We start from the raw sequence: 72,089 nt of genomic DNA on the forward strand, positions 1-72,089 counted from the left end.
TCTTATTATATTTGTATGTTATTTTACCATAAACCTCAATAAAAACCATTTAAACAAAAAAAAAAAAAAATTGTATCCTTTGCCAGCAGCTAGATTAGAGTTTTGGGAAAATATCCCCAAAGTTGATGGGGCTATTTCTACTCCTGCCAAACGTACTACTATTCCTATGGAAGATAGTACTTCCTTTAAAGACCCTTTAGATAGGAAACTGGAATCTTATCTAAGGAAAACTTATTTATATTCTGACTATCTTCATTTCTATGGCTGATGTTGCAGCTGCATCAACGTTTTGGTTGGAAAGTTTAGCGCAACAGGAAATGGATCGCTTGCTTCAACATGCTAATCATTTTATCTGTGATGCCATTTTTGATATCATCAAAATTGATGTTAAATCTATGTCTTTAGCTATTTTAGCTAGAAGAGCTTTGTGGCTCAAATATTGGAATGCTGACATGGTATCTAAGTCTAAATTACTATCTCTTTCTTTCCAAGGTAATAATTTATTTGGTTCTCAGTTGGATTTGATTATTTCAACTGTCACTGGGGGCAAGGGAGTTTTTTTGCCTCAGGATAAAAGACCTAAGGGTAAATCTAAAGCTTCTAACCGTTTTCGTTCCTTTCAAAAAAATAAGGAACAGAAACCTAATCCTTCCCCCAAAGAGTCTGGTTCCAATTGGAAACCTTCTTCAAGTTGGAGTAAATCCAAACCATTTAAGAAACCAAAGCCAGTCCCCAAGTCTGCATGAAGGTGCGGCCCTCATTCCAGCTCAGCTGGTAGGGGGCAGATTAAGATTCTTCCAAGACATTTGCCTTATTCTAATGGTTCCTTTGTTGAAGAGCAGTAAGGCACTGGGAGAGAGCTGCTGTTTGGTGGCATGCTCCCTTTCATGCTGTGCCTGCTTGTAAATTATGAAGACAATAGTGCACACCCGAGGGGGGGGGGTCACATGCACATTCAGGGGGTCACGTGCATGCTCACATGCACACACAATAGGTAAAGAAAATGCAAATAGGCTAATCTTGGATTGGAAGACAAAACTTGTCACTCACAGTGAGCCCATCCTCATCTAGGTGTGGGAGGTGGTCAAGCCTCAGAACAATTGGTAAAACAGACTGGAGAAAAGTGAGTTTTATAATAATTTTACTATCTAAGTTTTTATTTTGAATGCTCATATACATTATAAACTTAATCATCTATGTGGCTGTATATTTATTTTGGTTTTGTGCTGTGTTGACTGGTCCTTTAAATCCCAATGTTCGACTCTCTATGATTTTGTGGTTAGATCACCATCATATAGTTTAAGGGGCCTCTTTTGTTCGTCCAACCTGGACTGTGATCACAACAGATGCAAGTCTTTCAGGTTGGGGAGCTGTCTGGGAGATCTCTGACAGCACAAGGGGTTTGGAAATCTCAATAGGCAAGGTTACCAATCAATATTTTAGAACTCCGTGCTATTTTCAGGGCTCTTCAGGTTTGGCCTCTGTTGAAGAGAGAACCGTCCATTTGTTTTCAGACAGACAATATCACAACTGTGGCATATGTCAATCATAAGGGTGGGACTCACAGTCCCCAAGCTATGAAAGAAGTATCTCGGATACTTGCTTGGGCGGAATCCAAATCTAATTTATGTGGTTCATATCCCAGGTGTAGACAATTGGGAAGCGGATTATCTCAGCCATCAGACTTTACATCTGGGGGAGTGGTCGCTCCATCCAGATGTGTTTTCTCAGATTGTTCAGATGTGGGGTCTTCCAGACATAGATCTGATGGCCTCTCAGCTAAACAAGAAACTTCCCAGGTACCTGTCCAGGTGCAGCGGAGGTGGTCTCAGGCGGAGTTGGTGGATGCGTTAGCAGTTCCTTGGTGTTACCAACCTGCTTATATTTTCTCGCCTCTAGTTCTTCTTCCAAGAGTGATCTCAAAGATCATCATGGAACAATCGTTTGTGTTGGTGGTAGCTCCAGCATGGCCTCACAGGTTTTGGTATGAGGATCTTGTTCGGATGTCCAGTTGCCAACCATAGCCACTTCCTTTAAGACCAGACCTTCTGTCTCAAGGTCCGTTTTTCCATCAGGATCTCAAATCATTAAATTTGAAGGTATGGAAATTAAACGCCTAGTGCTTAGTCATAGAGGTTTCTCTGACTCAGTGATTAATACTATGTTACAGGCTCGTAAAACTGTTTCTAGGAAGATTTATTATCGAGTTTGGAAGCCTTATATTTCATGGTGTTCTTCTCATAAATTCTCCTGGCATTCTTTTAGAATTCCTAGAATTTTACAGTTTCTTCAGGATGGTTTGGATAAAGGTTTGTCTGCAAGTTCCTTGAAGGGACAAATCTCTGCTCTTTCTGTTTTATTCCACAGAAAGATTGCTAAGCTTCCTGAAATTCACTGTTTTGTACAGTCTTTGGTCTGAATCAAGCCTGTCATTAAATCAGTCTCTCCTCCTTGGAGTCTTAATTTGGTTTTGAAGACTTTACAGGCTCCTCCGTTTGAGCCTATGCATTCTTTGGACATTAAACTACTTTCTTGGAAAGTGTTGTTTCTTTTGACCATCTCTTCTGCTAGAAGAGTTTCCAAATTATCTGCTCTTTCTTGTGAATCTCCTTTTTTTGATTTTCCATCAGGATAAGGCAGTTTTGCGGACTTCATTTAAATTTTTACCTAAGGTTGTGAATTCTAACAACATTATTAGATAAATTGTTGTTCCTTCTTTGTGTCCTAATCCTAAGAATTCTTTGGAGAGATCCTTACATTCTTTGGATGTTGTAAGAGCTTTGAAATATTATGTTGAAGCTACTAGAGATTTCAGGAAGACTTCTAGTCTATTTGTTATCTTTTCTGGTTCTAGGAAAGGTCAGAAGGCTTCTGCCACTTCCTTCGCATCTTTGTTAAAGCTTTTGATTCATCAGACTTATTTGGAGTAAGGTCAGGCCCCGCCTCAGAGAATTACAGCTCATTCTACTAGGCTTCTTCGGAAGCAGTTTTTGGTAGAAAAGTTTTTCAGGCAGCTGTTTCAGTTTGATTCCTCTGCTTATGTTTAAGTCTTTTCTTTTCATTTATGAGAATAAATTTATAATTTGGGTTGTGGATTAATTTTTTCAGCAGAAAATGGCTGTAATTATTTTTATCCCTCCTTCTCTAGTGACTCTTCTGTGGAGTTCCACATCTTGGGTATTACTATCCCATATGTCACTAGCTCATGGACTCTTGCCAATTATATGAAAGAAAACATAATTTATGTAAGAACTTACCTGATAAATTAATTTCTTTCATATTGGCAAGAGTCCATGAGACCCACCCTTTTTATGTATAAAGCACAATTATTTCCAAATTCCTTTTTTGATGCTTTTTTCTCCTTTCTTTATCACCCCACTACTTGGCTATTCGTTAAACTGAATTGTGGGAGTGGTGAGGGGTATATTTATAGGCATTTTGAGGTTTGGGAAACTTTGCCCCTCCTGGTAGGATTGTATATCCCATATGTCACTAGCTTATGGACTCTTGCCAATAGAAAGAAATGAATTTATCCGGTAACATAAATTATGTTTTTATAAAAACAAAGGTATAAAGGGATCTGCAAAAAAAGCCAAAACTAGAAAGCAAGTCCACTCTAAAAAAGCACAAGTGAAAAATGCAACATTAACAGCTTTGACCCTGAAAAATTACTACTGCTTATGGTAGCATTATCGTGCCTAGATATAAATGATCCCTCCCATCCCAATAAAATTCTATATCAAAAAGAAAAAATTCCTTACCAACATTATAACACTATTTTTCCCCAGTACTAATATGTGCAATACCAGATTAGCTTATTCAACCACTTTCTGTCTCCAGTGATATGAAATGTGTAGTGAGACACTTCACAATTGTTTTTGGAATCTATCTTTATCTTGAATCTGCTGAAATAATGACTCGGAAGCCACCAATCTAGGTGCTGCATTAGATGAGAAGGAATAATCCGGGACATGGTGACTTATTTGTTCCATCTCCTTTTACTGCTACAGGTTCCACATCTGCAATCTTGTTTTGAGAAATATCTACTGCAACAGATTGGTCAGAAATAAGATGATATCTTGAATCTTTTGTGGTGGAGGAGACACTATGGGGTAGATTTAATAAGCAGTGGATGCTGCTATCTACCCCCATAGTTTCCGGCTCGCTAGCAGCCGATTGGCCTCGAATGTGCAGGGGGCAGCATTTCACAAGCAATGTCCGCCCGACATTTGGTAAATTGACCCCTATGCCTGGATTGCTCTTGTATTACAAGTTGAGAGTAAAAAGTTAAAGCTCTAGTTCTTACCCGAAGCACACAAAAAGCCGAACTTACAATATCGCACACGCAATAACCTATTCCCCAATAGAAGTCAATGGAGAACAAAAAAAGTGGAAAAAAAACCCAACACCCAACTTGCGTGCAAACCCGATAGTATGTTCTAAACATGATTATATATAGGTGTATATATATATATAAATAAATCATTTAATGGTAAACGTTTTTACCATTAAACGATTTATTTAAACGGAGAGTGCCTTCTTTGCTGTGCTGATATTTGATTGTTTGTAAGTGCACCCCGGCAGCTGGATGATAAAAAAAGAGTGCTGGTTCCCTGCTTCTATTTGTATATATATATATATATATATATATATATATATATATATATATATATATATATATATATATATATATATATATGTGTGTGTGTGTGAATATCTATTTATAAATACTTAGAATATATTCTGCTATGTGCAGAACATTGGAATGTCAAATATTCACAGTAAATACACAGTATAACACTTTATTAAATATGGATATTACCTGCCTTTTTTTTCTTCACCTGAGACCTCATATCTTTGAGCCTTTATAACTTTTGTCTGCAATATATTTTTGTAATATTTTTTATTAGATGAAGTGTAAGGGGCCTATTTATCAAAGGTCTTGCGGACCTGATACGACAGAGCGGATCAGGTCCGCAAGACCTCGCTGAATGCGGAGAGCAATACGCTCTCCGTATTCAGCATTGCACCAGCAGGTCACAAGAGCTGCTGGTGCAACGCCACCCCACTGCAACTCGATTAAAAAATTTTTAACCCCTAATCTGCCGACCGCCACCTACGTTATACTTATGTACCCCTAATCTGCTGCCCCTAACACCACCGACCCCTATATTATATTTATTAACCCCTAACCTGCCCCCCACAACGTCGCAGCCAGCTACCTACAATAATTAACCCCTAATCTGCCGACCGCAAAGCGCCGCCACCTACGTTATACTTATGTACCCCTAATCTGCTGCCCCTAACACCGCCGACCCCTATATTATATTTATTAACCCCTAATCTGCCCCCCTCAACGTCGCCTCCACCTGCCTACACTTATTAACCCCTAATCTGCCGAGCGGACCGCACCGCTATTATTATAAAGTTATTAACCCCTAATCCGCCTCACTAACCCTATAATAAATAGTATTAACCCCTAATCTGCCCTCCCTAACATCGCCGACACCTAACTTCAAACATTAACCCCTAATCTGCCGACTGGAGCTCACCGCTATTCTAATAAATGTATTAACCCCTAAAGCTAAGTCTAACCCTAACACTAACACCCCCCTAAGTTAAATATAATTTAAATCTAACAAAATAAATTAACTCTTATTAAATAACTTATTCCTATTTAAAGCTAAATACTTACCTGTAAAATAAATCCTAATATAGCTACAATATAAATTATAATTATATTATAGCTATTTTAGGATTAATATTTATTTTACAGGTAACTTTGTATTTATTTTAACCAGGTACAATAGCTATTAAATAGTTAAGAACTATTTAATAGCTAAAATAGTTAAAATAATTACAAAATTACCTGTAAAATAAATCCTAACCTAAGTTACAATTAAACCTAACACTACACTATCAATAAATTAATTAAATAAACTACCTACAATTACCTACAATTAACCTAACACTACACTATCAATAAATTAATTAAATACAATTCCTACAAATAAATACAATTAAATAAACTAGCTAAAGTACAAAAAATAAAAAAGAACTAAGTTACAAAAAATAAAAAAATATTTACAAACATAAGAAAAATATTACAACAATTTTAAACTAATTACACCTACTCTAAGCCCCCTAATAAAATAACAAAGCCCCCCAAAATAAAAAAATGCCCTACCCTATTCTAAATTACTAAAGTTCAAAGCTCTTTTACCTTACCAGCCCTGAACAGGGCCCTTTGTGGGGCATGCCCCAAGAAGTTCAGCTCTTTTGCCTGTAAAAAAAAACATACAATACCCAAGCCCCCCAACATTACAACCCACCACCCACATACCCCTAATCTAACCCAAAGCCCCCTTAAATAAACCTAACACTAAGCCCCTGAAGATCTTCCTACCTTGTCTTCACCTCACCGGGTTCACCGATCTGTCCAGAAGAGCTCCTCCGATGTCCTGATCCAAGCCCAAGCGGGGGCCTGAAGAAGTCCATGATCCGGCTGAAGTCTTCATCCAAGCGGGGCAGAAGAGGTCTTCCATCCGATTGAAGTCTTCATCCAAGCGGGATCTTCTATGGTCATCCATCCGGAGCGGCAGGATCCTGAAGACCTCCGACGCGGAACATCCATCCTGGCCGACGACTGAACGACGAATGACGGTTCCTTTAAATGACGTCATCCAAGATGGCGTCCCTCGAATTCCGATTGGCTGATAGGATTCTATCAGCCAATCGGAATTAAGGTAGGAATATTCTGATTGGCTGATGGAGTCAGCCAATCAGAATCAAGTTCAATCCGATTGGCTGATCCAATCAGCCAATCAGATTGAGCTCACATTCTATTGGCTGTTCCGATCAGCCAATAGAATGCGAGCTCAATCTGATCGGATGGAAGACCTCTTCTGCCCCGCTTGGATGAAGACTTCAGCCGGATCATGGACCTCTTCAGCCCCTCGCTTGGGCTTGGATCAGGACATCGGAGGAGCTCTTCTGGACAGATCGGTGAACCCGGTGAGGTGAAGACAAGGTAGGAAGATCTTCAGGGGCTTAGTGTTAGGTTTATTTAAGGGGGGTTTGGGTTAGATTAGGGGTATGTGGGTGGTGGGTTGTAATGTTGGGGGGCTTGGGTATTGTATGTTTTTTTTTACAGGAAAAAGAGCTGAACTTCTTGGGGCATGCCCCACAAAGGGCCCTGTTCAGGGCTGGTAAGGTAAAAGAGCTTTGAACTTTAGTAATTTAGAATAGGGTAGGGCATTTTTTTATTTTGGGGGGCTTTGTTATTTTATTAGGGGGCTTAGAGTAGGTGTAATTAGTTTAAAATTGTTGTAATATTTTTCTTATGTTTGTAAATATTTTTTTATTTTTTGTAACTTAGTTCTTTTTTATTTTTTTGTACTTTAGCTAGTTTATTTAATTGTATTTATTTGTAGGAATTGTATTTAATTAATTTATTGATAGTGTAGTGTTAGGTTAATTGTAGGTAATTGTAGGTAGTTTATTTAATTAATTTATTGATAGTGTAGTGTTAGGTTTAATTGTAACTTAGGTTAGGATTTATTTTACAGGTAATTTTGTAATTATTTTAACTATTTTAGCTATTAAATAGTTCTTAACTATTTAATAGCTATTGTACCTGGTTAAAATAAATACAAAGTTACCTGTAAAATAAATATTAATCCTAAAATAGCTATAATATAATTATAATTTATATTGTAGCTATATTAGGATTTATTTTACAGGTAAGTATTTAGCTTTAAATAGGAATAATTTATTTAATAAGAGTAAATTAATTTCGTTAGATTTAAATTATATTTAAGTTAGGGGGGTGTTAGTGTTAGGGTTAGACTTAGCTTTAGGGGTTAATACATTTATTAGAATAGCGGTGAGCTCCAGTCGGCAGATTAGGGGTTAATGTTTGAAGTTAGGTGTTGGCGATGTTAGGGAGGGCAGATTAGGGGTTAATACTATTTATTATAGGGTTAGTGAGGCGGATTAGGGGTTAATAACTTTATAATAATAGCGGTGCGGTCTGCTCGGCAGATTAGGGGTTAATAAGTGTAGGCAGGTGGAGGCGACGTTGTGGGGGGCAGATTAGGGGTTAATAAATATAATATAGGGGTCGGCGATGTTAGGGCAGCAGATTAGGGGTACATAGGGATAATGTAAGTAGCGGCGGTTTACGGAGCGGCAGATTAGGGGTTAATAATAATATGCAGGGGTCAGCGATAGCGGGGGCGGCAGAATAGGGGTTAATAAGTGTAAGGTTAGGGGTGTTTAGACTCGGGGTACATGTTAGAGTGTTAGGTGCAGACGTAGGAAGTGTTTCCGCATAGCAAACAATGGGGCTGCGTTAGGAGCTGAACGCGGCTTTTTTACAGGTGTTAGGTTTTTTTTCAGCTCAAACAGCTCCATTGTTTCCTATGGGGGAATCGTGCACGAGCACGTTTTTGAGGCTGGCCGCTTGCGTAAGCAACTCTGGTATCGAGAGTTGAAGCTGCGTTAAATATGCTCTACGCTCCTTTTTTGGAGCCTAACGCAGCCTTTATGTGGACTCTCAATACCAGAGTTATTTTTATGGTGCGGCCAGAAAAAAGCCGGCGTTAGCTACGCGGGTCGTTACCGACAAAACTCCAAATCTAGGCCATAGATTTTAAACCATCATGTTTTCGGTATTTGGCTTCACCAGTTCAGTCACAGCTTCTGTCGAGGATATTGCCTGAAGTAAATTTGAAAAATTGTTTTCTAAAGCAGTTGTCCAACTTTGAGCTACTTTAATAATCAAAAACATAGCTAACGCATACCTGGTTTCTGCCTCAATATAGATTTCTGTAAAATAATAAAAGCACTGGAAATGCATCTATAATATTGGGGAAGTTTCTAAACCATTTTGATGAAGTACAAGTCTAGCATTCCAACTATAACCAAGAATCTCTTTGAAAAAGCTAAAATGCAACATGAATATCAACAAAAGACACGATTCTTCTGCAGCACAGTGCTCATTCTAGGATCAGGGCTGCAAGAAAGCAGAAATACAAATACCCCAATAAGTATGAAGTAAAAAACAACATTTATACTACCTCCTAAACAAAGATTAGCTCATTTAAATATTTTTAAATCCTAAATATCCTGGGCATCCAGTATCTATACTGGCTCTTCTATCCAAAGATGGAGAAATGTAGTTAAACACTGCTGAATACTAGAGCCATAATAGAGCCAAAGCATAACATAACTTAGATCCAAAAAAAAAAAACGCTGCTACAAAGTACTGCTCACACACCTCATCGATGCCGGGACTTTAAACAGGGAGAGGAAAACTAAAATTCTCATGCTGCTGCGGGACGCAACTGAAGCGGATGAACCTTCCGAAAATCCACAGCAAAAAGAGAAAACGGCCAGCACTCATGAAGCGTAAAATAAAATCCTTTATTCAAACAAAACGGGAGCGGAACACAAATGATCAGCTGAAGTGACTAAGTGACCGGTGTAGGCACGAAAGGCGTCAGGTGATCATTTGTGTCACACTCTCGTTCTATTTGATTAAAGGGATGGTAAAGTCTAAATTAAACTTTCATGATTCAGTTAGGGCATGTCATTTTAAACATCTTTATATTTTACTTTTATCATCAAATTTTCTTTGTTCTCTTGGTATTCTTAATTGAAAGCTAAACCTAGGTAGGCTCATATGCTAATTTCTAAGCCCTTGAAGGATGCCTCTTATCTGAATGCATTTGACAGTTTTTCACAGCTAGAGGGCGTTAGTTCATGTGCTTCATATTAATAACATTGTGCTCATGTAAGTGGAGTTATTTAAGAGTCAGCACTAATTGCCTGAAATGTAAGACTGTCAAAAGATCTGAGATAAGGAGGCTGTCTGCAGATGCTTAGATACAAGATAATTACAGAGGTAAAAAGCATATTTCTATAACAGTGTTAGTTATGCAAAACTGGGGAATGGTAAATAAAGGGATTATCTATCTTTTTAAACAATAACATTTTTGGTGCTTACTATCCCTTTAAAGGATTTTATTTTACGCTTCATGAGTGCTGGCCGTTTGCTCTTTTTGCTAGATAATAACTTACAGTACATTAATTTTAGACTGCTAAGCACTCAGCAGTATTTTTTACTTTCGGGTGTCTGCTGGAAATTTTGCAGCCCTCCCAGTAAATGCACAAATACCTCACAACCAGGGGAAATGTATTTAAGCCTGGCCAGGGGGTCACAATCACATGCAAAACAAGCCTTAGACATCTAAAGGTGCCACCTGTCAGGACAAGCCTCAAGCCGAAAGGTATGGGATAGGAGATGGGCTAAGTCCTCTCCATAATGGACTGAGCTAAGAATGAGGGGGTCAGTAAGGGGACACAACTTTAAGGTCCAAAGAGAATAGATAATGTTGCTGGTGATTATTAGCTAGGAAAGTCAAGAAAGTCCTATTTATTTTTACAAGAGTATATCACTGTATATAGTTTATTGTTATTACAGTTTCCCATATACCCACCTATGAAGGAACAGTAATGGGGTTGGAAATGCTGCAGTATGCCAAAATCAATTGAATGAAGTAGATGTGTCTATTACAGTTACTTAGTACATTACAGGGCTTTTCCTTGTTTATTTAAGATAGATTTTTGTAGTACCATATGTGCCCACACATGCAACGTTTTCTCTCTCCTGACAGTCATGTTGTGGTCAATAAAACTGCCATAAATAATGCATGGCTATACTTTGATTTACTGGGGGGGGGGGGGGGGGGCTGACTAGTGGTCAGTTGGTTCTCTGTAATTGCATGCATGTAGTTTTCTAGCAACAGGCATATAGGACATATGTGACCTCAAACCCTTTTTAGGAACCCTAGGGTAATGTTGCTGGTTACCTCAGTGTGGCACAGTGGCAATTTGGCCATTTGATGACTAGAAATGTCTATTTAGTCCCACTCTGAAATCTACTATGGAGTTAATATGCTGAAAATGTGATTGTCTGCCCCAATGTATGAGTCCCAGGGCTTTTGTAGGACGCATAAAAGTTCTGATTCTGTTTAAGTGAATGTTTCCAATTCAATTAACACATATAACTGGAAAACAAATCTCTGAGTCTGAGCAGAAGTTTAGAAACCAATTAAGACTTTTTAAGGGCATTCACTCAGCCTGGAGATGTGAAACCCATTAGGGAACTTTCTCCCCAAAAGGATATGGCTTGTCACCTCATCTGATAATGGCCAACTGTTTCCAAGTTTTAAGTGGCACAATAGAAATGTTTCTTCAGTCAATTCATGATCTGCTTTTCAGTTAAACTGACTTCCTTTGAATGAGCCCAGGAGTTGGTGAAGACAATAAAATGCATCCAGTTCTCAATTTCCTCAAATCTTTCCTCTATGTTACCATTTACCTGATTGGATTCACTGAAAACATCTGCAGGTTGCCTCAAAATGTGCATTTTTTTCATCTTGCCTCAAATGTTTTATTGACTATAACAGCAAAGCTCCAGACAGAAGGCATCCCAAACACACTTTGGCTAAAGCATTATTTTTGGAGATAAATCATCAAAATACTAAAAATATACACAATCCAACAAATGTTGGTGTTCACAAATAAAGCTTAGTCAGCAACTTATCCTTAGAACTGGTTCATCAAGATACCCAAAATATGTTGGAGATTGTTCAAGACTATTGATGCATCTTCAATCTTCAAAATAGATACTTGGTGACCCCCACTAGAAAAAACATTAATTGGAATCAGCATTATCTAATATTTTCATGACAGAATAAAACACTGCAAAATTTTGTTATAGTACAAACCTACCCTGTTCCAGACTCTCTCTGAAAAGAAATCAGGATATCTATCAATCAATTTGATTTTCTCTCCAGATATGGTGTAAAAAGTGAATCCTAGACAAGGTCCTCAGCGCTTACCTGTCAGTGTAGAAAATTATAAGTACAGCTAAAAGTCTGTGTGATTGTGAAGTTGTCAAGAATCAGCTCTAGGCACAAGAAAAAAGTTCTAAATTATCTTTGCAAAAATTCCCATTTTAAATAAACTTTAAAGATCAGAGACATCTACTATGCTTTCAGTACCTATAAATAGCAGCTTCAGAAGAAATCAATTTGCAACCAGTCTGACAAAACAACTTGTTGCTGTATCAAAGGGCACACAAAACACAGCAGCAATGAAGGAAGTAGCCAGAATGTTTAGATGGCTGTCATCTCTATTCTATGGATATGTAAACTAGAAGGCATACTACCCCAGTTCCCAAATCTCTTCCTCCTAAAGAATGGTCTTCCCTAGGTAGGTGTTCTCTGAGAATAACAACATTTGGGAAGGCTAAGAAGGAAGAGACAACATCTAGTCCTTTTTGCTCCTACTTACAACGTGGTCCTTAAAAGTAGTACTCATGTCAGTATGCCAAACATCCCTTTTCTCTAGAAGTGTGGTTGCAAAGTCCTTGAATTTATATCCTTTTTCACCTCTCCAGATCTTGTAAACAGTACAGCCAATTTTACAGTCCTACCTTGTGACTTAAATATTGTACAAAAATACATAACTGTCAACTCCATAATATACAATCTATATTAATGTTGGATTTGTGTAAGCTTAGAAGTGTGCCTTAGATAGAAACACTAAGCTATCAACCTTTCCTATTTCTCCATTACAACAACGTTTTTTTTATTGGCAGTTCTTAAAAGTTAATGTATTTGTTAATAATGCCAACTTCTCTGAACCCACTTTATTCTGTAATATTGTTTGGAGACTATGACAACATCTGACTGTTACAGGGTGGCCTCTCTATATAATCAAGAGTTTGTGTGTAATTTGTGTGTGGTTTCGATCTCAAACACAAGTTTGTGTGTGATTTAGTTCTGAAACGCATGAACTTTTTTACACTCAGAGGTAGTAACACATAGACAGTGAGTCATAAAACTTAAAATACACAAATATATAATACAAAAGTCTGTATACTGATATGTTGAATCCACAAACTATTATATACTGTATATTAATTTTCATGTCTCCCTTTCCTCTCTCTTAGAGTCCTGGTCCAACCGACTACAATGACTTGGAGTTGCTGAACCTTAAACCCAGTGCCCTTCTCTTTACAACCAGCTCCCAGGAACATCTAGGCCACATCCCATCACCCAGAGGCTGCCAAGACCCAACTAGCCCATCTCCAGGGACTCCTACTCAGGCAATCTTTGGAAGCTTCCGTTGCCCTTCCCTGCCTGAGAACTTGGAGTGCCCTTCCCCTCCACACCTACAATTTCAAAGACACCTTTCTGATCCAGTTCTTCCAGGAAGTTAAGGCTGCACTAAGCTACAGAATAATTATTTTCCTGTTTGTGGCACTGGTAAAGAGAGTCTGAAGACCCTATTGTCTATGCATAGAATAGATTTGTTATGAGGCTATATATGATGGAGAAGGACCGGGGCAATACTACCCTATGGAAAATAACTGATCAGACTTTTCGATATAATAACAGTACCTTTTATACAGTGAGCATCTGCACCATCATCTGGTCCTCAAAAGTCTCATACACACACTAACAGAAAAAAGGTTTACATCTGTATATATTGAATCAAAAGTGAGAGGTGCAAAAGAGCCACACACTGGGTGCTTGGCAAAGACTTCATTAGTATTTCTGGTCATTTACTGCTTTACAGGGACAGAGAGAAGAGGAGAGGGACTGTATCACAATTACCCTAATAGTATCCCAATCTAACCTACAGTAATTTCATTGGTAAATGTATAGGTATGTGAGAAAATAAAGAGGATGGTATTATTAGAATGCTGTGGAATATTCCAGCTGGTTTACCATTCTGATAACTCTAATATTGCCAGAGGAGTCAACACTGTATTGCAGAAAATGTGTTTATAGGTCACTTGAAGCAATGCAATGGTTAAACCAGATAGATCATTATTTTTGCTCTATTATCTTAGAGAGCATAGGTGGTTTACATTATACATCTAGGGTCTCTATTAAAAGCACATTTATAGTTTGGTTCTATTGGTCGCAAGATATATTTGTTCAGATAAAATTAGCATTACTCTCTTGAAATGTTTATGCTCTCAAATTTTGTGACAGAAGGCATAATATATGAAATTCATAGAATACTCATTATTTAATATATATGTGTCATTTTGAGTGTACAACATCTATAAAGATTATCAAACAAAGGCTTTAACTATTTAGATAATATGTGGGGGATTTACTAATATGCTAAAACATGATGCTCAGTTTGCACTGTTATAAGCAGTTTATCTGGGAAAGAAGTGGTCATAAATCACCCAGTATTTTTATTTTCAGAATACATCAGAACTATGTTAAATAACTAAATTGCCACTTAAGTCTATTTATTTTTGTGACCAAAAAAATTAAATCCTCATAAGCACATTTGTCTTACTTTTGGTTCATCGGTATTCGACGTATATATACAGCCTTGTGTGTATGCTTCAGTCAAGTCTTCCTTGGCTTTAATTAGTCACAAAGCTACACAAAAATAAAGGCTTGGGCTTTGGTGAGTGTAATGAAACCAGGCAAATATATGAATATTAAGTAAGAACGTGAACAGGACAATCAGAGAGTCTATCCGTGGGCAGTCTTTTTTGTCATTTAATCTCTGCCTCTCTCAATCAGGCAGACACCACTATGAAATCGAACAGTACAACACCCTTAAACACATTTAAAAAAACTAATGAATTTTCAAAAACAAAAAATGAACAGCATTAAATTCAAATGTATTAATTTTAGGAATATCCAATATTGAATGTTGCAATAATTAATTTTAGGAATATTCAATATTGTTGCAATAATTAATTTTAGGAATATCTGATATTGTTGCAATAATTAATTTTAGGTATATCTGATATTGTTGCAATAATTAGCTTTTACTTAATTGTGAGAGAAAAAACCCATGGGTCACAGCCACGTCTCCAAAAGCACTTTCAAACAAACTGACTAAAAAATGATAAAATTATAAAAATTGCAAGCAGTAGGAGTGATATTAAATAATAAAACAACAATCAAAGATAACAGTTCAGTAGTATACCCCTTCCTATCTAAATATATATGGAATATGGGTTTTAATGTCATCATTTACAGTAAAGATGGTAATAGAAGCCGTATGCACCATGCGCTCCCTAGGAATAGTTAAAAATCAAAGTGGTGGTGGAACTCTGATTTAGTAATTGCAAATGTAGCACTTGTACAGAATATGCATCACATGGTGTAGATACAGCTGGTATTGGAAAGCATTTGCTGAATGGTCTGTGTTCTTAAAAGGACTATTAAAGGGACACTAACACCAATTACATTTCAGGCTCCTCCCTCTTATCATAGGTGGTAGCATTATGGAACCTAGGTTACACTGCAGGTATCTGAAGGAGAGTTGCTGCACATGTGCACATACTTCAGTGCTGGAATGTAGTGAAAGACAGCTATCAACATGGTGGCACCCATGACTAAAGGGAGGTGTAACTTCAGTGCTATGCTTATAAAATGTACTTAGTGTTTAATGTCTCTTTAAATACAGTGGAATTGCATAATCAATGAATTCATAATAAAATGTCAATGTAACAGTACTTTGAATTTCAAATGAGCAGTATTTTTTTTCTGATGAATTTCAGTTTCCTTTAATTTTCCTGTATCATGTGACAACCATCAGCCATTTGAGATGTGAAAGCTTTTCTCTTCAACCAAAAGATTCAAAGTAAATTTGATATTGGAAGTTAATTGTATATATATATATATATATATATATATATATATATATATATATATATATTTTTATTGCACTTGAATCAAGAAAGTTTCAATTTGACTTTCATATTCTAGTATCTTAATATTTATCGATGTGCAATCTGACTGAATAAAAGAACAAAAGTTACCTACTCACTGTATACCAAGCTTTCCACCCTATGGCTCAGGTCATTTTATCTGGTCCCCTCCTTCTCCAAACTAAGGGCTAGATTACAAGTGTAGTGCTAATTTATCTGCGCCCATAAATGACACATTTGCCTGTTTACGGACGCACAATAAATAACCAGCCATTACAAGTAACTGGTTAATGCTACCACAAGCTTGCAGTAGCAATTAGTACTCTGAAAATTAACCTGAGATATTAAATCTCTGGTTAATTTTAAAAATGTCCCCCAATTGCCCCAAAATTTAAGTGTAGTGTAGATTGGTGGTAGCATTTTTAAAAATAAATAAATAACTGCACAAAGCAGTTTTTAGGGCTTAAAGTGAGGGGACATGGGAAAAACGGCACTAAAAAGTGCATTTACATTGTGGTCTATGAGGAATGTGCTTTCCCTGTTAAAGGGACACTGAACCCAATTTTTTCTTCTTTCATGATTCAGATAGAGCATGAAATTTTAAGCAACTTTCTAATTTACTCCTATTATCAAATTTTCTTCATTCTCTTGGTATCTTTATTTAAAATTCAAGAATATAAGTTTAGATGCCGGCCCATTTTTGGTGAACAACCTGGGTTGTCCTTGCTGATTGGTGGATAAATTAATTCACCAATAAAAAAAGTTCTGTCCAGAGTACTGAGCCCAAAAAAAAGCTTAAATGCCTTCTTTTTCAAAGAAAGATAGCAAGAGAATGAAGAAAATTTGATAATAGGAGTAAATTAGAAAGTTGCTTAAAATTACATGCTTTATCTGAATCACGAAAGAAAAAATGTGGGTTCAGTGTCCCTTTAATATATATATGTATATGCTTAGTATAACAAGTCTTTGGAAACACATTTGGGGGAACCAGTTTTACAGTACACTGCACCCTTTGAGCAGTAAGAATACACTGGTGGATATTTAGAAAACAAAAAATTATGTATGTTTCTTTTTTAGATCTGTACACTGACACAAGTCGTATGACTATTTAAATTAATAGGATTTCTCAAATTTGCTCAACAGCTCTCCAAGAAAAAAACAAAGCATATCTGTAAAAAAGCTGACTATAAAATATCACATAAACATCTCTATGTAAAAAGGAAGTTATTTTACCTTCTCAAACCACATCTCATTAGTGACTTTAATCATCCAATCCAAATGCTTGTCCTGGTACTTGGACGGGAGCTTACCTTTAGCATGTGCAGGTAGTCAGTTTAAGGAAGTTTACTGTGAAATATTGAAAGATCATGGTAAAATCCCACAGTACAGCAAAGTGTGAACTCCGCACTAATGGTGCTGATTGGCTGTTTTATCAACCATACAGATGACAGTTTAAAAAAATTAGCTAAAGGATAACTGCTCAAAAGACATTAACTCTGGTGAGCTGAGGAAATTTTGATGTAAAATATCTTTTTCATGTAATATTTTCTAGTCATAGATATGCTGTATAACTTTCTCTTGATTTAGCATTTGGGTAACATGTCCTTTTATGATCTATAATTGTTCCCGCTACTCAAAGTCTTTATATATTTTCTGTATAAATCTTAGTGGTATCTATAATGGTTATTGAAAAATCTCCTTGGGGTGGATCAAAACTAAAATCTACTGCACTTGAATTTCTGATGGGCAAAGCTGTCTTTAAGAAGTCCATATCTTTGTGAGATTTACAGAGGTTGTATGCAAGAGATGCACTTGACACACTTATATGCATTTTTAACCATATGCATTTTTTTAAAAAAAACTGGTGCCACAGAATATTGTTTTTAGCAGATTGCGATACCTTTTAATGGTGATACATTTTCATAACTTAGGAAGTTGTATTCCATACGATTTAAGACTTCACAGGCCTTAAGATATAATGGCAGCCTGTGGAGGAGAGGCTTAAATATAAACTATGTATTAAGTACAAACTGCCAATATGGTTGAGATTGCGTTTATTATGTTGTGCCTCTTCCTCCTAGTAAGCCAACATACTTATTCTTTTGACAGTGCGTTTTTAGTATGTGCTGTCTGTATGTGTGTTAGAAACTTAGTAGCAATTTTTCCACATGTTTTGCCAAAGATTGAAAAAAGGGAGCGCTGTGGAGTAATCGTGGAACACTTTACAAATAGGTCCACGTCTATGGACACCATTTCAGCAAAACATTGTATATTAATTGCATTGCTGTTGTTATTAATGGCATAAAGTTGGTACAGTAATGAGTATTATTCCACACCCTATTTCTCTCTACTAGTATTATGTTACTGTTTACACAGTACATTCTGGCTGAGCATAAGCATCCCATAAACTATTGTTCCGAAAAAGTTCCTTGAATCCCTCAATACTGTTCCTTAAAGGGACAGTAATCTCAAAATGAAACTTTCATGATTCAGATAGAGCATGCCATTTTAAACAACTTTTCATATGTACAGTTAATGTAAACTTTAATGAATTAAAGGCCAGTATTAAATAATAATCTTAAAAACAGGGGCACTTTAATTCATTTTTAAAAATACTTACCTTTGTGTTATGGTAAACATGACACCGATTATCCACCCGAATCTCTTCCTTTCATTAGCATATGGATGACGAATCCGGCTTCCTCCAATCATTGCTTTGCACAATGAGCTGGACGCCAAAGGTGGCACACAATGATTGGAGGAAGCCTGATTCATTATCGTTCTGCTAAAGAAAGCAGGAGCTGCGGGTGGAGGATCGGAGTTATGTTTACCATAATGCAAAATTATTAAAAAATAAGCATCTTAGTAAACTTTAATGAATGAAAGTGTCCCTGTTTTTAAGATTATTTGCTACTGGCTTTTAATTCATTAAAGTTTACATTCACTTTCATTCTATTATCAAATGTGCTTTGTTTTCATGGTATTCCTTGCTGAAAAGCATGTAGGGTCAAGCGCATCAATACACTACTGGGAGCTTGCTAGTGATTGGTGGTTACACATAGATGCCTATATTTATTGTCTTACCAGGTGTGTTCAGCTAGCTCCCAGTAGTGTATTGCTGCTTCTAAGCCTACCTAGGTTTACTCTTCAATCCAAAGAGAATTAAGTAAATTTGATAACAGAAGTTAATTGGAAAATTATTTAAAATTGCATGTTGCATCTGAATCAAGAAAGTTTATTTTGACTTTATTGTCTCTTTAACATCACACATCTTAGTAAGTTGTTGTCCAAACTAAGACTTTTCTGTGTCCTGTGCTAAATGATATGTTTATTATATTGTTCTATAATTGCTGTTCCCTACTGGAAATGTCACTGCTCTCACGTGGATGAAAGAAAGGTGGGAAATGTTAGATAAAACTGAAAGCCCTGTCTGGATTTCAGACACGAACCATAACCCAGAGATTAGAAAAACTGTGAATGTTTCAATTTTGGAGTTTTAGTGATTATATTATCTTTAATAAACATGCATTCTTTTGCCTACTGGTGGATGTGTTGTGAATCTTTATTTAAACAATCATATATACAATTATTTCTGAAGCTATAGAACAAAATCAAAGAATTCTGTATACATTTTATAAAGAGGAGGGTTAAGAGGGAATAAAGTAGTACTGTTTGCCTAATAAAGCAGGTGTGCATGCATAATAAAGTTAATAGGCTCGTAGGAGTTCAGGAGTGTGCATGTATACCAAAGCAAGTAGGCTCATAGTAGTTGAGCAGTGTGCATATGTCTTTAGCCCTCTATGGGCTAGATTACGAGTGGCCGGTTCTGTTGCACTCAAGCAATAAGGGGTTTATCGCGGCTGTTTGTGCGCGACGGAAGTAGCACGCATATCACAAGTTTTAAGTAAATGCGTTCACTTGAGCTCAATTTAATTTAACGTGCGTCGATTCCAGAGCTCTGGTTAACTGTGACGCAAGACAAAAAAGTTGCACAAAATGCATCAAAAATACCTTTAAAAGTACAGTTGCATTGTCTAACAAAAATTATTATAAAAAATATTGCATAAAAAAGTTATAAGGGCTCAAAGATATGAGGTCTCACGTGTTAGAAAAAAAAAAGGCAGGCAAAGGGCTTTAACATAGAGATAAATATATATTTTACCAAAAAAACATCATATATGCAGAAATATGTATTTATCAATAAATAGAACATATTCTTCTATGTGAATAACATTGGAATGTGAAATATTAATATTTCATGTTGGGTTAGTGCAGGTTTTTTTTTTTACTTTTGTACTCCATTGAAGTTAATGGGGTAGATTTACCAATGTCTGTCCGACATTATACGCTGTAGTGTATCATGTCCGACGGACATCGCTGAATGTCGACAGCATACGCTACTTGTGCAATCCTGCCCCCTGCAGATTCGTGGCCTATAGCAGGGGGGTGTCAATCAGCCTGATCTTATAGGATTGAAGACCGCAGCCTCAGGGGCAGCAGACAAGTTATGGAGCAGCAGTCTTTAGACCAATGCCCTTGTTAAATCTACCGCTATAAGTGAATACCTTAATGCAGTCGCGATATTCGAAGTTCGTTTTTTTGCACGCATCAGGTTAGCGCAAAATCTTATTACTTTCAACTTGTAATACGCAAGCTACCCGACGCATGCAAAAGCTTACTTCTAGTTAACGCACGAGTGGGAGCACTAAAAAGTGTGCCACTTGTAATCAAGCCCTAGGCAGCAGTGTATTAAATTGCTACAAACATTGTTGCAAACATTGCTGCCATAGGGGCCGATTTATCATGCCCCATATGCTGCAGTTTCCGCCTGAGCCTTCAGGCTCGCCGGAAACAAGAGTTAAGAAGCAGCAGTCTTAAGACCGCTGCTCCTTAACTCGTTCGCCACCTCTGAGGTGGCGGACAGCAATCATCCTAATCAGATACGATCCGGATGATTGACACCCCCTGCTAGTGGATGTGCAGGGGCGGTATTACACAAGCTTTAGATTAAAAATGCTTGTGCAATGATAAATGCCGACAGCATTTTCTGTCTGCATTTATTGATGTGTGGGGGACATAATCCGTTGTAGAGGATTATGGCCACCACGCATCAATAAATGCCTACACTGTCGGCATTTATCATTACACAAGCATTTCTAGTGAAATGCTTGTGCAATGCCGCCCCCTCTGCACATTCGCTGCCAATTGGCAGCTAGCAGGGGGTGTCAATCAACCCGATCGTATCCATCAGTGGTGTTTCAGACGAGCCGGAAAGTACAAGGGTAGATAGCAGCATCCACTGCTTGGTAAATCTACCCCATAGAGTGCAAAAGACACATGCACACTCCTTAGTTACAATGAGCCTACCTAGGGTTACTCTTCAACATAGGATGCCAAGAGAAAGCAGCAAATTTGCTACCAGAGGTTAATTGGAACGTTGTTTAAAATTGTATGCTCATGAAACCATAATAGATTAATTTTGACTTTAAAGGGAAATCAAACAGTTTGAGTTTGCAATATAAAGGGCTAGATTACAAGTGAGGCGTAAACTGTTTTGCACAAGTGATATTGTCTTTTCACGAGCCTTTTTAATTGCGCTGATATTACGCTTCAATCCTTACCGCAATCTCAGTGCTATGGTTAACTGTTTTCCTGAAACAAAAAAGTTGCACAAAACACATAAAAAATACATTACAAAGTACAGTTACACTCATATTAACACTGTAATAAAAAATAAAATATTGCTCAAAAAAGTTTTAAGGGCTCAAAGATATGATATCTCGGGAGTAAGGGGAAAAAAAGCAGCCAACGTACTTTAACATAGAGATACATACACATGCATTGCTAAAGATGTATTTGAGGAACCAGAAAATTGTTGCAATTACAAATGTTTAGGCATTTTCCTGTTTATTTCTTTTGTTTGTATTGGTATGACACAAAAAAGTGGAGAAAAAAAAAGTCAAATCTGACACATTCCATACAAAAATCCAAAAATGGACTGGACAAAATTATTGGCACCTTCAATTTAATATTCTGGTGAACTGCTTGTGCAATGCCGCCCCCTGCAGATTCGCGGCCAATCTAGAAGCTAGCGGGGGTGTCAATCAGCCCGATCGTATAGGATTGGGCGGATTGAAGACCGCAGCCTCAGAGCAGGCGGACAAGTTCTGGAGCAGAGGTCTTTAGACCGCTGCTTCATAACTGTTGTTTCTAGCGAAATGACCATTGTGAGCTTGATAATTTGGCCCCCTGGACTCATTGCTGGCAAGTTCAGAACTCTCCAGCTCTTTGTCTTAAACCATTTCTGAGTGCTTTTTGATGTGTGCTTTGGGTCATTGTCCTGCTGTAAGACCAATGGCCTCTGACAGAGAACCAACATTCTGACACTGGGCCCTACATTGCACCACAGAATTCTTTGGTAGTCTTCAGATTTCATAATGCAATGCACACAGTCAAGACATCCAGTGCCTGAAGCAGCAAAGCAACCCCAAAACATCAGTGAACCTCCACCATGTTTGACTGTAGAGACTGTATTCTTTATTTAAAAGCCTCCTTTCTTTTTCTGAAAACAGTAGAATGATGGGCTTTACCAAAAAGCTGTAATTTTGTTTCATCTGTCCACAGCACATTCTCCCAAAAAGATTTTGGCTTCCTCTGGTAAGTTTTGGCAAACAACAATCTGGCTTTTTTATGTTTCTGTGTCAGCAGTGGGGTCCTCCTGGGTCTCCTATCATAGTGTCCCTTTTCATTCAGATGGCGAAGTATAGTGCAAGCTGACACATTTGTACCCTGTGCCTGAAGGTCAGCTTGAATTTGTATGGAAGTTGATCAAGGTTCTTTATCCACCAATCGAACAATCCTTTGTTGCAATCTTTGATCAATTTTTCTCTTTCGCCCATGTCCAGGGAGATTAGCTACAGTGCCATGGGCTGTAAACTTCTTGACAATGTTGCGCCCAGTGGACACAGGAACATTAAGATCTCTGGAGATGGACTTGTAACCTTGAGATAGTCTATGCTTTTCCACAAATGTTGTTCTCAAATCCTGAGACAATTCTTTGCTGCTCTATTTCTTCTCAATGCTCAGTGTGGCACACAGAGACACACAACAGAAAGGTTGAGTCAATTTTTACCATTTTAACTGGTTGCCGGTGTGATTTCTATATTGTTAGCACCTGTTAATTGATACAGGTGAGTTTAATTACAAATTACAGGAGCATCACAAACTTGGAATGCAATTATTTCTTACAATTTTAAGAACGTACCAATAATTTTGGCCCAGTGGAGTTTTGCGTTGAATGTGTCAGATTTGGCTTCTTTTCTCTCCACTGTTTTGAGTCATACCAATACAAACAAAAGAAATAAACATGACAATACCTAAACATTTGTAATTGCAACAATTTTCTGGGGAAAGTGGTGCATTATCTGACAGAAATGCAGGGGTGCCAATATTTTTGGCCATGACTGTATATGTCTATATATGTGTACATATGTATTTATATGTGTATATATGTATGTATTTACAGTCATATATACACATATAAAAACATTAATATATATGTACACATATATAGATAATTTACTGTTAATATTTCACATTTGCTAATGCGAATATGCTATGTTGATTGCATGACGGGTGTTTCTCCATTGACTTCTATGAGGAATACGAAAATGTGAATGTGTTTGCTCTATCTTGGGTGTGATATGGAGACCCATATCAGAATTGTTGCTAGCTTACTAAAAACATTTATTTGCCAGCTATGCTCAAACTGGAGCACTAAATTGGACCGTTAGAAGGTGCTGGCCTACCTTGCAGACTCCTAACCCCCCCCCCGATACCCAGGCAAAGCAGTTTGAGTTATGCTGCTGTATTTTAATTGAGATCTACAGGGAAGGAGAGCCTATTCATTTGAGAGCTTGGTATCTAAGCTTACTTAAGACTTTTGAAGACTTACTCCAGGATTGTGTCCCCCAGAACCTCCCAATACAGTAAACAAAATTTCTTAAGCTACCTCAGAAGACATGGATAGTTGCAAGGAATCTGGTGACTTACCTTCTATTGATATACCAGAGGGCTTAGAGAAGATGGAGCTGTGCATGCTGCAATCCCCAGTTTATTGGAGAATGGTGCTCTCTATGATCCTGTGGATACAGTGTGTCGCAACTTACCTTACACCTCATCCGTGTCACAGGAGAGAAGTCGGTAGAATATCTGGATTGTAGAATCTGCTCCTCCTATAGCTATTTGGAGTACAGATATACGAACCGCTTGGTTTAGCTCCTTTACCTCCATCGATCTCGAGCATGATACCCACAGTGACTGCTGGACTGGGCATCCGAGTTGGAAGCTTTTTGGTGGTGATGGAGTGCTATGTCGGTAAGGTGTGGGTTTAATTGGATACCATAATGGAGATCTTGGGCCGAGTGTTTACTATTCAACATGCTGATGGCCCAGAATCTATATTCTATAAGGAGTAACAAACTAGGGTATAGGTATTGTCATTGGCTGCTTAAGCAAACATTGAGCCTTACGTTTTCTTTTCTTCAATATTTAACCTCATTTTGTTTCTTAAAATGTCTGCTCTGTTTTGAATATTATAAAGACATTCCTCTTGTTATCCTACCAGCAAATGAGCTGTCAGCGGCCGAGGCAGCAAGGCGCATTTAGCTTAGATACTCCTCCTTTTAATAGCAAGTTGTAGTAGTTGGTCAGGCTGACTTTCATATGACTATAGTTTGATACAGTCTGAGGTTTTATTCCCTTCAGTTTGATATTATCTATACCAGAAACGTTAGCCTTATATAAGATTTCTACATTAGCTCAGTTAATTATGGTAAAATAATGAAAGTCCTTCAATGTGATTCTAATTTCGTTTTGTGTCCAGCAATATATAATACTAGGGTAAGGTAGGTAAGGATTTGCTGGCCATCACTAGGATGTACTAATGTCCATCGCTTGGCCCATTTTATAATTATAGTCTATAGCACTTTCCCTTGTAGTCTATCCTTTAAATAGACATTTTCAATACAGATGTCCCAGCGCAGTTGCTAACAAAAACCTGATGAAGGTTGTATCTACTTCCCAATATACTCATAATCATCTTTTTACCAGCACTTTGAGTATAGTTGTTATACTTGGGGAATGCATATATTAGTATGCCTCATAATACTTACCTTACACCTTAAAGGAATGCTAAATATAAAAATTGTCTTTAAAAAAGCTGGCCCATTTTTGGTTCAGAACCTTAGTTATGCTTGCTTATTGGTTGGCTGAATGTAGTCACCAATAAGCAAGCGCTGTCCAGGGTGCTAAAACAAAAATGGGCCGGCTCATAAGTTTTACATTCCTGCTTTTTAAATAAAGATAGCAACTGAACGAAGAAAAATTGATAAAAAGAGTAAATTAGAAAGTTGTTTAAAATTGCATGCTCTATCTGAATCGTGAAAGAAAAAGGATTTAGTATCCCTTTAAGTTGTTCATTGTTGTAACTCCTAACAACCTCAAAAAAATAACACCATGACGGTATCTTGAGTATTTACAGGTCAAAGTGCTGTCTTGGGAGCATCCATTTTATAGGTCTATTTGGCTAGATTTGTCAAATTCAAACTGTAGGTAGTACATATTACCTTAGTACATGTAATAAATGTGCAGCTGATGCTAAAAACCTTACCATCTACCTTACATTATTATTGTCTTTTTCATCTATTGCTATATCCACTGTGGGCTGTGCTAACCATCAGATTTAAAATATATAAACGTTAGGTTTCTAACTAGTGTTTTTATTACTTTGAGAGAACTCTGTTCTTTTAGTATTCATTTGTTGAAAGCTAAACCTAGGTAGGCTCATATGCTAATTTGTAAGCTCTTGAAGGACGCCTCTTAACTCAGTAATTTTTACAGTTTTTCACTCACAGTTAGAAACTGCTAGTTTATGTGTGCCATATAGATAACAAGTGCTCACTCCTGTGGAGTGAGCACTAGCAGTCAGCACTGATTGGTTAAAATGCAAGCCTGTCAAAAGAACTGAAATAAGGGGGCAGTCTGCAGAGGCTTAAATACACAGTAATCACAGAGGTAAAAAGTGTATAAATATAACAGTGTTGGTTATGCAAAATTGGGGAATGGGTAATATAGGTCTTTTAAACATTGAAGATTTTGGTGTAGACTGTCCCTTTAACTAAACTGGCAAACAAGGTTGCATGGAGACCCTCTTAAACAAGTTACTTTACCAACCTTACGCCTAGATTTAGAGTTCTGCATTAGCCGTCAAAACCAGCGTTAGGGGGTCCTAACGCTGGTTTTGGCCGCCTGCTGGTATTTAGAGTCAGTTAGGAAAGGGTCTAACGCTCACTTTCCAGCCGCGACTTTCCCATACCGCAGATCACCTTACGCCAATTGCGTATCCTATCTTTTCAATGGGATCTTTCTAACGCTGGTATTTAGAGTCTTGGCTGAAGTGAGCGTTAGAACTCTAACGACAAGACTCCAGCCGCAGAGAAAAGTCAGGAGTTAAGAGCTTTCTGGGCTAACGCCGGTTCATAAAGCTCTTAACTACTGTGCTCTAAAGTACACTAACACCCATAAACTACCTATGTACCCCTAAACCGAGGCCCCCCCACATCGCCGCCACTCTATTAAATTTTTTTAACCCCTAATCTGCTGAGCGCACACCGCCGCAACCTACATTATCCCTATGTACCCCTAATCTGCTGCCCCTAACACCGCCGACACCTACATAATATTTATTAACCGCTAATCTGCCGCCCCAATGTCGCCGCTACCTTACCTACAATTATTAACCCCTAATCTGCCGACCGGACCTCACCGCTACTCTAATAAATGTATTAACCCCTAAAGCTAAGTCTAACCCTAACCCTAACACCCCCCTAAGTTAAATATAATTTTTATCTAACAAAATAAAATAAATCTTATTAAATAAATTATTCCTATTTAAAGCTAAATACTTACCTGTAAAATAAACCCTAATATAGCTACAATATAAATAATAATTATATTGTAGCTATTTTAGGGTTTATATTTATTTTACAGGCAACTTTGTATTTATTTTAACCAGGTACAATAGCTATTAAATAATTACAAAATTACCTGTAAAATAAATCCTAACCTAAATTACAATTAAACCTAACACTACACTATCATTAAATAAATTAAATACAAATACCTACAAATAAATACAAATAAATACACTAACTAAAGTACAAAAATAAAAATAAAAATACAAACATTATAAAAATGTTACAACAATTTTAAGCTAATTACACCTATTCTAAGCCCCCTAATAAAATAACAAAGCCCCCAAAATAAAAAAAATGCCCTACCCTATTCTAAAATAAAAATTGAAAAGCTCTTTTACCTTACCAGCCCTTAAAAGGGCCTTTTGCGGGGCATGCCCCAAAGAATTCTGCTCTTTTGCCTGTAAAAAAAAACCATACAATACCCCCCCCCCAACATTACAACACACCACCCACATACCCCTAATCTAACCCAAACCCCCCTTAAATAAACCTAACACTAAGCCCCTGAAGATCTTCCTACCTTATCTTCACCACGCCGGGTATCACCGATCCGTCCAGAAGAGGGTCCGAAGTCTTCCTCCTATCCGGGCGATGTCTTCATCCAAGCGGGGGCTGAAGAGGTCCATCATCCGGCTGGAGTCTTCATCCAAGCGGGGGCTGAAGAGGTCCATCATCCGGCTGAAGTCTTCATCCAAGCGGGGGCTGAAGAGGTCCATGATCCGGCTGAAGTCTTCATCCAAGCGGGGGCTGAAGAGGTCCATCATCCGGCTGAAGTCTTCTATCAAGCGGCATCTTCAATCTTCTTTCTTCCGGCTCCATCTTCATCCCGCCGACGCGGAACATCCTTCCTCCACGACGAACTCCCGACGAATGAAGGTTCCTTTAAGGGACGTCATCCAAGATGGCGTCCCTCGAATTCTGATTGGCTGATAGGCTTCTATCAGCCAATCGGAATTAAGGTAGGAAAATTCTGATTGGCTGATTGAATCAGCCCATCAGATTCAAGCTCAATCCGATTGGCTGATTGGATCAGCCAATCAGATTGAGCTTGCATTCTATTGGCTGATCGGAACAGCCAATAGAATGCGAGCTCAATCTGATTGGCTGATGGAGCCGGAAGAAAGAAGATTGAAGATGCCGCTTGATAGAAGACTTCAGCCGGATGATGGACCTCTTCAGCCCCCGCTTGGATGAAGACTTCAGCCGGATGATGGACCTCTTCAGCCCCCGCTTGGATGAAGACATCGCCCGGATAGGAGGAAGACTTCGGACCCTCTTCTGGACGGATCGGTGATACCCGGCGTGGTGAAGATAAGGTAGGAAGATCTTCAGGGGCTTAGTGTTAGGTTTATTTAAGGGGGGTTTGGGTTAGATTAGGGGTATGTGGGTGGTGGGTTGTAATGTTGGGGGGGGGTATTGTATGTTTTTTTTACAGGCTAAAGAGCAGAATTCTTTGGGGCATGCCCCGCAAAAGGCCCTTTTAAGGGCTGGTAAGGTAAAAGAGCTTTTCAATTTTTATTTTAGAATAGGGTAGGGCATTTTTTTATTTTGGGGGGGCTTTATTATTTTATTAGGGGGCTTAGAGTAGGTGTAATTAGCTAATTGTTGTAATATTTTTATAATGTTTGTAAATTATTTTTTTATTTTTTGTAACTTAGTTCTTTTTTATTTTTTGTACTTTAGTTAGTGTATTTATTTGTATTTATTTGTAGGTATTTGTATTTAATTTATTTATTGATAGTGTAGTGTTAGGTTTAATTGTAACTTAGGTTAGGATTTATTTTACAGGTAATTTTGTAATTATTTTAACTAGGTAGCTATTAAATAGTTATTAACTATTTAATAGCTATTGTACCTGGTTAAAATAAATACAAAGTTGCCTGTAAAATAAATATTAATCCTAAATTAGCTACAATATAATTATTATTTATATTGTAGCTATATTAGAATTTATTTTACAGGTAAGTATTTAGCTTTAAATAGGAATCATTTATTTAATAAGATTTATTTTATTTCGTTAGATAAAAATTATATTTAACTTAGGGGGGTGTTAGGGTTAGACTTAGCTTTAGGGGTTAAAACATTTATTAGAGTAGCGGTGAGGTCCGGTCGGCAGATTAGGGGTTAATAATTGTAGGTAGGTAGCGGCGACGTTGGGGGGGCAGATTAGGGTGTAATAAATATAATATAGGGGTCGGCGGGGGTTAGGGGCAGCAGATTAGGGGTTCATAGGGATAACGTAGGTTGCGGCGGTGTACGGAGCGCCAGATTAGGGGTTAAAAATAATATGCAGGGGTCAGCGATAGCGGGGGCGGCAGATTAGGGGTTAATAAGTGTAAGGTTAGGGGTGTTTAGACTCGGGGTACATGTTAGGGTGTTAGGTGCAGACTGAGGGAGTGTTTCCCCATAGGAAACAATGGGGCTGCGTTAGGAGCTGAACGCTGCTTTTTTGCAGGTGTTAGGTTTTTTTTCAGCTCAAACGGCCCCATTGTGTCACGAGCACGTTTTTGAAGCTGGCCGCGTCCATAAGCAACGCTGGTATTGAGAGTTGCAGTGGCAGTAAATTATGCTCTACGCTCCCTTTTTGGAGCCTAACGCAGCCCTTCTGTGAACTCTAAATACCAGCGGTATTTAAAAGGTGCGGGGAAAAAAAGCATGCGTAGCTAACGCACCCCTTTGGCCGCAGAACTCTAAATCTAGCCGTTATATTCCACAAAGCCTTGTTTGAATTCTCTTTTGTTCCCTGTTTTATCTGTCTTTAATTGTCCTAAGCAGAAGCGATAGATGAGGTTCCAACATAGTGGCACCCATTACATTATAGAAACAAAAGTACCTCAGGAATTATATAGAGAAATGTCTCTGCTGCAAAAATGTACAGCTCCTGATCTGTAATGTGCACACACAGCTGAAGTGTATGATACGTCTTATCAAGAATACAACAATATTACTGACCTGTAAATGTGCACCACTTCTGTCACAGGGTATAAGGATACTTAAATTCCAAGATGGTGTCGCCCAGTGTGAAGATGCAGAATGCCACTAACCAGCACTTTTGAAGGGTTAAAATAAAGGAATAGCTTTTAAGAGAGCTGCAGACAAAGGAGGACAAACAAAATCATTGGCGGTAGTAACAATGCAACTGTAGTTAAACACAGCAGTTTAATGTCCCTTTATCTGAAACTGACCATTTTGTCACTATCTGACTTTTCTTCAAATCCTTTAGTTTGACCTATTTAAAATATTTTCATTTATCATTTAAGAGCCAGATTAAAAGAAGCGCTCTAACTTTTGCAAAAAGGGGTTTATCCTGGCTCTTTATGCAAGTCAGAAGTAGCGCATGCATTACAGGTTGAAAGTAAACACGTTCGCTCGAGGGCTATTGAGTTTAATGCGGGTGGGATAAGCACAACTGCATTGGAGCTCTTTGCAATCAAGTAGCTGACAACATGTTAAATCATATGCATGTAATATTCATATTTAATAAAGTGTTTAATTGTGTATTTACTGTAAATATTTCACATTCCAATGTTCTTTATATTGTGGAATATGCTCTATGTATTTTTAAAAAGATATTCATATATATACAGTATATATATATATATCTACATCTAAGCGACTTAGTGGGTGTTAATGGGTTGCGATATTTTAACAAACTTGCATTTTAGCCAATCAGTGTTGGCTCATAAATAACTTCACGGCAGTGAGCACAATATTATGTCTATGGAACACATGAACTAGCACTGTCTAACTGTGAAAGACTGTGAAAAGCTGTAAAAATGTACTGAGATAAGAGGCGGCATTCAAGGGCTTAGAAATCAGACTATGGGGCATATTTATCAATGTGCGAGCGGACATGATACGAAGTGGCGTATCATGTCCGCTGCACATCGATAAATGCCGACAGCATACGCTGTCAGCATTTATCATTGCACCAGCAGTTCTTGTGAACTACTTGTGCAATGCCGCCCCATGCAGATTTGCGGCCAACCGGCCGCTAGCAGGGGGTGTCAATCAACCCGATCGTATTCGATCGGGTTGATTTCTGCCCGCGGCCTCAGAGCAGGCGGACAAGATATGGAGCAGATATGGCTCGCCGGAAACAAGAGACATCAAGCTCCATACGAAGCTTGATAAATATGCCCCAATGAGCCTACCTAGGTTTAGCTTTCAACAAAAAATACCAACAGAACAAAGCAAATTAGAAAGTTGTTTAAAATTGCATGCCCTATCTGAATCATGAAAGTTTAATTTTTACTTACTGTCCCTTTAAAATAGAGCCAAAATTTTCTTACCAGCCACAAATCCATTTTCAACAGCTTTTTGAGACCAATTTACAATTATTGAATTCCACACCTAAAGACACTTGATAATGTCCCGAACTTGCATTTTTGACATATTTGAAATTAAGACAATTTGGAATTATATATTATGTTGAACATGTGCAAGACATTCTGAAATCGGCACAGACAACATTTTGCAGGTGTAATTGAATACATGGTGTACATTAATTAAACATCTATTTATCACTATTATAAAGTCTGTCTGTAGTGGATGTATCTGTAAATTTACATATGTATATGTATTTAATATGTGATATCCTGTACTAAGGGGATCTTCAGGAAAAGTGAAATGAGGAACCACAATTCTAGAAATGGCCTGAAGCAATCTCTTTCTGCAAATGTTTGTTTCTAATTCCCAATTGCATTGTCGTGATTGTCACTTTCACAAGTGTCTTCATAACTGTCTTTCAAATAGAATCACACCTTCCTCACTGGGGTATCAAAGGGGATTGTGCCTTCCTGACTGGGATATCAAACGGGATTGCCCTTTCCTGACTGGGATATCAAACGGGATCTCACCTTACTGACTGGGATATCAAACAGGATAATGCCTTCCTGACTGGGATTTCAAACGTGGAATAACGCCTTCCTGACTGGGATATCAAACAGAATCACATCTTCCAGATTGGGGCATCAAACAGGATCACACCTTCCTGACTGGGATATCAAAAAGAATCACACCTTCCAGATTGGGGTATCAAACAGGATCACGCCTTCCTGACTGGGATATCAAAAAGAATCACACCTTCAAGATTGGGGTATCAAACAGGATCACGCCTTCCTGGGGCGTGATCACCTATACAGCGCAGGCTTCAGCGCAAGCGATGCAACCCGTAATTTCCCCTCGCACATCGGGATATTACATATACGGCACCGGCAGTTCATAAAGTGCCGTAGGTCGGATAAACTAGCGATGTCCAGAAATGAGTCGCCAGTGACTTACAGCACTTTAGAAACTGCAGGCACCTAAGAAAAGTAAAGAAAATAACAAATCTCCATAAAAGTCTAACACGCCTCCAAAAAAATAAGCCTGACACGTAAAACCTCCTATATCTGCAATCCTCCCCTCTCACTACTAATTATAAATGTACTAACCCCTAGACCGACAACCCCCCACAAAGCAATAAGCCTAATTAAACTATTAACCCCTATATCCACCATCAAACACACACACCGCAAGTAATAACTAAATTATTAACCCCTAAATCCGCCAACCCCAACATCGCAAACTACCTATTAAAACTATTAACCCTTAATCCGCCATTAACCCACAACGCAATAAACCTATTAAAACTATTAACCCCTAATCCGCCATTAACCCACAACGCAATAAACCTAGTAAAACTATTAACCCCTAAACCGCCTTTAACCCACAACGCAATAAACCTATTAAAACTATTAACCCCTAAACCGCCAAAGCCTACAACGCAATAAACCTAACCCCTAACCCCCCCTAACCTAACACCCCCAAAATGAACCCAAATTACCTAATTTACAAAATATTGAAGTTACTATTAAATTAAATTAAAAAAAACCTAACACTACTTTAAAAATATAAATAAACTAAGTATAAATTAAAGGGACAGTCTAATCAAAATTCTGGAGTAGACTGTCCCTTTAAGCTACAATTACAGAAAATAAAAAAGAAAATTACCAAATTTTAAAAAATTATACCTAATCCCTATGAAAATAAAACAGCCCCCCCAAAATAAAAACACCCCTACTCTAATAAACTACCAGTAGACCTTAAAAGGGCATTGCCCCAAGATAAACAGCTCTTTTACAAGAAAATACACAACCTCCCCCTAACAATAAAACCCCCCACCCCACCAAACCCCCCAAATAAAATAACCTAACACTAAAAACCCTAAACTAGCCATTGCCCTGAAAAGGGCATTTGTTGGGCATTGCCCTTAAAAGGGCATTCAGCTCTTTTACTGTCCACCCTATCTAAATAAAATAAAAAAAAACAAAAATCCCTTAAAAAACACTAAGTCTAACCCCCAAGTGGTAATCACCTGTCCTGAAGTCCAGCAGAGAAGGTCCTGTTCCAGGCGGTGAAGTCTTCTTCCAAGCGGCGACCTCTTCTTTCTTCTTCCAAGAACCAGCCGGCGCGTAGCGGAGGGCGGAGCTGAAGACCGATGACCGCGGAGCTGAGGACTGGCGACCGGGGAGCCATGGAGCGTGGAGGATCCTCTTCATCCGATCTCCGCCGTACACTGAATAGGAATTCAAGGTACGCAATTAAAAATGGTGTTCCTTGAATTCCTATTGGCTGATTTGAGCCTTCAAATTCAAATCAACCAATAGAATGAGAGCTACTGAAATCCTATTGGCTGTTCAAATCAGCCAATAGGATAAGAGCTACTGAAATTCTATGGCGGCAGTTATGAATCATACCATTACAGAAGTATTGTCCAAACTGCCAGGGTTACAAGGAAAGCGAGACAGCTCTGGAGCTAGAAGAAATACAGAGCTCTCTGACGCTTTAGTAGCTATCTCTGATATACCCTCACAATGTGCAGAAGCCGAAGAAGGAGAGCTTCTATCTGTGGGTGATTTTTCTGACTCAGGGAAGACACTTCAACCTGATTCTGATATGTCTACATTTAAATTTAAGCTTGAACCCCTCCGCATGTTGCTCAGGGAGGTTTTAGCAACTCTGGATGACTGTGACGCCATTGTAGTCCCAGAGAAATTGTGTAAATTGGATAAATACTACGCAGTGCCTGTTTACACTGATGTTTTTCCAATACCTAAGAGGTTTTCAGAAATTATTACTAAGGAATGGGATAGACCAGGTGTACCGTTCTCTCCCCCTCCTGTTTTTAAAAAGATGTTTCCCATAGATGCCGCTACACGGGACTTGTGGCAAACGGTCCCTAAGGTGGAGGGAGCAGTCTCTACTCTAGCGAAGTGTACAACTATCCCTGTCGAGGACAGTTGTGCTTTTCTAGATCCAATGGACAAAAAATTAGAGGGTTACCTTAAGAAAAATTTTATTCAACAAGGTTTTATTCTCCAGCCCCTTGCATGCATTGCCCCTGTCACTGCTGCTGCGGCCTTCTGGTTTGAGTCTCTAGAAGAGGCTCTACAGGTAGAAACCCCATTGGATGATATCCTTGACAAGCTTAAAGCTCTTAAGCTAGCCAATTCATTTGTTTCTGACGCCGTTGTTCATTTAACCAAACTAACGGCTAAGAACTCAGGTTTTGCTATTCAGGCGCGTAGGGCGCTATGGCTTAAATCCTGGTCAGCTGTTACTTCAAAGTCTAAGCTTCTCAACATTCCCTTCAAGGGGCAGACCCTATTCGGGCCTGGACTGAAGGAGATCATTTCTGATATTACTGGAGGAAAAGGTCACGCCCTTCCTCAGGATAGGTCCAACAAATTAAGGACCAAACAGTCTAATTTTCGTGCCTTTTCGAAACTTCAAGAGTGGCGCAGCTTCAACTTCCTCTAATACAAAACAAGAGGGAAATTTTGCCCAGTCCAAGCCGGTCTGGAGACCTAACCAGGCTTGGAACAAAGGAAAGCAGGCCAAAAAACCTGCTACTGCCTCTAAGACAGCATGAAAGATCAGCCCCCGATCCAGCAACGGATCTAGTAGGGGGCAGACTTATTCTCTTCGCCCAGGCTTGGGCAAGAGATGTCCAGGATCCCTGGGCGTTGGAAATCGTGTCCCAGGGATATCTTCTGGACTTCAAAGCTTCTTCCCCAAAAGGAAGATTTCATCTCTCACAATTATCTGCAAACCAGATAAAGAGAGAGGCATTCTTACATTGTGTTCAAGAGCTCCTAGTTATGGGAGTGATCCACCCAGTTACAAAGGAGGAACAGGGGCAAGGCTTCTATTCAAAGAAGGAACCTTCAGACCAATCTTAGATCTCAAGATCCTAAACAAATTTCTCAGGGTCCCATCCTTCAAGATGGAGACTATTCGAACCATCCTACCTATGATCCAGGAGGGTCAATATATGACTACTGTGGACTTAAAGGATGCTTATCTGCACATTCCGATACACAGAGATCATCATCGGTTTCTCAGGTTCGCCTTCCTAGACAGGCATTACCAGTTTGTGGCTCTTCCCTTTGGGTTAGCTATGGCACCAAGAATCTTTACGAAGGTTCTGGGGTCATTCCTAGCGGTCCTAAGGCCGCAGGGTATAGCAGTAGCCCCTTACCTAGATGGCATTCTAATACAGGCGTCGAATTTTCAAATCGCCAGGTCCCATACAGACATTGTTCTGGCATTCCTGAGGTCGCATGGGTGGAAAGTGAACGAAGAAAAGAGTTCTCTATCCCCTCTCACAAGAGTTTCCTTCCTAGGAACTCTGATAGATTCTGTAGAAATGAAGATTTACCTGACAGAGGCCAGGTTGTCAAAACTTCTAAATTCCTGCTGTGTTCTTTATTCTACTTCTCGCCCTTCAGTGGCTCAGTGTATGGAAGTTATCGGCTTAATGGTAGCGGCAATGGACATAGTGCCGTTTGCCCGCCTACATCTCAGACCGCTGCAACTCTGCATGCTCAGTCAGTGGAATGGGGATTACACAGATTTGTCCCCTCTACTAAATCTGGATCAAGAGACCAGGGATTCTCTTCTCTGGTGGCTATCTCGGGTCCATCTGTCCAAGGGTATGACCTTCCGCAGGCCAGATTGGACAATAGTAACGACAGATGCCAGCCTTTTGGGCTGGGGTGCAGTCTGGAACTCCCTGAAAGCTCAGGGCTTGTGGACTCAGGAGGAGACACTCCTTCCGATAAACATTCTGGAACTAAGAGCGATATTCAATGCTCTTCAGGCTTGGCCTCAGCTAGCTGCGGTCAGGTTCATCAGATTTCAATCGGACAATATCACGACTGTAGCCTACATCAACCATCAAGGGGGAACAAGGAGTTCCCTAGCAATGTTGGAGGTTTCAAAATAATTCTATGGGCAGAGGTTCACTCTTGCCATCTATCAGCTATCCATATCCCAGGAGTAGAGAACTGGGAGGCGGATTTTCTAAGTCGTCAGACTTTTCATCCGGGGGAGTGGGAACTCCATCCGGAGGTGTTTGCACAGTTGATTCAACTTTGGGGCAAACCAGAACTGGATCTCATGGCATCTCGTCAGAACGCCAAGCTCCCTTGTTACGGATCCAGGTCCAGGGATCCCAATGCAGCGCTGATAGATGCTCTAGCAGTGCCTTGGTCTTTCAACCTGGCTTATGTGTTTCCACCGTTTCCTCTGCTCCCTCGTCTGTTTGCCAAGATCAAGCAGGAGAGCGCTTCTGTGATTTTGATAGCACCTGCGTGGCCACACAGGACTTGGTATGCAGATCTGGTGGACATGTCATCCCTTCCACCATGGACTCTACCGCTGAGGCAGGACCTTCTACTTCAGGGTCCTTTCAACCATCCAAATCTAATTTCTCTGCGTCTGAATGCTTGGAGATTGAACGCTTGATTTTATCAAAACGTGGTTTCTCCGAGTCAGTCATTGATACCTTAATTCAGGCTTGAAAGCCTGTCACCAGGAAAATCTATCATAAGATATGGTGTAAATATCTTCATTGGTGTGAATCCAAGGGTTACTCATGGAGTAAAGTCAGGATTCCCAGGATATTATATTTTCTCCAAGAAGGATTGGAGAAGGGATTGTCAGCTAGTTCCTTAAAGGGACAGATTTCTGCTCTGTCTATTCTTTTGCACAAGTGTCTGGCGGATGTTCCAGACATTCAGGCGTTTTGTCAGGCTTTAGTTAGAATCAAGCCTGTGTTTAAACCTGTTGCTCCGCCTTGGAGTTTAAATTTAGTTCTTAAAGTTCTTCAAGGGGTTCCGTTTGAACCTCTGCATTCCATAGATATCAAGCTTTTATCTTGGAAAGTTCTGTTTCTGGTAGCTATCTCTTCGGCTCGAAGAGTTTCAGAGTTATCTGCCTTGCAGTGTGATTCCCCTTATCTGATCTTCCATGCAGATAAGGTAGTTTTGCGTACCAAACCTGGGTTTCTTCCTAAGGTGGTATCTAATAAGAATATCAATCAGGAGATTGTTGTTCCGTCACTGTGTCCTAATCCTTCTTCAAAGAAAGAACGTCTTTTACACAATCTTGACGTGGTTCGTGCTTTAAAGTTTTATTTACAAGCTACTAAAGATTTTCGTCAAACATCTGCATTGTTTGTTGTCTACTCTGGACAGAGGAAAGGCCAAAAGGCTTCAGCAACTTCTCTTTCTTTTTGGTTAAGAAGTATAGTCCGCTTAGCTTATGAGACTGCTGGCCAGCAGCCTCCTGAAAGAATTACAGCTCATTCCACTAGAGCGGTGGCTTCCACATGGGCTTTTAAAAATGAGGATTCTGTTGAACAGATTTGTAAGGCGGCGACTTGGTCTTCGCTTCATACTTTTTCTAAATTCTACAAATTTGATACTTTTGCTTCTTCGGAGGCTATTTTTGGGAGAAAGGTCTTACAGGCAGTGGTGCCTTCCGTTTAAGCGCCTGCCTTGTCCCTCCCTTCATCTGTGTCCTATAGCTTTGGTATTGGTATCCCACAAGTAATGGATGAATCCGTGGACTGGATACACCTTACAAGAGAAAACAAAATTTATGTTTACCTGATAAATTTATTTCTCTTGTGGTGTATCCAGTCCACGGTCCGCCCTGTCATTTTAAGGCAGGTGTTTTTTATTTTTAAACTACAGTCACCACTGCACCCTATAGTTTCTCCTTTCTCTTGCTTGTCTTCGGTCGAATGACTGGAGGTGGCAGTTAGGGGAGGAGCTATATAGACAGCTCTGCTGTGGGTGATCCTCTTGCAGCTTCCTGTTGGGAAGGAGAATATCCCACAAGTAATGGATGAATCCGTGGACTGGATACACCACAAGAGAAATAAATTAATCAGGTAAGCATAAATTTTGTTTTTAAAAAACGGGGACTAATTCATGAAAGTTTACATTTATTTTAATTGTGCATGGTAAAACAACTTGGCTATAACTATTAATATTTATTTTGCCTACTTTCCTAGTAATTCAGTTTGAAAATGATTAGATTTTTTTAGTTCTAAAAACTGAAAGAGCACATGACATGCTTCACAAGCCTAACCCTGTCACATTTACGTCCCTTATTTGCAGTTTGTTATTTCTGCTGAAGCCAAACAATAGAGATTTTGTAAACAAGACAGCAGCAAGTCATGTCATCCACAGACATAAGTCAAGATTGTCTTCTCCAAATAAGGAAAGTGGTGAGTGAGTTTGGGCAATAAAAAACAACTGCGGTAAACAATCTATGAATCTATTTTAATTAACAATTTTCAGACTCTGTTCTTAACTGCATGCACAGTAACATTTAGGGCAAAATTTATCAAGCCCCATTTTCACTTTATCAATCTTACTTTTAGACACAGGTAAATGGTTTATTGTTTTAATCAAGTGATCGTTTGTAAGAATGTTATTTGTTACATAATAAAGTTATTTTTATTTTGCCCCTTCTTTGGCTCTCTTTCATTGAGGAAGGTTGCCTGTTTTTTTGGAGCTTATCTTTGTTCTTTTTAATACACTTATTTCAATTGCACTTAAAATATTTTACTTTTTTATAAATTTGTGTATACCTTTTTGTTATTTAATTATTAATATTATTCAGGTTCTTCACCTTGTTGTGGGCAATTTCTAACCCTAGATACAGCAAGAAAAATACATATTTCCATTTTCCCTCCAGACAAACAACAATAACTCTCTCTACAAATTGGCGAGATTAAAAACAGTGAATATTGCATGCACCACTTTCATAAATATATGAGAACTGAGAATACATAGGGTCATTTTAAAATGCCAATAAAGATTAATACAAGAATTAAGCACTTCCAGACAACTTATTTGCATATATTTAAGACTTGCGAATGGTCATGAGTCAATTTGTTTGCACATATGAAAAGTTGCGACTTTATTGGAGCATAACCTTTCATAAATATGGTGATATTATTTGTGAGGGGTTTTTTTACGACAAATGTGAGAATTTTCTTATTCTCACTTTGATAAATCTTGCCCTAAGTGGTAGTAAATTATGACAGAGAACTTATTGTGACACATTAAGGTTAATTACCTAACCGCACTGGGCTTTAACGCCCTTAGGGAGGCATAGAAAGTCCTAGCTTTTTGGCTATACTAAAGCCGAAGGCGCTTCCTGAATGGGATCGCAGGCTGAAGGGCGTGCCTGGCGTCATAGGCACTCCCCCCAGACATGATCCCATCATTAAAATCACACAATCCCATGAACCATCATGTGATTTCAATTTTTAACTTTGTTCCGATGTGGACATATAAGTCCGGGCCATCACCGGGTTAATAAGTTATTTTTAAATGTTTACTTACATATATTAAAACTTCTTACCTGTTAATAGACAACAGCAGGGCACTCTTTAAAAAAAAAGTATTAACATAATGTTACTGCACATGTACGAGACCGCTTTCATGAGAAGTGCGGCAAGTTAATTTCCCCTCCATCGAAACAAACAATCTGTGCATGCTTGCATTACATCATCACATGCCACGCATTTTTTTTTAAACGTGTGGAATGCAGTGATGTAATTTTGCGCATGCGCAGATCGAGGTAGGAATTTTCGACAGAACAGTGAGTCAGGAACTTTAATGGTTGAGAGCCTGCACACTTCAGTCTTTGTACTTCTCCATTATGGACTCTAGTGCTACAATGTAAGTAACTTGCATTTTGGCATACATTATATCACTGGATTGATTTAACAGTACACTTGGAGACCATGTGACATATACATATTGCCAAGTGTTGTAGGGCTGCAACTAACGATTACTTTCATAATCGATCGATTATTTTTTCGATTAATCGACTAATCAGATCAAAATAAATAATATTTTTTTCCTATATTTAAAATACAATCAACATACTGAATGTTACAAATATAAACTTCAGACTAAAACTTTACATTAACACAACCTTTGTCCAATTTTTTAAACAGCAGAATCAATTTTTATAATTAAGCAAAACCAAACCACAAACTGTTTCAAAAGAGGTAGAACTAGAAAGAGGTAGACTATCCCTGTTTATAACATTCTGTTCACTTTTTCAGAAACTTTGCATTGAAATGTAAAAATATCAACATGACCACGTGCTCCTGGCTGTGGCTGGCTCTCTTTTTGCAAGCAATGTTGCCTGCAGCAGAGAAGAGGTGCTCAGATGGTGTTGAGGTGCCTGAGATGCATCAGTAGGGTTTTGCCAATTTCACCAAGGTGGAATATTTATCTTTGTAAGCTCCACCAATGCAAGGGGCCTCTTAACAGACTTCATTCTAACATAAAAAAATATCTTGAATTTCTATATGCAATGGTAAATAACCAGCTATAAGGTTAGGGGGAAAATATTTGCTCTTAAAATAATAGATTTATACTTATAGAAGTTGAATTTGGTACATATTACAATTAAGCCTTACACATTTATCTATACAGTACATATAATCAATAGCAAGCAATCCGCTAATTGTGCAAACAGATAATAGTGCACATCAATTCAAATAATTCCCATCAATCTAGTGCTAGGTGAAAATAACAAGCTCGGCACTATGTACGAGACCGCTTTCATGAGAAGTGCGGCAAGTTAATTTCAGTAATTTTCATGCAAAGTATAGTTCCAAATCGCCTGATTTAATATAAACCATCCAAATGATGACTCCTGTAGTACAAACAAATGGGTCTCCCTCTGCAGTTCCAAGCATAACATGGCAACAGTTCAAAATAGACACACTCACCCGGCAAAAGATAAACGTATGTGCAAGGCTCCACAATGCGGTAACGGATCGATCTGCTAGCAACCTGGAGTGTTCATCCACTCCAGTCTGGGTCCCCGCTCCGCCAGCCTCCTAAGCACCAATTGAGCCAAAACTCCAAGCAGGGTGAGCGTGCTGTCGATGCTCGATAGCAGCACAGGCTGCCGACACAGCGAGCTGTTCTTCCGACTGACGTCTAGCCGTGACGTTGACCAATGGTAGCCACAGTGGGTCCTGGAAACGCTGAGGCTCAGCTGGGAAGTAAGTGGATAATCAAACAGTGAAAGAACCCAGCAAGCCTCAAAACGTAGAAAGTCAAATAAGTTCTTTATTGGAGAAATTTAAAATACAGCATAAAAGCTAATTGCCCTAGCAACCTAGGATAGAATAACAGGTCCTAGGCGTTTCGGCAGCCCTCTGCCTTATTCATGGACTTACAAATTGAAGATTCAAAGCTCCTTAAATGCACCTTAGCCCCCAGGTGCAAAAACCCCATAGATTGCAAATTTAAAGGGACATGACCGGTTGTAATAAAAAGCATAATCAAGAACAAACATGGATATCAGCAGTGTTGCAAAATTGAAGTATAAAAAGATAAAAAAAAAAATTAAAAAAAATAACATAGCTCATACCTAATGGAATGTATATCTACATATCAGTTTATGCATAACATCATATAAAGTGTGGAGTTATTATATCACATTTTAATTATTTTCATGATACATCATAAAGAGATGGTCTTTAACATCTAAAGTATATAAACAAAGGATCAAATCAAATTTGATAGACTGAATATGAACCACAGATTTGACCTAATAGATATACTGCTAGACCCTTCCTTTCATTTAAACCTAATTATAGGGAAGATCCTCTTGCATCTAAAGAGAGCTATCATATAAACCCAGGAGGCCTAACACAAGTTATTAACCAAAAGGGGTATGAGAGGACACTATCCTAAACGATACAAGGATAAGAAAGTATATAACTATAATCGGCCTTTCAAATTATCAAAATTGATGATGGAGTAATCAAACAACACTTAAATATATATTGGTAAACAACCAATATGGTGACCATTGACTAAAGCCTAATGCAAAAGTCATAAATCAAAAGCAAATGTGGAAATCAGCATTAATACTAAAATCTGGTAATGAGCAAAAGGTTGACCCAGGTGACATAGCCAACACTTATTAGTTAGAATATAAAAGTATATGAAAAAATATATTTTTACATAACTGAACAATTAGGTATGTGCTTATAGATATAACTTAAAGGGACAGTCTAGTCAAAATTAAACTTTCATTATTCAGATAGGACATGTAATTTTAATCAACTTTCCAATTTACTTTTATCATCAAATTTGCTTTTTTTCTCTTAGTATTCTTAGTTGAAACTAAACCTAGGCAGACTCATATGCTAATTGCTAAACTCTTGAGGGCTGCCTCTTATCACAGACTTTTTAAATTCCTTTTCAACACAAAGAGACTAAAAGTACACGTGGGCCATATCGATAACACTGTGTACAGGCACAGGAAGTTATTTAGGATTTAGCCCAACACAATGCTAACTGCAAGACAATAGATCATAAACAGTCACAGTCATGTGATCAGGGGGCTGAAGGTTCTTAGATACAAGGTAATCACAGAGGTAAAAAGTATATTAATATAACTGTGTTGGTTGTGCAAAACTGGGGAATGGGTAATAAAGGGATGATCTATCTTTTAAAACAATAACAATTCAATGGTAGACTGTCCCTTTAAGAAATACACTCCTAGGACTTACTATTCCTTTATAGTCTATCTAAATAGAGGCAACCTCATACAGCTAAAAACAGCTAACATATAATACCAAACGGCCTAACACTAGTTATTAGCTGAGAGGGATATAAGAGGACACTCTCCTCAAGACTATATGGTAAAATTGTGAATAGATATAGTGTAAGCGACCTACCAGACTGCCAAAACAAATATTGGAATAGTGAGACAGCACTTAAATATAAATTAATAGGCTGCCATAAGGTTACTTAATGTTTAGATAGAGAACAACTAAAGAATCAAGTCAACGCTGGTGGCACCAAAAATTAATGATGTCACCATCTATGTTGAAGCCCCTTGGTCTTCTAGTCTGCAGCTTGAAGATCCAAAAGGCTTCTTTATATAGCAGTTTGGCTGTTCTATCACCTCCACGAATGGAAGGTCTGATATGATCAATCACCTGCCATTTGAAAGTAGCAACCACTTTATCATGTAAATGTATGAAATACCTGGCTAGATCAGAACACTCAGTGCCATTTTCAATGTTTTTAAGGCGCTCTTTGATCCTACTCCTACCCTCACGGGTGGTACACCCAACATACTGTTTTTTGCACTGAGTGCAATCCACCAAGTAGATCACAAACGTTTATCGACAGTTGGTATAGGAGTCAAGGTCGAAAACCTTCTGAGTAACATATGACTGAAAATTACGTGAAATTTGGGTAAATCCACATGATATACAATTACTGAAATGGCATTTGTAATGCCCTTTGACTTTCAACCAACTGTTTCTCATGGTAGGGGACTGGCGTAACAAGCTAGGGGACAGTGTATTGCCTAGAGTACAGCCTCTCCTTGGTACAAAATTGCAGCCCTGTGATATAAAATCTTTGAGGCTGTCCTCTGCTGTAAGTATTGGAAGATGCTTCTTCACAATATCACAAATGTCATCAAATTGAGCGCTATATGTAGTGATAAAAGTAGGCCTAGAGGAATTGAAATTTTTTCCCCTCTGTGTACTCAAGCTTGTTTCAGCTAAAAGCTGTTTTCTGTCCATACGACCAACCTCTAAAAGTGCACAATTAACCACTTTCTTTTTATAGCCTTTCTCCAACAAATTATTCATCAATAACAAGCATTCTTTCTCAAAGTCTTGTTCATCCGTGCAATTCCTTTTCACACGGATGAACTGGCCTTTAGTAACACCAAACCCCGTATATTTGGGGTGGTTGCTACGACCACGAAGTACAGCATTAGTGGCAATCGGCTTTCGATACAAAGATGTTTTGACACTATGAGTGTCATTATCCCCTATTAGAAGGAGATCCAAATATGGTATCGAAAGTCGATCCCATGCATATGTAAACTGAAGATTGATGTTATTATTATTCAAATAGTGAACAAAATCACTTATCCTCTGACAACCTCCCGTCCAAACGAACAGGAGGTCATGGATGTATCTTTTGTACATCTGTATCTCTGATTTGTATGGGTTTCACTCTCCAAAGACGTGGCACACCTCCCACCAACCCATAAACCGGTTGGCGTAGGCAGGGGCAAACTTTGCCCCCATAGCTGTATTTTAAATTTCTCCAATAAAGAACTTTTTTGACTTTGTAGGTTTTGAGGCTTGCTGGGTTCTTTCACTGTTTAAATGATGACTCCTGTTTTATTTCTGGGTTGCTCATAAGCCAAGAGTAGTTGTAAATGTATACTGTCCTGAAAAAGTGAAAAGCAAGCGTCTATAGACGTCTTTTAGGCAAAGGGCATAACCATAAAACACAATTCCATGTGCAGGAGCTCATTGGAGTGAAGCAGCTGGTGCAACCAACCAACTAATTGCAAACCAACTAATCGATTATGAGATTCGTTGAAAACTATTTTCATAATCGATTATATTGATTAGTTGCAGTTCTAAAGTGTTGTTTTATTATTATACTAAGGAGTGTATGATTTGTACTGCAAATATGTTTAATAAAAATGTTGCTGTATTATGCAAACCATTCTGAAACTGGCTAGAATTATTTTAATTAGAATTTGCTAGTGCTGGATAAAAATATGCTGTTGTTCTTTTTTTATATATATATATATATATATATATATATATATATATATATATATATATACACATACATACATTCACATCATTCAAGTTTCACTGTCAAGCATACAGACATCACAAAACTGCCTTTAAACCCTTTTTAAGCAACCCAATTAAAACAAGTACAGCAGAAAATGAGTTAAACACATAGTAGAAGTACTGTTCTGGATCAGCAGAGCTCTGTTGGTCCCAAGTGGAATCTACCGCTGATTCAATCAGCAAAACTAGCTGCACAACCCAGCTTTCTCTGATTGGCCCATTTGTTTGTGGGTCTTGAGAAGTACCTCCACAGCAACAGAGAGCCGAACCAATTGAAAATGTGTTTCTGCAGCTGGTTTGAATACAAATAATTCTTATCAACTTGCCTGAGTACACTGCCCATTCAAAAGAGTAGCTATGGGTATGTCTCCTTCATATGCTAAAATAAATATATATATTTTGTTGATTACTAAAAAAAAAAAAAGATATAATAATTTACTAACTATAACTCGTACATCAGTAAACTGACAACTTAAAACTCATTTTACACAGCGCTGCTTAACAGAGTTCCAGTCTGCATAACAGAGTTCCAGTCTGCGTACTGCAGCTCACATCTCTCGTTCCCTGCTGCTAGTGGTTATCTTAATACCTCCTCTCTTCACTAATCTCCGAGCAGAAAACTAGCCAATCAACAAAGGTATAAGTAACATCCTAATCACCAAAGAAGATCAAATCAGAAACTGAGGATTCTCGGCGTCAGCCAATCAGTAAAGGTTCTGTTTCCACGCGTGTTTACGATCTGACTTCAACCTCCTATTTACAATTGGTTAGTACAGTCTACCAATTAGCGTCGGAGAGAAGAATCGACGCATGCGCAGTGTTCAGATTACTGTTAGTGTCCCGGTAACGGCCTCGGTGCCGCATAATGTCTTTGCACGGTAAACGGAAGGAGATCTACAAATACGAGGCACCATGGACGGTATATGCTATGAATTGGAGCGTGAGACCAGACAAAAGGTTCCGCTTGGCACTGGGGAGCTTCGTGGAGGAATATAACAATAAGGTGAGAGAGGTGCAATCTATGTGTAAATACAGTGCACATATGATAAATGTACAACCGCAAGTGGTGCATTGTAAAGGATATAGGCCGTTTGTGAAGTGAGACAGCCTGTGTTTAGTTAGATCTGGGGAGTGCAACCTGTATATGGGCAGGTATTTGTTATGCGTGCATAGTTGGTAAAACAAGAAGTCAGTTATATAAACCTTTTGAGTGGCAAATGAATCTCAAAATCAAAACATTAAGGTAAGAAAATGTCTTCACTTGCACCTTTGTTGTGAGTAAATGTGTCTTTGGGTCATGTTGGTTTATTGCACCTCACATTCATTGTTTCTGGCATTCTCCCTTTTTCGTGCAGAAGTTATAACTAAAATTTAAATCCACTCTCTAATTCAATCTCACTTCTGCAACTTCTCACTAACAGCAGCCTGTCATAAATGTCATTGCCAAACTCCTCTTGCACACACAAAACGCTGGTATTGGTGCACATCTAATAAACAAAATATTTTTAAAAGCTACAAAAATCACCTATGCTTTTATATTAAAATTGGGATCAATTGACTGGTCCTAAAATACAATAATTTTGCTGCTATGGGCTGAATCATTCTGGCTTTTCTCATTAAAAAAGAATGAGACTCCCTGGATCTTTATACAACTCCAATAGATTGTCATGAGCACACACAAGCCTGTCCTTCCCTAAACTTTTTTTCTTTTAGGTTTAGAATAACATTCTAATTGGGCCCCCATAATATACAAATCCTCAACAATATTGTCCCCACTCATCCATAAACTCTGATCAGCACCTATTCCTCACCTTCTCTTTTAGTTCTATCTCATTCCTGTCTACAACACTACTCAAGAAGTGCTGTTATTCTGTAGAATTATTTGCTTCTTTCTTAAAAAAAAAAAAAAAAAAATGCTTTGTCTTTTTCCTAAATAAACACGCTTGTTTATGGGGGTGTACAGCCAACACTGACCTATTTATCATCTTAGATCCCTCACCTTCTCTCTTGACTGTTCATCTTCTGGTTTTTTTACATTGTAAGCTCACAAGCCCACCTCTTCTTTAGATCACCTTGAACAAATGTGTTCTACATCAGATGGTACCTTATGTCTAAAACCTCTTTTGTGTGATTATCTTTTTTCTTTTTTTGTGTGTGTTAACATTACCGTGAAATCATGACCCTAAAGGGATGGTGTTGTGAAATATGTTGACACATTATAAATAATTAAAATGTGCAGGTGTAGATTTAATTATATGTGTTGCAAATGAGGAAAGCGAGAGGAGTAGTAGGGGGATAGAAAAAAACTTTGAAGAGCTGCATGGCGTCCTTTTGATTATTAGGTTAGACAGCTGTGGTGCAGAAGAATACACATGCTCTGTGAAGGAGCATATAGACACTTTTACAAAACGAGATGACAGGTGCCTGGGAATGTGTGTACACTGTATTCTATTTCTGCTATGTACTCCACAGGTTCAATTGGTAGGGCTGGATGAGGAAAGCTCAGAATTTATTTGCAGAAACACTTTTGATCACCCGTATCCTACAACAAAGCTTATGTGGATTCCTGATACAAAGGGAGTGTATCCAGATCTGCTAGCCACCAGTGGGGACTATCTGCGAGTTTGGAGGGTGAGTGTTTTTTTTTTTTTTAATATATATATATATATATAATTTCACACTTTTATACCTGATGCTGTTCTCTTTTTTTTAAAGATGCTTATTTTTTATTTTTTTAACTTAAAAACCCAACCTATTCTGTGTTCCTACAATTTTTGTTTAGTCACAGGATGTCCCACACATGACTTATAGTGCAGTGACACTGTTTAAAATACCTTTTTAATGGAGAATATTTAAATATAATTCATGTGCACATACACAGTAAAAGCCTCATACTGAAACCAGTGATAAATTAGAGTAGTGGTTGACACATTTCTAGGAGCCAGCAGCTTTTGGCCATCCTTATGAGATATTAACTTGTTAGTTTATGGACACGACGCATGGAATAGAATACTTCACTTGTTGGTAGGATACAGTGTCACCCACATAAACTATTACTAGTGAGAAAACTGTCCTATCTCAAATCGGTGATAATAAAAAATGTAGCATCACGTATCCGTAACAATGCTTCTAGATTTGTGTATAGGTTTGACCCGACAACTTTTATTTTATGTTTTTTATTATTATTTTTCTAATTTTTTGCACTTATTTCATCAGGTGGGAGAAACTGAAACCCGTTTGGAATGTTTACTGAACAACAACAAGAACTCAGACTTCTGTGCCCCCTTAACCTCCTTTGATTGGAATGAAGTTGATCCAAATCTTCTAGGTAGGAGCCTTATAGAGGCACATGTAATAATCCATTTTTGTTCGCTTCCCATTTCTATATATGTATGTGTGTGTATGTATGTGTGTATATATATATATATATATATATATATATATATATATATATATATATATATATATATATATATATATATATATATATATATGTGTGTGTGTATATGTTACTTTTGTATTGGAATGAACATATTAGCTGTGTCTCAGATGTAGAGACGTATAAGATTATGGCATGTAAGAGAATGAAAGAAAAATGATAGAATAAACTTTTTCATTTAACACTCACCTACTAAAATCGTCTGCTTTTTAAATTCAGAAATTAGTTGGAATTTATCTTGTATGTACTACTTATGTTATTTAAAATAAATCATTCCTTGGTTACTTTTTTTAAAGGGACAATGTTTTAGATTGTCTTTGCCACACTTTGTCTGACAAGTGGTTTCACCTGTGCTCAGGTAAGGAAATACTTTAAATCTAGCTAATTTAGAGATATTTGAGGATTGGCGTTGATAAATGCTTTCATGTGAAACACGGCCTCTGTATCTATCACTTTATTTATGTTGCTAAGAAATAGGTAAACATTCCAGCTACAGCTAAATTGCACATCAGACATTTTGATTTTGAAAATAAGCATTACTTCTTGGTACCAGCATTTTAAATAATGCGTCTGCTCAGATAGCTGACTGAGTAGATATACTTAAACAAAGCATATCTAGATATGCTGCAATATATAGTAAAAACTTGCAATAAAACAGTGATATGTTTTTTGCCAGAAGCATTTTGTTTTCTAATACACTGCAAAAAATATTTTAATTTGATATGCAATTCAATTTTGGGTAGAATGTCTCTTAAAATAATTTTAATCCGTTTTTTATTTTTTTTGTAACAAAAATAGAAATGATTAACATTGTAAATAGTTTGTCATAACCCTTTAATCTGACCTTTGCTGAAATCATATCTAGTCCCAGAAGGACAGTCTGGTGTCAGTTTTTGAAGGATCAAGCTCAAATTATCACTGTTTGGTTTATCTTGTTTTGAGGGTTGTTGTGTTTTTTTTATTGTGTGTAGGGGGAAGATCAGTCACTAAACAGAAATGTAGTCTATGCTTTGTACCAATGCAGGCCACACACATTTCAGAGCAAACCCAGTGTCCCCTCTCTTTAAAATGAATAATTTAGTAAATGTACAAAAAAAGTCAGAGTAGAAGTTATTTATTATTCTTTATAAATCCCAGTACAATTTATCTGCAAAGCATTATACTCTGCACTGTGTAACAAGTTTCTTTTGTGCTCTTTTCAGGGACATCTAGCATTGATACAACATGCACCATTTGGGGACTGGAGACTGGACAGGTCCTGGGCAGGGTCAACTTGGTGTCTGGGCATGTAAAGACACAACTCATTGCACATGACAAAGAGGTGAGGAAGTACAGCTCATAAGATAGGTTACCTGCCTTTCATACACATCATTGCTCATTAAGGATACATAGGTTTATATGGGGTGTATAGTGAACATCTAAGTTACTTCAATAAACTGACATACCGCATAGAGTCAACAATACAGTAAAGGGAAGGAGTTAGGTGAAAGTGGGAAAGTAAGAATGTGCTGTGTAAGGAGGGTAAATTGCAGGCATCTGCATGTAATTATGTATATACTGCTATATGGGTTTAAAGAGTTTCGTGGTCTTCGTATATAGATATTAAGGTTGCTTATAAATAGGCAGTGGTTTAAAAAGGGTATAAACTGAACATGTTTAACCCCTCTCAAAACCATTCTTCACCTAGACAAAACTATAAAAATAATGAAATTAAAAAATACTATTAACAATTAACCTTTAGCCAATGAGATTGGTTTTTAACTCTTTTTAAACAGTACTAACCTGTACACAATTAGGTTTATGATTATGGTCACCAGGACTGGAATCGGTCAGACCATTTCTCTCATGGCTTAATACCCTGCTTGGAGTTTGGTGTTGACACTGCTTTAAAATAAAAAGAAACTTATTTGCGCTAGTGTAAACACACAGTAACACAGCTACAGCATATATCCAACAGATTTAAGTAATGTACAATTGAGACTCGGGATAAAAATGAAGTAAAAATATATATACACTGCCTATGAAACGGAACACTAGAGATAAAAAGCACTATGTAACATTAAAATATGTCTAAAAAAAGGCTATTTAAAAGTATATCATAATTTAATACACTGAATGAATTTATACAGCAAATGAAACAAACATTATTTCGTATTTAAAAATGGGTATCCCAAACATGTAACATAAGACATAAAACAGATAGGTCTGATCTCTTAGACTTATCGTGAAAGAAAAAAGTAGAAAAAGAAGAAGAAAGGGGAAACCCACTAGGTGCACAGATACAAAACCGTCACAAATGAAAAAAACGAAATAGGACTCGTACGAAACTACATACACACCGTCTATGGAATCGAAATAGTTCAGCTGAACTATTCCGATTCCATAGACACTGTGTTCTTCAGTGAGCAGACTGCAGTGGGAGCGGATAGCAGAGTTTTATACTGTAAGTTCAGATATACTCTTTATTTGAATATTTCAACACCATTTTGAGAAAAGTTTTTTTCTTTTCACTTCTTACAGAGGACATTGTGAATACAGCATTCATATTGCACATTGCTTATTCCGGAGCATCTTTGCCTTAAAGAGAGGAATTTAATATCCAAAATATCTAAGCTCCCTCAAATCAAGACGCTGTATTAACCCTGTTGAATGAATTTCTGTGTTCTACATTTGCATTGTAGTCCTGTGTTCTGCATTTGCATTGCAGTTAATCTGTTATTTGAGTGCATTTGTTTTTAGTGTTGCTCTGTTATATATTTAGTGCTATTGCATTGCATTCTACTTGCTGCTGTGTGGTATTTCTCTTATGTAGTTTCGTACGAGTCCTATTTCGTTTTTTTCATTTGTGACTGATTTGTATCTGTGCACCTAGTGAGTTTCCACTTTCCTTTCTTCTTCTTTTTCTTTTTTCTTTCACGATAGGTCTGATCTCTTACACTTATCTGTTTTATGTCTTATGTTACATGTTTGGGATACCCATTTTTAAATATGAAATGAAATAATGTTTGTTTAATTTGCTGTATTAATTCATTCAGTGTATTACATTTTATGATATACTTTTAAATAGACTTTTTAACCATATTTAAATATTACATAGTGCCTTTTATCTCTAGTGTTCCGTTTCATAGGCAGTATATATTTTTTACTTCATTTTTATCCGGAGTCTCAATTGTACATTACTTAAATCTGTTGGATATGCTGTAGCTGTGTTACTGTGTGTTTTCACTAGCGCAAATAAGTTTCTTTTTATTTTGTGCTCCTTTTAGTAAAATAGGTTTTTAGGGATTTTGGTTACCTTATTTGCTTGCATATAACCATACATTTTTATTTCCAGCGCTGTATCCACCCCAAATTTTGTTGACACGGCTTTGCCTACTTTTTAACATTTTGAAAATAAAATGTATGCTTTTTATTTACATTGAGGCTGGACTGCTTCAATAACCTATTGTTGTTTACACTTGGTTTCACCTGTCCCCCCTCCAAACTGTAAACATTAAAGATGCAAATATTCTGAAATCAAAACCTTTTCCGGTCCCAAGCAGTTTGGATAAATGGTTTTCTACCTGTACTTGGTATTCTACACAAGTGAAATATATCCAGGCTTGTTTACAGCACCATCTAATGGTGAATACTGTAGTTGGACCCATACATGTTGGAAACAACCCATTGTTTCAGATATAGATAGTAAAACTTAGTATTAAATGGTTGTCTCTTTCTCTGGCAAATATTCACAAATATTGATGGTGTTAACTGTCCTTGCAGTTGACCTTTATCCCAACACCCTCTAATGTTGCAATAACTTAGCTCCTTATCTTTTCTATGACAGGTGTATGATATAGCTTTCAGCCGAGCAGGTGGAGGTCGGGACATGTTTGCCTCTGTGGGAGCAGACGGGTCTGTGCGGATGTTTGACTTGCGCCACTTGGAGCACAGCACCATTATCTATGAGGACCCTCAGCATCACCCCCTGCTCAGACTGTGCTGGAACAAGCAGGACCCCAACTATTTGGCCACTATGGCAATGGATGGCATGGAGGTAAGACCTGAACGGTGATGTAGTCATGGTATCCACTGTGACCCTGACAGGGGGGATGGGCAATTCCATCATGTAATAGTTTCTCCTCAGCAGGTTGATAGACCTTTAAAAAATTAAAATATATAGAAAATGGACAGACTTTGCTGTGGAATAAGAATACTGAAGAGACATATACAGAAGGAGCTTTTCTTTGTTAACCTTCCTTTTTCTGCAGGTGGTGATTTTAGATGTCCGTGTACCCTGCACTCCAGTGGCTAGACTCAACAACCACCGTGCCTGTGTAAATGGCATTGCATGGGCCCCACACTCCTCCTGCCACATCTGTACTGCAGGTGAGCATTACTGCCCACCGTGTAATGCACACATTAGGCTGTCTCTGCCACAATACTTTTAAAACACTTTCAACTTCTTCTTTATTCTTTTGTATGAGTTGTAATCTTGTAATATGGGAGTGATGTCTCCCAGTGTTAAAACTAGATTATCAAGGGGCTTAATAAAGCTGAGTGTCTTTTTCAGAAAGAGCAATTCCAGAACAAGGGGTCATGATCTCAAGTTACACTTTTGGGCAGACTTGCCTATGTTTCTTATCTGCTGTCAAAATCTGTTTCTATGGATATAATTCCTGTTGCTTTTATATTCTTTTATTTATCCTCCACATTAAGGTGGTATCATTTGTGAGATGGAAGTTAGCAAATTAATGAACCACTACTGTGTGTGTATCTATTTTATTGTGTGTGTATACACAATACACATACATGCAGAGATGTAAGTGGAGGAGAAAAAAGCACAGCGGTTTGATACTCTTGGTGTACATATTAGGCTGTGTGAGTGCATTTTGGAGGAGAATAAACTGTCAATGTAGTAGATACTTCTTTTAAAGGGACAGTGTACTTACATTTCTTTATAATGCATATTAAAGAGCAGTAATTTATTTATTTTAACCAATTTTCATGCAATTTTTTTTTTTTTTTTTTTTTTTTTTTTTTAAGTAAAAAATGTTTTTATTGAAAAGAAATACATTTTGCATTCCTGGCTATTCATTGTCACCCTGATAGGGTCAACTCCCCCGCCTAGCTCAGCTGATTTGTCTCCATAAGTTTTAATAAGAAAAACTGAAATGTTGATTTAATAAAAAAATTTTTTTTAAATACATTCTTTGTTATGAAGAAAAAAGGATACAGATGTTTAAAAAATGTAACCTTTACTTGTCCCCTTTATTCACTGCTGTCCCTTCCTGTATTTTTACCCTTCAGCTGATGATCACCAGGCCCTAATCTGGGACATACAGCAGATGCCACGAGCCATTGAGGATCCGATTCTGGCCTATACAGCAGAGGGAGAAATTAACAATGTGCAGTGGGCAAGCACTCAGCCTGACTGGATTGCTATATGCTACAACAACTGTCTGGAAATTCTGCGAGTCTAAGGCTGTTTATTGTAATCTTTTCCATCTCCTACTTTTATCTCACATAGTGGGGTTTTTATACTTCCAGAACACCTCTTTCTCTCCCTTCTAATGTCCTAAAGAAAACTATCCTGCTGGATATCGGGCCTTGTTCACCAGGTAGTGCAAAATCCCATCACTGTCATTAGTGGTGCTCTTTTCAGCCCGAGAAAAGGGTACTATATCACATTATTGCAACATATGGATATTCTTTGTTTGAGTTAGCACTGCTTGGTAAGTTTTAGCGCAAGGGAGAACTGATTATAATGTACTCCCCTTTTTTCTGTTATATTTTTATTTCCGTGTAGTATCTGCTAGTTTTATTTTATATCCTTTATGTGTATGTAGGTAATGATATTTTGAGGGGGAGGTTTGCAGGCTGCCATATTTGTGTGTATTTGTAACTTGTTTTGTTGTTCTATCGTAGTGAAAATTTAGCCCCTTTCCTACAGTGACCAGTGGTAGCAGAAATAAGGGTCCAGCCTTCCTTGAGTACAGGCAAGTTATTCAGATAAGGCTCTCCCAGGTATACTTCTCACACAGTCCCTTTTTAAGCTGCAGCCATTCTTGCAGGTGAGGGAAAATTAATTACATTTACCTTTTGATCTGTTTTTTGCTTGTGATAACTGAAGTGGTCAGCCATTTTGATTAAAATAAACTTGGCCTGGTTTATAGTGTCTAGACTTCTTTTCTTCTGAGCACAAATTTGCAAAAAAAAAAATTCTATGGTAAAAATAAATACATAAAACAGAATCGCCGCCCACTCAGGTAACCTGAAGAGTTGGTATTAAAGTAATTTAGACTATAATACTAGCCAGAAAAGAACTGCATTATACTCAGGGGTTATACACTTTTATTAATTGCATATTGCAAATGTGTTTAAAATAAGTGTACATTAAATAACCACTTATAAATTAGAGAGATCATAAAATTAGCCTTGCTGTGGAAGCATCTTTATATGTCCCTAATATAAGTTTGAAAAGTTAGAAAAAAGTGTGGGGGGTTGATGTTTGTTCTAACTTTATAATGGTCTCAAATCAATGTAATCAAATTAAAGGGACATAAAGGTGCAAAAAGAAAATGCTTTTGCTTGTTAGAACATTTTATTATTGCACTTTTGCTTGCATATAACTGTGTTTATAAATTCTAAGGTCAGCTCCAGAGCAGTAATGCATTCTGGGATCTAACAGAACGCAGCCAGTGAACAAGAGACTATGCATATGTGCATAGCCACCAATCGTTAACGCATATAAAGTGTTATACTGTTTATTTACTGTAAATATTTCACATTCTAATGTTCTGAACATAGGTGAATATGTTCTATGTATTTTTAAATAGATATTCACATTCATATATATCCACAAAAACATTGTGTGTGTATATAAATTTATAAAATGTGTGTACAGTATCTCACAAAAGTGAGTACACTCCTCACATTTTTGTAAATATTTTATTATATATTTCTCTTGTAAGGTGTATCCAGTCCACGGATCATCCATTACTTGTGGGATATTCTCATTCCCAACAGGAAGTTGCAAGAGGACACCCACAGCAGAGCTGTAATATAGCTCCTCCCCTAACTGTCATAGCCAGTCATTCTCTTGCAATTGTTCATTTGACTAAACTAACGGCTAAGAATTCTGGTTTTGCTATACATGCGCGCAGAGCGCTATGGCTTAGATCATGGTCAGCTGACGTGACTTCAAAATCTAAGCTACTTAACATTCCCTTCAAGAGGCAGACCCTATTCGGGCCTGGTTGAAGGAGATTATTGCTGATATCACTGGAGGAAAAGGTCATGCCCTTCCTCAGGACAGGTCCAAATCTAGGGCCAAACAGTCTAATTTTCGTGCCTTTCAAAACTTCCAAGGCAGGTGCGGCATCAACTTCCTCTAATAATAAACAAGAGGGAACTTTTGCTCAATCCTAGACGGTCTGGAGACCAAACCTGACATGGAAAAAAGGTAAGCAGGTAAAAAAGCCTGCTGCTGCTGCCTCTAAGACAGCATGAAGGAACGGCCCCCTATCCGGGAACGGATCTAGTAGGGGGCAGACTTTCATTCTTTGCCCAGGCGTGGGCAAGAGATGTTCAGGATCCCTGGGCGTTGGAAATTATATATACATGACTAAGGACCTATAGCAGGTCTGAAACGTTGTATGTTTGTCTAAGACCCCATTCATGAAGAAATAAAGGTCTTTTAATTATTGGTGGCTGGAACAAATCATTATTTCTACGTTGGAAATTATATCCCAGGGATATCTTCTGGACTTCAAAGCTTCCCCCCCAAAAGGGAGATTTCACCTTTGACAATTATCTGCACACCAGATAGAGAGAGGCATTCTTACACTGTGTACGAGTCCTCCTAGTTATGGGAGTGATCCATCCAGTTCCAAAGGAGGAACAGGGGACAGGGTTTTTACTCAAATCTGTTTGTGGTTCCCAAAAAAGAGGGAACCTTCAGACGAATTTTGGATCTAAAGATCTTAAACAAATTCCTCAAAGTTCCGTCGTTCAAGATGGAAACTATTCGTACCATCCTACCACTGATCCAGGAGGGTCAATATATGACTACAGTGGATCTAAAGGATGCTTATCTTCACATTCCGATACTCAAAGTTCATCATCGGTTTCTCAGGTTTGCCTTTTAAGACAGGCATTACCAGTTGTAGCTCTTCCCTTGGGATTAGCTACTGCCCCAAGAATCTTACAAAGGTTCTAGGGTCACTTATGGCGGTCCTAAGGCCGCGGGGCATAGCAGTAGCCCCTTATTTAGACGACATCCTGATACAGGCGTCAAACTTCCAAATTGCCAAGTCTCATACGGACGTAGTACTGGCATTTCTGTGGTCGCATGGGTGGAAAGTGAACGAGGAAAAGAGTTCTCTATCCCCACTCACAAGAGTTTCCTTTCTAGGGACTCTGATAGATTCTGTAGAAATGAAAATTCACCTGACGGAGTCCAGGTTATCAAAGCTTCTAAATTCCTGCCGGGTTCTTCATTCCATTCCGCGCCCTTCGGTGGTTCAGTGTATGGAAATAATCGGCTTAATGGTAGCGGCAATGGACATAGTGCCGTTTGCACGCTTACATCTCAGACCGCTGCAACTATGCATGCTCAGTCAGTGGAGCGGGGATTACACAGATTTGTCCCCTCAACTGAATCTGGACCAAGAGACCAGGGATTCTCTTCTCTGGTGGCTATCTCGGGTCCATCTGTCCAAAGGTATGACCTTTCGCAGGCCAGATTGGACAATTGTTGCGACAGATGCCAGCCTTCTAGGTTGGGGTGCAGTCTGGAACTCCCTGAAGGCTCAGGGATCGTGGACTCAGGAGGAGTCTCTCCTTCCATTAAATATTCTGGAACTAAGAGCGATATTCAAGGCTCTTCAGGCTTGGCCTCAGTTAGCAACTCTGAGGTACATCAGATTTCAGTCGGACAACATCACGACTGTAGCTTACATCAACCATCAAGGGGGAACGAGAAGTTCCCTAGAGATGTTAGAAGTTTCAAAAATAATTCGCTGGGCAGAGATTCACTCTTGTCACCTATCAGCTATCCATATCCCAGGTGTAGAGCACTGGGAGGCGAATTTTCTAAGTCGTCAGACTTTTCATCCGGGAGAGTGGGAACTCCATCCGGAGGCATTTGCACAACTGATTCATCGTTGGGGCAAACCAGAACTGGATCTCATGGCGTCTCGCCAGAACGCCAAGCTTCCGTGTTACGGATCCAGGTCCAGGGATCCCAAGGCGACACAGATAGATGCTCTAGCAGCGCCCTGGTCTTTCAACCTGGCTTATGTGTTTCCACCGTTTCCTCTGCTCCCTCGACTGATTGCCAAGATCAAGCAGGAGAGAGCATCAGTGATTCTGATAGCACCTGCGTGGCCACGCAGGACCTGGTATGCAGATCTAGTGGACATGTCATCCTTTCCACCATGGTCTCTGCTCTGAAACAGGACCTTCTACTTCAGGGTCCTTTCAACCATCCAAATCTAATTTCTCTGAGGCTGACTGCCTGGAGATTGAACGCTTGATTTTATCAAAGCGTGGCTTCTCCAAGTCAGTTATTGATACCTTAAGACAGGCACGAAAGCCTGTCGCCAGGAAAATTTACCATAAGGTATGGCGTAGATATCTTTATTGGTGTGAATCCAAGGGTTACTCATGGAGTAAGGTCAGGATTGCTAGGATATTATCTTTTCTCCAAGAAGGTTTGGAAAAAGGATTGTCAGCTAGTTAAGCGTCTGGCAGATGTTCCAGACGTTCAGGAATTTTGTCAGGCTTTAGTTAGAATCAAGCCTGTGTTTAAACCTGTTGCTCCACCATGGAGCTTAAACTTGGTTCTTAAGGTTCTTCAAGGAGTTCCGTTTGAACCTCTTCATTCCATAGATATCAAGCTTTTATCTTGGAAAGTTCTTTTTTTTGGTAGCTATTTCCTCGGCTCGTAGAGTCTCTGAGCTATGTGCCTTACAATGTGATTCTCCTTATCTGATTTTTCATACGGATAAGGTAGTCCTGCGTACCAAACCTGGGTTCTTACCTAAGGTGGTATCTAACAAGAATATCAATCAAGAGATTGTTGTTCCATCCTTGTGTTACACAATTTGGACGTGGTCCGTGCTTTAAAGTTTTACTTACAAGCTACTAAAGATTTTCGTCAAACATCTGCTTTGTTTGTTGTCTACTCTGGACAGAGGAGAGGTCAAAAGGCTTCGGCAACCTCTTTTTCTTTTTGACTAAGAAGCTTAATCCGCTTAGCCTATGAGACTGCTGGACAGCAACCTCCTGAAAGGATTACAGCTCATTCCACTAGAGCTGTGGCTTCCACTTGGCCTTTAAAAATGAGGCTTCTTTTGATCAGATTTGCAAGGCGACGACTTGGTCTTCGCTTCATATTTTTTCAAAATTTTACAAATTTGATACTTTTGCTTCTTCGGAGGCTATATTTGGGGGAGAGGTTTTACGGGCAGTGGTTCCTTCCATTTAAGTTCCTGCCTTGTCCCTCTCTTCATCCGTGTACTTTAGCTTTGGTATTGGTATCCCACAAGTAATGGATGATCCGTGGACTGGATACACCTTACAAGAGAAAACACAATTTATGCTTACCTGATAAATTTATATCTCTTGTGGTGTATCCAGTCCACGGCCCACCCTGTCATTTTAAGGAAGGTAATTTTTAAATTTAAACTACAGTAACCACTGCACCCTATGGTTCCTCCTTTCTCGGCTTGTTTTCGGTCGAATGACTGGCTATGACAGTTAGGGGAGGAGCTATATTACAGCTCTGCTGTGGGTGTCCTCTTGCAACTTCCTGTTGGGAATGAGAATATCCCACAAGTAATGGATGATCCGTGGACTGGATACACCACAAGAGAAATAAATTTATCAGGTAAGCATAAATTGTGTTTTTCATGTGACAACACTGAAGAAATGACACTTTGCTACAATGTAAAGTAGTGAGTGTACAGCCTCTATAACAGTGTAAATTTGCTGTCCCCTCAAAATTATAACACACAGCCATTAATGTCTAAACCGTTGGCAAAAAAAGTAAGTAAATGTCCAAATTGGGCCCAATTAGCCATTTTCCCTCCCCGGTGTCATGTGACTTGTTAGTTTTACAAGGTCTCAGGTGTGAATGGGGAGCAGGTGTGTTAAATTTGGTGTTATCGCTCTCACACTCTCTCATAATGGTCATTGGAAACTCAACATGGCAAAGAACATGGCAAATATTCTGAAAAAAATAATTGTTGTTCTACATAAAGATGGCCTAGGCTATAAGTAGATTGCCAAGACCCTGAAACTGAGCTGCAGCATGGTGGGCAAGACCATACAGCGGTTTCACAGGACAGGTTCCCCTTAAAACAGGCCTTGCCATGGTTGACCAAAGAGGTTGAGTACACGTGCTCAGTGTCATATTCAGAGGTTGTCTTTGGGAAATAGACGTATGAGTGCTGCCAGCATTGCTGCAGAGGTTGAAGGGGTGGGGGGGTCAGCCTGTCAGTGCTCAGACCATACGCCGCACACTGCATCAAATTGGTCTGCATGGCTGTCTTCCCAGAAGGAAATCTTTTGTAAAGATGATGCACAAGAAAGCCTGCAAACAGTTTGCTGAAGACAAGCAGACTAAGGACATGGATTACTAGAACCATGTCCTGTGGTCCGATGAGACCAAGATAAACTTATTTGGTTTAGATGGTGTCAAGCGTGTGTGGCGGCAACCAGATGAGGAGTACAAAGACAAGTGTGTCTTTCCTTAAATACAGTCAAGCATGGTGGTGGGAGTGTCATGGTCTGGGCCTGTATGAGTGCTGCCGAAACTGGGGAGCTACAGTTCATTGAGGGAACCAGGAATGCCAACATGTACTGTGACATACTACAGCAGAGCATGATCCCCCTCCCTTCGGAGACTGGGCTGCAGGGCAGTATTCCAACATAACGACCCCAAACACACCTCCAAGGCGACCACTGCCTTGCTAAAGAAGCTGAGGGTAAAGGTGATGGACTGGCCAAGCATGTCTGCAGACCCAAACCCTATTGAACATCTGTGGGGCATCCACAAATGGAAGGTGGGGGAGCGCAAGGTCTCTAACATCCACCAGCTATGTGATGTCGTTATGGAGGAGTGGAAGAGGACTCCAGTAGCAACCTGTGAAGCTCTCGTGAACTCCATTCCCAAGAGGGTTAAGGCAGTGCTGGAAAATAATGGTGGCCACACAAATTATTGACACTTTGGGCCCAATATGGACTTTTCCACTTAGGGGTGTACTCAATTTTGTTGCCAACAGTTTAGACATTAATGGCTGTGTGTTGTTATACAGGCTGTGCACTCTCTACTTTACATTGTAGCAAAGTGTAATTTCTTCAGTGTTGTCACATGAAAATATATAATAAAATATTTACAAAAATGTGAGGAATGTACTTACTTTTTTGAGATACTGTATGTATTTATGAATAAATAGAACATATTCTTCTATGTGAAGAACATTGGAATGTGAAAATTAAGTCAGGTTTGGTTCCCTGCTCTTTGTTAAAAATGCTGTGCTCCCATTTCTCCTTTTATTTATGTAGCCTTTTTGTGTTTTTCTTTTCCTTTACTCATCTTTTCCTTTTTCTGCTCCCTTCTCCCACTTTATCACCTCTTTTCTACATTATCTCTTTTATTATCCATTCCTGTTTTCCTTCTTCACTACATGAGAGAAGTGCAAATATAGTTACATAATTAATTGATAGGAGGATTCCACCTAGATGGGTATAAAGATGTCCAGTCAGCCCAGATTAACTCAAAGTGAGGTTATCCATAGTATAGAAGGCATGTTACTCTATACTATAGATATAACTCATAATGTTGAGTACTTCAATCCAACTTGGGGGAGTGCTACTTTTCCATGATCTAGCAATGGCCAATTTGACTGCTGTTTGTAACTATAAACAAATATATAGCTTTGCTGTTTAGGGAGGGATTGTATGCCTAAACAATGCAGTGCTGCCTCTGGGGTTTTAGGAAGCTTAATGTGAAATTTTGGATATAATGGAAAAACTAAGAACCCATATTATTTATCAAGCCGTCAACCGCAAATACGCTGGAATTCCGCAGCGTATTTGTGGCGAGCCTGATTCCCTTTAGTTATCAAACCCTACAGACCGGCAAAAGTAGAATTTTGTGACATAACATACGATCCGCCGGACTCAGTTCGACACAGATCGATGCTTACGTCATTACAGATGTTCCGAATGCAAATTTGACACAATCTGACTACTTTTGCTAGTTATCAAATTTCTACCAGGTACACTCGCCACTATTCCGGCCCAGCGTACCTGGTTTTCAATTCGCAGCCCTGGAGGCGGCAGATGCCATAGGAATCAATGGGAGTCTGAAAGCAGCAAAAGCTCATGTTCGCTGCTGCCCAATATCCCATTGATTCCTATGGTAACGTTTACACCTAACATGTACCCCAAGTCTAAACACCCCTAATCTGCCGCACCTACACCGCCGCCACCTACATTATACTTATTAACCCCTAATCTGCCGCCCCTACACCGCCGCCACTATATTAAATTTATTAACCCCTAAACCTAAGTCTAACCCTAACACCCCCTAACTTAAATATAATTTAAATAAATATTCCTAGCATTAAATAAATTATTCCTATTTTAAAACTATATACTTACCTGTAAAATAAACCCTAAGCTAGCTACAATATAACTAATAGTTACACTGTAGCTAGCTTAGGGTTTATTTTTATTTTACAGGCAACTTTGTATTTATTTTAACTAGGTAGAATAGTTATTAACTATTTAATAACTTCCTAGTTAAAATAAATACAAATATACCTGTAAAATAAAACCTAACCTAAGTTACAATTACACCTAACACTACACTATAATTAAATTAATTCCCTAAATTAAATACAATTAATTACAATTAAATAAAATTATCTAAAGTACAAAAAAAACCCACTAAATTACAGAAAATAATAAACAAATTACAAGATTTTTAAACTAATTACACCTAATCTAATCCCCCTAACAAAATGAAAAAAGCCCTCCCCCCCAAAAAAAAAAAAAAAATAAAAAAAAAAGCCCTACCCTACACTAAATTACAAATAGCCCTTAAAAGGGCCCTTTGCGGGGCATTGCCCCAAAGTAATCGGCTCTTTCACCTGTAAAAAAATTACAAACCCTACTCTAAAACCCACCCTTAAAAAAAAAAACTAATACTAACCCCTTGAAGATCACCCTACCGTGAGAAGTCTTCACCCAACCGGGCCGAAGTCCTCAACAAAGCCGGCAGAAGTGATCCTCCAGACGGCATCTTCTATCTTCATCCATCCGGCGCGGAGTGGCTCCATCTTCAAGACATTCGACGCGGAGCATCCTCTTCATCCGACGTCTTCTTCAACAATGACGTTTCCCTTAAGTGACGTCATCCAAGATGGCATCCCTTCAATTCCAATTGGCTGATAGAATTCTATCAGCCAATCGGAATTAAGGTAGGAAAAATCCTATTGGCTGATGCAATCAGCCAATAGGATTGAGCTTGCATTCTATCGGCTGATTGGATCAGCCAATAGGATTGAACTTCAATCCTATTGGCTGATTGCATTAGCCAATAGGATTTTTCCTACCTTAATTCCAATTGGCTGATAGAATTCTATCAGCCAATCGGCATTGAAGGGACGCCATCTTGGATGACGTCACTTAAAGGAACCGTCATTGTTGAAGAAGACGTCGGATAGCCGTTCTGCGCCGGATGGATGAAGACTTCTGCCCGTCTGGAGGACCACTTCTGCCGGATTCATTGAGGACTTCGGCCTGGTTGGGTGAAGACTTCTCACGGTAGGGTGATTTTCAAGGGGTTATTAAGTTTTTTGTTTTTTTTTAGGGGGGATTGGGTGGGTTTTAGAGTAGGGTTGGTTGTGTGGGTGGTGGGTTTTAATGTTGGGGGTTGTATTTTTTTTTTTTTTTTTACAGGTAAAAGAGCTGATTACTTTGGGGCAATGCCCCACAAAAGGCCCTTTTAAGCGCTATTTGTAATTTAGTGTAGGGTAGGCCTTTTTTTTTTATTTTGGGGGGGCTTTTTTATTTTGTTAGGGGGATTAGATTAGGTGTAATTAGTTTAAAAATCTTGTAATTTGTTTATTATTTTCTGTAATTTAGTGGGGGGGGGTTTGTACTTTAGATAATTTTATTTAATTGTATTTAGTTTAGGGAATTTAATTATAGTGTAGTGTTAGGTGTAATTGTAACGTAGGTTAGGTTTTATTTTACAGGTATATTTGTATTTATTTTAACTAGGAAGTTATTAAATAGTTAATAACTATTTAATAACTATTGTACCTAGTTAAAATAAATACAAACTTGCCTGTAAAATAAAAATAAACCCTATGCTAGCTACAGTGTAACTTTTAGTTATTTAGAGAAAAAGAGGGGGGGGAGTAAAGGGGAGTAGAGTTATAATAATGGTGCCAGGTTTAGCCTATATTAATTTTTAATAATAGTATTCTAATTACTAGAATTTGAGTTTGTATATAACAACAGCGAGACCTGGAGTGGATTATTCAATAGGGCAACTGACAACAACTAGACAAACTAGTTGTAACTGAGAGTACAACAAAGTTTAAAGAGAGAATAATTCCACTGAGTATTATCAGACTAACTCTACTAATATCAGAAAGTGTTCAAAATAATTAAATCGTTCCCAATCATTCATACATTAAAGTTTATTAAATTAACTAAGGAACTCACACTCATTCAGTAGCAAAGGCTGTGAATTAAAACCACTTGAACTCTGTGGTTTGCGTAATAGCTATTAGATATATCAGTCTACTATTCAATATCCCCAATCCGTTTTTAAATTAGAATTAACTAAGCCCTTACAATCCGAGGGCTGCATTAATATTAATATATGATAATAAAGGATTGGAGGACATAAATTTAACCACTTCTTAATCTATTATCCACAAGAGTAAGCACATTAAAAACAAAACAACAGGAGAGACTAAGCTGCCCCTGCCGGACCCCTGACGCGCGTTTCACGAGGAAGGAAGCGTTCGTGAAACGCGCGTCAGGGGTCCGGCAGGGGCAGCTTAGTCTCTCCTGTTGTTTTGTTTTTAATGTGCTTACTCTTGTGGATAATAGATTAAGAAGTGGTTAAATTTATGTCCTCCAATCCTTTATTATCATATATTAATATTAATGCAGCCCTCGGATTGTAAGGGCTTAGTTAATTCTAATTTAAAAACGGATTGGGGATATTGAATAGTAGACTGATATATCTAATAGCTATTACGCAAACCACAGAGTTCAAGTGGTTTTAATTCACAGCCTTTGCTACTGAATGAGTGTGAGTTCCTTAGTTAATTTAATAAACTTTAATGTATGAATGATTGGGAACGATTTAATTATTTTGAACACTTTCTGATATTAGTAGAGTTAGTCTGATAATACTCAGTGGAATTATTCTCTCTTTAAACTTTGTTGTACTCTCAGTTACAACTAGTTTGTCTAGTTGTTAACTTTTAGTTATATTGTAGCTATCTTAGGGTTTATTTTATAGGTAAGTATTTAGTTTTAAATAGGAATAATTTATTTAATGATGGGAATATTTATTTAGATTTATTTAAATTATATTTAAATCAGGGGGTGTTAGGGTTAGACTTAGGTTTAGGGGTTAATAAATATAATGTAGGTGGCGGCAGTGTAGGGGGGGCCGATTAGGGGTTAATAAATAATGTAGGTGGCGGTGTAGGGGGGCAGATTAGGGTTAATAAATATAATGTAGGTGGCGGCAGTGTAGGGGGGCAGATTAGAGGTTAATAAATATAATGTAGGGGGCGGCAGATTAGTGGTTAATAAGTATAATGTAGGTTGCGGCGGTGTAGGGGGGCAGATTAGGGGTTAATAAATATGGTGTAGGGGGCGGCAGATTAGGGGTTAATAAATATAATGTAGGTGGCGGCGGTGTAGGGTGCGGCAGATTAGGGGTTAATAAGTATAATGTAGGTGGCGGCGGTGTGGGGGGGTAGATTAGGGGTTAATAAGTATAATGTAGGTGGCGGCGGTGTGGGGGGGGGCCAGATTAGGGGTTAATAAGTATAATGTAGGTGGTGGTGGTGGGCTCCGGGAGCGGCGGTTTAGGGGTTAAACACTTAATTTCGTTGCGGCGGTTTAGGGGTTAAAACAGTATAGTATGGATGTTTAGTGATAGGGTACCAATAAAGCTGGGAAAAAGCCGAAGAGCAGCGAGATCGATGACTGTTAGTTAACAATAGTCCGCTGCTCAACGCACCGTACTTGGTGCGCAGCTTTTTGACAGCTTTTTTGATAATTTTGGAGAACATATTCAGGTCCGCGGCAGCGATCTTAGGCGAGCGTATTGGTGCCGTCGAATGCAAGTAAGTTGACGGGTTGATAAATAGATGCTATAGAATCTTCAGTTTGTGAAAGGCCCACCAGATATAAAGAGAATCCCCTACTACTCCGCATTCCCGCCAGCATAAAGCCCAAGAAGAGTATAATACCAGTGTGTTAATATTTTATAGTATGTTTCATATAAGGTAACGCAGTGGAGGGCTTTCTTCATTATGATAATGGATTTCTGCAAATTCTTGAGGGGTATGGTTGATTTTAAAATATGTTCCCATGCAAGTATGGGGGCATCTTTATTGGGTGGAGTAGCTCCTTCGATAATGTTATAATGAAAAGATACAGGTTTGTAAAGTTATCCTCAAAGCCTCAACTATGTTTAAAACTCTGAAGGTGAGTATATTCACAGATTAAAATATTAGGTGGGGGACTCCGTAGAGAGTTGGGATAGAGGTATGTATTGGTTTTGGGCAACCAAATCAGAAACTAAAAAAAACTTCAATACGGGACCATACGTTGGGGTAAGATTTGTAGAGGCCATTAATAAGGCTTTTTAATGAGTTGACAGAAGGATGTGGTGCTACTTATGGGTAGTGATAAATTCTATCCCAGATACTCAAGCATTCTAGTAGTATTATTGAATTAGATATTCCTACACCTTTGTGGCAATGAGAGGGATCCAAATTAGGTCTGCTAGATATATATATATCTAATAAGGAAGAGAGGCTTGATCAATGTCCATTGCATAACTCCCCATTGTGATATATGTGTAAGTATAGCTGCCTCATAATATCTAATAACTGATGGGACTGGGTATTTTAGGGTTCTGTGTGCAACTCTTAAACATTGTACCTGACAGATATAATCAGTCATTCCACATTGAAATTGAAGGAGTAGGTATCTAGGTAAACAAAAAGGAAGGCATCTGAAGAGGTAAATTTTTTTTTGGGGGGGGGGGGGGGGAGCTCATTTTTAGTGAAGTGATTCTGTCTAGCCATGATATAACTGAGAAGTTCCATTTAGTTCTAAGCTGTCTTGGCTGACGTAAAAGGCTATAGTTATCTTGAATTGCTGAATGGATATCAATTGAAATAATCATTTCAAGATGCTCAAGAAAGCGACTAGAGCACTTAAAAGTGTATTTGTCTTGTAAAGTCTGGATATAGTTATTTTGAAACCCTAATATAAAAGCTTTGGTTTTGGGAAAGTTTCGTTTGTAGGACAATACTCCAAATTTTGTTAATATGCCAAGTAAACTTGGGAAAGTCTCAGAAGGGTTAGCTGAGAATATAGTACTGTCATCTGCGATTTTGTTGTTAGTGCTAAAAAAGCGTGATTCCATCTATTTTTTTTTTAGCTGACCGGATACATTCTGCTAAAGGCTCAATAGCAAGGGCAAAAAGCAGGGGCGACAAAGGGCATCCCTGCCGAGTGCAATTAGAAATTTGAAATGTTGAGGAACAGAAGCCTAGGTCTTTTACATAAACTGTTGGGGCAGAATAAAGGGCTTTAATAACCTGCTGTATTTCATAGGGGAATAGAAAAGCCCCTAAAACTTCCTGTAGGTAGTCCCATTTAATTTGGTTGAAGGCCTTCTCTGCGTCTAAGGAGATCACAGAGAAAGGTCTGTTAAGCCTAGTAGGAAAATATTAAGAATCTGGTATTATCAGGGCCTTCTCTGTTAAGAACAAATCCCACTTGGTCAGTACTGACCAAAGGGCTGGAGAAGTGCTATGCGATTAGCTTAAAATTTTGAGTATATTTTAATGTCACATACTGTATGAAGATAGTGTGTAAAATCAAAATTTAAATGAGAGGAATGGAAGACCGGATTGATTAAATTAATTAAAACAACTTTTACTGTTATTAATAAAATAAAAAGTTACTACACACTCATATTAAAAGAACAAAAGTAAAAACACAAATAGATGAAGGACTGCTCCCTGTGTGTGTTTACCAGAAACCAATAGCTCTCCAAACAGTTTAGAAACCAGAGCAAATATATGTACTAGCAGGGTGAACCCAAATAGGTAATGCAGATATACAATTATGAACTCAAAATTTACCATAAATTCTGCACCTATTATCAGATGACACCACCTACTAAATGGGGAATTAGAGTCTATATGTGAAGGTACTTGTGCAGAGGCAGCAATAAGTACAATATGGTGATTGGTGTAACTTCAACAGATAATCAGATTGTATAATCTCCAAGGTATCCAAAATGGTCTTGTAAGTAACTAGGTTCAACAAATTAACATTATGTTAAACATATTATCGACACACTATATATATATATATATATATATATATATATATATATATATATATATAATCTTGCAAGGATGTGTTGTCTAGTTTTGGCTCATGTTTAACGTTTATCAATATCTTAGCCAAGGTAGACTATACACTATTAGGGAGTGTGCTAGGTTAGTGTCAGGGTTTTTTCCCTGTTGTTTGCTATGTGCTGCTGGCAGCCATTTTACGCACCTCTCTTTCTGACTATGGTGCATTGTGGGGGATGCTGCTCTCATTTCCTACACTTCCTTTTATGGCCAGACTGGTGTGCATCATCCATGTGAGACAGGATGCAGTCTCAGAATTGTGATGTCATCACTTATTATTTAAAGGGCCTCTGTTCAGTATGCTTTGCCTTTGCGTTGTCTCAGACCTGTTTGTGAGAGTTCCTGTGTATTACCTGGCTGCCTGGCGTCCTTCCTGGTTCCTGATCCCTGGCTTGTTCCTGACTCTGCTGTTTTTCTTGTTCCTGATTCCGGCTCGTCTGACTATTCGTTTTGGCTCCTACTTCGGCTCGTCTGACTACCAGCTCTGGCTTGTTATTTGACTTGTGGACTTTTTATTATTTTTTGCTATGAATAAATTTTTGCACTTCTCGTCTCAGTCTGATTCTTGGCACGCTGACATTACGCAAAGGCCATGAATCCTGATGGTGCTAATAATCCACCTTTACCTGCCATCATTTCCAGGATGGATGAACCGGATCACCGCTTGGATCAATTTGCACTAGCCCTGCTGACTCGCACTGCACATTTGGACCAAAGTGTCCCGCAAGTTATGGCTGCTCCTGTTTCCGCTGTTGCACCTATGCCTACCAGGAGCATGTCTGGCTCTGCACCTCTACCTCAGCGATATGGAGGCGATCCTATTCAGTGCAGAGGGTTTTTGAACCAGGTGTGCATTTACTTTGAGATGTTACCTCAGGCGTTTCCCTCTGAGAGAGCTAAGGTGGGATTTCTCATCTCGTTCCTCTCTGACACAGCTCTTGCCTGGGCTAATCCCTTGTGGGAGACTAATAAACCTGTGATTTCAAATTACCCTGAATTTGTGGCCTCCTTTCGAAGGGTATTTGATGTTCCGGCTCGCTCCTCCTCTGCTGCTAAACGACTCATGTCCATTCAGCAAGGTACAAGATCTGTTGCTCAGTATGCTATTGAGTTCCGTACGCTTGCTGCAGAGGTAGGTTGGAACAATGAAGCCCTTGTTGCCACCTTCTTTCATGGTCTCTCTGATGCGATTAAAGACTAAGTTGCTGCCAGAGATTTACCAGAGGATCTCGAGGCATTGGTGTCTTTTTTTTATCCTAATTGACATCAGACTCAGAGAGAGGCCCTCTTTCAAGGAGCGCTTGCGGAAGCCTCCTGTTCCGTTGTCTCCTACGTGTTCGTTCCCACCCATGCCTCCCTCTCCTCCCATGCCTCCTGGTCCCGAGTCACCAGGTACTGCTGAGCCAATGCAGTTGGGATTCACGCATCTCTGCGGCGGAGAGGGCCTTTAGGAGGAGGGAGGGGCTCTGCCTCTATTGTGGGTTACAGGGCCACCTTTTGAAGTCTTGTCCTACACGGCCGGTAAACACTCACACCTAAGGTCCTGTTGGTGCAGACCTTGGGTGGTTTATCCTCGTCCCCGGAACCGATTAAGGAGAAACCTTTTGTCACGGTTGTCCTTTCCTGGGTGGACTCCTCCATAGTCACTCAGGCTCTTGTTGACTCCGGTGCTGCGGGCTATTTCATTGACAGTGATTTTCTATCAAAGCACTCCATTCCTGTTTTGCTTCGTTTCGCTTGCTATTGAGGCCATTGATGGCAGGCCCCTTCAGCCCGCACTTGTTACTCACGAAACTGCTCTGTTGTCCATGGCTGTTGGGGCTCTCCATTTTGAAACCCTCCAGTTCCAGGTGATAAACTCTCCGCATTTTCCGGTTGTTCTGGGTTATCCCTGGCTCCAAAAGCACAATCCCAGTCTCGACTGGCTCAGGTCCGAAATTTTGTCGTGGTCCCCTCAATGTATTTTCACTTGTCTTTGGAAACCAGTTAAAGTCTTGTGCACTTCTTTGGTATCTCAATTGCCAGAGGAGTACCGAGAGTTCCTAGACGTTTTTGACAAGGTGCGTGCCGGTACGTTGCCTCCTTACCGGTCTTACGATTGTGCCATAGACCTGCAACCCGGAGCCATTCCTCCTCGACTTCCCTTGGGGGAGGAGATTCTGGCTGCACAAACCAATGCACCTCCTGAGAAACCTAGTGGTAAGTGTTTTGTTCCTGAGAATCTTCGAACTAACCTTTTGCACACTTACCACTATCCTAAAGCCGCAGGTCACCCAGGCAAGAACCAAATGATTTGGTCTGTCGCTCGACAATTCTAGTGGCCAGGTCTTCGTTCTGATATTGTTGCGTATGTTGCCTCCTGCTCAGTTTGTGCACAGAATAAGACTTCTCGACGTCTTCCTGTGGGTCTTCTTCAACCTATTGCTAATGGTGAACGTCCTTGGACACATCTTTCCATGGACTTCATTGTCGAGCTCCCTGTTTCCAATGGCAATACTGTTATCCTTATGGTGGTTGGCCGTTTTTCTAAATTGTCACATTGCATTCCCTTGATGAAGCTGCCTGCCGCTCAGGAGCTTGCTTCAATTTTTGCCCGGGAGGTCTTCTGTTTACATGGGTTACCCAAGGAGATAGTGTCGGACCGGGGTAGCCAGTTTGTCTCCAGATTTTGGCGTTCCTTTTGTGCTCAAATGGGGATACAGCTTTCCTTCTCCTCGGCATATCACCCTCAATCCAATGGGGCTGCGGAACGGTCTAATCAAGCTCTGGAACAGTTCCTCCGTTGCTATGTCTCAGGTCACCACAATAATTGGTCTGAACTGTTACCTTGGGCAGAGTTTGCTCGTAATAGTGCTATTAATGCTTTCTCCAAGTTATCCCTGTTCATGGCAAATTATGGTTTTCAACCATCCTTGTTGCCAGATTCATTCATGTCTCAGGGTATTCCGGCTTTGGAGGAGCATCTCCAGTAACTCCGTTCCACGTGGGTGCAGATTCAGGATTGCCTTCATCGTTCTATGCAGTGCCAAAAGTTCCAGGCTGATCGTAGGTGTCTGCCCGCACCTTCCTACCAGGTTGGTGAGAGAGTTTGGCTGTCCTCCCGCAACTTGAACCTTTGTGTGCCTTCCAATAAATAGGCTCCCCGTTATTTTGGTCCTTTTCAAATACTCAGACGGGTTAATCCTGTGGCCTACGCTCTTGACCTTCCTCCTGCTATGCGCATCTCCAATGTTTTTCATGTCTCCCTCTTGAAACCATTGGTTTGCAATCGGTTTACCACTGTGTTGCCTCGTCCCCGTCCTATCTTTGTTGACAACCATGAGGAGTATGAGGTCAGCAGCATTATTGACTCTCCTATGTCCAGGGGCCGTGTACAGTATTTGGTTCACTGGAGGGGCTACGGTCCGGAGGAGCGTTCTTGGGTTCCCTCCGCTGATGTTCATGCTTCCGCCCTCCTCCGTGCCTTCCATGCCTGTTTCCCCAATAAGCCTTTTGTCCTCCCGCATGGGAGGAGTCGTTGAGGGGAGGGTACTGTCAGGGTTTCTTCTATAAGGTACGACAAGTCCACAGATTCATCCTTTACTTGTGGGATATTATCCTCCTGCTAACAGGAAGTGGCAAAGAGCACCACAGCAGAGCTGTCTATATAGCTCCTCCCTTAGCTCCACCCCCCAGTCATTCTCTTTGCCTACTCTAAGTACTAGGAAGGGTTAAGTGAAAGAGGTGATAAAATATTAGTTTTTAACTTCTTCAAGAAAGAGTTTTTTGTTTTAAATGGTACCGGTGTGTACTATTTACTCTCAGGCAGCAGATGGATGAAGACTTCTGCCTGGAGGATGATGATCTTAGCATTTGTCACTAAGATCCAGAGCAGTTCACACAGAGGCTGAGGGGTACAACAAACTTCAGTGTGAGGAACGTTTTCATGCTATATAGCAATAATGTATGTTCAGTCATTTTTTCTGGAGAGACTGTGTATTTCAGAAAGGCTGACAGTTTCCCCGTGAGGGTAAGGGTAAGCAGTAATCCTAAGAGTTATAGAAAGGCATTACTAAGCTTGCATAAAGGGCTAATTAAAAAATGGTTGTCACTGAGTTTTTGAATGTTTGTGGGCAAACGTTTTGTGAACTGGGAATGCTGTTTTTTG

General features: G+C 38.9%; 2 protein-coding genes across 2 annotated transcripts in view; both read left to right on the plus strand.

The window, feature by feature from the left end:
• KCNH6 (potassium voltage-gated channel subfamily H member 6) overlaps positions 1 to 13,667 on the plus strand; it is a 730,996-nt gene extending 717,329 nt beyond the window's left edge. Inside the window, exon 14 of the mRNA XM_053699785.1 lies at positions 13,025 to 13,667. Within this exon, the coding sequence (XP_053555760.1) occupies positions 13,025 to 13,294 (270 nt within the window). The 3' untranslated portion in view covers positions 13,295 to 13,667. The remainder of the gene's footprint in view (positions 1 to 13,024) is intronic.
• A 31,945-nt stretch (positions 13,668 to 45,612) lies between these two features.
• DCAF7 (DDB1 and CUL4 associated factor 7) lies at positions 45,613 to 54,405 on the plus strand. The gene is made up of 7 exons (XM_053694327.1): positions 45,613 to 45,812; positions 47,282 to 47,440; positions 48,026 to 48,137; positions 49,451 to 49,569; positions 52,075 to 52,284; positions 52,499 to 52,616; positions 53,538 to 54,405. The coding sequence occupies exons 1-7, from the start codon at positions 45,675 to 45,677 to the stop codon at positions 53,708 to 53,710; spliced, it is 1,029 nt and encodes a 342-aa protein (XP_053550302.1). The 5' UTR covers positions 45,613 to 45,674; the 3' UTR covers positions 53,711 to 54,405.
• Positions 54,406 to 72,089: the final 17,684 nt, after the last annotated feature.

The sequence above is a fragment of the Bombina bombina genome, chromosome 1 (genome assembly GCF_027579735.1).
Source record: "Bombina bombina isolate aBomBom1 chromosome 1, aBomBom1.pri, whole genome shotgun sequence".
Taxonomy (NCBI): domain Eukaryota; kingdom Metazoa; phylum Chordata; class Amphibia; order Anura; family Bombinatoridae; genus Bombina; species Bombina bombina.

Coding starts and splice junctions, on each gene's coding strand:
- DCAF7 (XM_053694327.1), top strand. CDS start 45,675: ATGTCTTTGCACGGTAAACGGAAGGAGATCTACAAATACGAGGCACCA. Junction 47,441..48,025: donor ACTATCTGCGAGTTTGGAGG/GTGAGTGTTTTT, acceptor TTATTTCATCAG/GTGGGAGAAACTGAAACCCG. Junction 52,617..53,537: donor CTGCCACATCTGTACTGCAG/GTGAGCATTACT, acceptor TTTACCCTTCAG/CTGATGATCACCAGGCCCTA.